General features: G+C 44.3%; 4 protein-coding genes and 1 pseudogene across 9 annotated transcripts; 2 read left to right on the top strand and 3 right to left on the bottom strand.

Moving 5' to 3' along the window:
• The first annotated feature begins 8,218 nt into the window (after nucleotides 1-8,218).
• LOC101589211 lies at nucleotides 8,219-8,904 on the top strand (annotated as a pseudogene).
• A 1,319-nt stretch (nucleotides 8,905-10,223) lies between these two features.
• Nucleotides 10,224-15,690, bottom strand: Cnga4 (cyclic nucleotide gated channel alpha 4). The gene is made up of 6 exons (XM_004642025.1): nucleotides 15,629-15,690; nucleotides 15,391-15,492; nucleotides 15,075-15,181; nucleotides 14,166-14,811; nucleotides 13,090-13,439; nucleotides 10,224-10,838 (listed from the first exon to the last, which is right to left on the bottom strand). Exons 1-6 carry the CDS (start codon nucleotides 15,688-15,690, stop codon nucleotides 10,378-10,380), a joined length of 1,728 nt encoding a protein of 575 aa, XP_004642082.1. The 3' UTR covers nucleotides 10,224-10,377.
• A 3,253-nt stretch (nucleotides 15,691-18,943) lies between these two features.
• Fam160a2 (family with sequence similarity 160 member A2) lies at nucleotides 18,944-45,014 on the top strand. 5 transcript variants are annotated; one of them, XM_023702076.1, is made up of 12 exons: nucleotides 18,944-19,024; nucleotides 30,084-30,412; nucleotides 30,506-31,144; nucleotides 31,495-31,653; nucleotides 31,796-31,882; nucleotides 32,056-32,223; nucleotides 36,046-36,125; nucleotides 36,318-36,481; nucleotides 38,596-39,387; nucleotides 41,731-41,909; nucleotides 42,068-42,230; nucleotides 44,484-45,014. In XM_023702076.1, exons 2-12 carry the CDS (start codon nucleotides 30,275-30,277, stop codon nucleotides 44,840-44,842), a joined length of 2,928 nt encoding a protein of 975 aa, XP_023557844.1. In that variant the 5' UTR covers nucleotides 18,944-19,024; nucleotides 30,084-30,274; the 3' UTR covers nucleotides 44,843-45,014. The 5 variants fall into 5 exon arrangements, with proteins under 5 accessions (XP_023557844.1, XP_023557842.1, XP_023557845.1 ...); XM_023702074.1 differs by having other exon boundaries at nucleotides 18,946-19,035; XM_023702077.1 differs by lacking the exon at nucleotides 44,484-45,014 and adding an exon at nucleotides 44,376-44,469 and having other exon boundaries at nucleotides 18,946-19,035.
• An 84-nt stretch (nucleotides 45,015-45,098) lies between these two features.
• Nucleotides 45,099-51,456, bottom strand: CUNH11orf42 (chromosome unknown C11orf42 homolog). Of its 2 annotated transcripts, none has more exons than XM_023702079.1 (3): nucleotides 48,936-51,456; nucleotides 45,720-46,515; nucleotides 45,099-45,359 (listed from the first exon to the last, which is right to left on the bottom strand). In XM_023702079.1, the coding sequence occupies exons 1-3, from the start codon at nucleotides 49,005-49,007 to the stop codon at nucleotides 45,121-45,123; spliced, it is 1,107 nt and encodes a 368-aa protein (XP_023557847.1). In that variant the 5' UTR covers nucleotides 49,008-51,456; the 3' UTR covers nucleotides 45,099-45,120. The 2 variants fall into 2 exon arrangements, with proteins under 2 accessions (XP_023557847.1, XP_004642081.1); XM_004642024.3 differs by having other exon boundaries at nucleotides 45,254-45,457.
• A 2,437-nt stretch (nucleotides 51,457-53,893) lies between these two features.
• Nucleotides 53,894-54,865, bottom strand: LOC101579507 (olfactory receptor 52W1). Its single transcript, XM_004642134.3, has one exon. It carries the CDS (start codon nucleotides 54,854-54,856, stop codon nucleotides 53,894-53,896), a length of 963 nt encoding a protein of 320 aa, XP_004642191.1. The 5' UTR covers nucleotides 54,857-54,865.
• Between the last annotated feature and the right edge of the window lie 6,179 nt (nucleotides 54,866-61,044).

The raw sequence follows: 61,044 nt of genomic DNA, 5'->3' as shown, positions 1-61,044 counted from the left end.
AGAAGAAGAAGAAGAAGAAGAAGAAGAAGAAGAAGAAGAAGAAGAAGAAGAAGAAGAAGAAGAAGAAGAAGAAGAGAAGCATCAGAGAACTAAAGGAGAAAAGGCCTCAGAAAAAAGTGCTGAACTTATTCAAACATTCAAATGCCACTTCTGGGTAACAAAAATGAAGATTCAGAGATATTCTTCAAATTTAGTAACTTGAAGATTTTTTGTAACTCTGGAAAGAGCCACTTTGGTGTGGTCATTACATCAGAAGTCAGGGTGGGTGTCCAAAAATTGAACATGCTGGGTGGAAAAAGAATGAGAAAAGAGTGACTTCAGACAAAACTTTTAGAAGTTTGAATTTTTTTTCCTTTGGTACCAGGGATGGAACTTAGGACTTTGTGCTTACTAGGCAGGCACTTATACAGCTGGGCTATCTCCCTGGTCCCTAGAAATATGATTCTTAAGAAAAGGGAAAAAGATGGAGGAGGATGGCCTTTAAGATGAGAGAACTAGAAGCTCCCCATTTGAATCACTCTAATATACAGAAAATAATAAAGTCACAGGAAAAAGGAGAAAAGGGAGAGTGGAGAGGGAGAGAATGGGCAAAAGAGGAGCAACAGCGACTAATTACCTTCTTGTTTTTCTTCATTAATTATTCTAAGTACCCGAGGAGGTAAGGAGGAATGAATCCAGGGTGGGAGCGGAGGGTCCTAAATGTCAGTAGCTGTAGAGGATCAATTGTAAGAGGAAATAAGTAGAGGATTATTAGAGATGAATGTGTCATTGCCAAGCAGATAATAACTATATTTCCTAGATGTGTTTTGCAGCTAAGTATTGCTTTCCAGCTAGTGGCTGTAGGAGGGTGGAAGATGTAAGTGCGGCTTCCAGATCAGGGTCCTAAAGAAGGTAAACAGACTCTCCCTCATTGCTCCTACTTGCAGGTTAATTGTGGATGCGAGGGTCTGCCACCTTTGATAATGTGATGAAGGTGACTAGGGATGACAGTGACAGAAAAGAAGAGGCCCGGGTCTCCTTTATTCTCAAATCATTTCACTGCCTCAGATTTTTCTGTGTGAAAAAGAAAAAAGAACCCTACAATCTCAAGTCTTTATAATTTTTTTCCTGTATTGTCATAGCAACCTAACCAGCATCTTAGCTAAGACAACAGAGTCTAGATTTGCTGGTGAGCTGCTGTCTGATAGTTTCTATTTTCTCTTTGAAGTTGGAGGTTTGATTTTTTTCAGTGAGTGGTGTGTGTGTGTGTGTGTGTGTGTGTGTGTGTGTGTGTTTATGAATGAAGGGGATTGAAGTTTTGGGAGCCAAGATAATTTAAGAAAACTATATACAATGGGAGGAGGAATGCGGAGGTGAAAGAAATGTAGAATAAGACAATAGTAAAGAACTGAGTGTCCTCTGTCAGCTTGATGACCATGAATCTCTAGTAGTGTGTTTCTCCAGCAGAGCTCAGCTTCCTGGAGGAAAACATGGAGAGTATTTATGGTTCAGTTCATCCAAAGTGGGGATTTTGGGTGTAATGGAAAAGTGAAGGGACAAGAGTAAACTAACGGGCCATGAAATCTCATCTGGACATAAAGCAACATGCTATGAGAGAGGTAACAAAATCTAAAATGAATCATAGGTAGGCTCCAGAAGATTGATAATTGTCAGCAATGAGGAAGGGAAGAAGGGGGCGAGAGGAATCTATGAATTTAAGGAGCAGAGCTCTGCTGAAAGAGAAGAAGTGAAGAATGCAGGACATTAATCCTAATGCGTGGGTTGGAAGAGGATGAGAAACCACCTTTTTCTGCACAGGATACACTGTTGTTAGAGGGCTCCTGGTTCTAGTTATCACAAAGAGCCATGAGTATGTTAAAAAAAAATTGAGAAAATAGGAATTTTCTGGTCATGGAAGAGGAGTTACCACAAACAAGACTCTGAGGAGCTTTTCTAAACATCACAGATCTGGATTAGGTACCTCTCCTGTGTGCCCTTGTAGCACTCTGTACCTCTCAGTGTGGTAATTACTATACTTATATGTCTTGTAATTGTTCTTTTGCCTGTCTATATTTCAGAGGTTTTTTTTTTTTTTTTTTTTTTTTTTTTTTTGAGGTTTTTTTTTTTTTTGTGGAACTGGGGATTGAACTTAGGCCCTTGTGCTTGCCAGGGAAGCGCTTATTCCACTGAGCCATCTCCCCGGCCCCTTGATTCTTGGCTATATTTGGAGATAGGGCCTTAATGGAGGCAGTTAAGTTTAAATAGGTGATAAGGGTGCATTCCTAATCCAATAGAATTGGTATTCTTATAAGTAAAGGACAGCAGCTCTCTTCCCTACTCTCCAAGACATAGCAGGAAGGCCACTCTCTTCACCAGGGCTTCACCAGAAACTGAATCCTCCAGGACCTTCATATAGGACTTCCATCCTCCGGAACTGTGAGTTGTGTTGTTTAAGGCACGCAGTATGGTATTTCAGTGTTTGGTACCAAGAATTTGGGGATATCCCAAGGTGCTTAGATGTTAAACCGAGTCCCTCTTAACATCACTGAATATGAGGTAAAATATTCATAGATGTGGATTGCATAGAGATGTGTGCAGCGGTAGGATAGGACATTATGGCAACCCAGGCAGACTAAATATAGTTGCTTTTCCAATACATTCTCAAATTGCCTTCTTCATATTTCTCTTTTTCCTCATTTTCTATCTATTTATTCTCATACTCAGACCCTGACTCCAGCAGGATGGTCATACTCAGCTTTGTAAGCCTTGGATTGTTGACAGTTTCCTCGTGTGTGCCACATTGTCACCTTTGGACCTTGCTCATCTTCTCTTCGCTAGCTAAATTCAGATGGCTAATGGGAGACGAGGGCCAGGAAGTGGTGGGCGTGGACTGATGTCAGAAAGATGGTTTATAAAGAGCACCACAGTGAGTGATAGGCACGGGAGAGACGGAGTGGATATTATGGGCAGAAGAGGGAGGGCAGGGGATGAGAAGATAGTGTTAAGAAGGCTGATGCACATTTCTCCAACCTAGGAAATTCCATATATTCCAAGGAGAATCCAGTATTTGGAGAGAATGGTATTGCTGAGGCCAGGAAGGAGCGAGGGTTTGGATCACAGCAAGGAACTGCAAAGTCCATGTGGGCAGTCAGAGGAAAGAGACCTGGGCCCCCGTCCTTGAACAAGTCAGCAGCCTAAGAGGTCCGAAAAGCAAGTGCAAGACGTCCTGGGTTAGGCCAGATCCAGGGCTCACGGAGGCTCTTTTTCTAACTCAAACAAAACAAAACAAAATGAAACAAAATGCAAAAAGATTTTTCTGCTTTTTATTTTTTACTTTTTGAGGGTGTTTCTGAGCCCCCTAGCTTGATTCTTGTAGCCCTGAAAGTTTACCCTTCCCTTGAGGAAGTTTCAGTCACCCATAGTCACCCATGCTACTGACCTACTGACCCAAGCATGCCCATTTGATCTTTCAATATTCAATATCACGTAAGAGATAAGAGTAGAACACTTAACACTTCAGTAAATATTCAGAGGTAAGAATCCAAGAGAGGAGAATATGGTACCTGGTGCATAGTCAGATAACCTGCCTTTATAAATCACTGCTTATTGTAAATAGTTTGCAGGTCCACCAAGTATCAGCAATTTGCCCAGGAAAGCCAGTGACCACACACAACAGCATGAGGATCATGCAGAGTCTCCTGCAGCAGGGCTCCAAGGCAGGAGACACTGGGTAGGATTCAGCGCAGGGGAGGAATCAGCTGAGGTCTAGTCCTTGGAGTGTCCAGCTTGCCCCTTTCCCGTTTGCTCAGTTCTGCCCTCTGCATCTGCTTAGGCAGCCTACTCCCCCACCTCCAGGGCCCGCTTTGCGCTGATTTCTGTGATGTGTGGCTATGCTTCTGCGCTGAGCTCCTGCCTACGCAATCCCTGCCCACGCAGGAGGCTCTTCTCTTGGGATGATTAAACAAAGGCAGCAGGCTGGGAAGGCAGGCAGCTGGAGACAGAGCAGGCAGCAGTGATGCACAAAGAAAAGAAACCAGGGACAGGCCTGGTCTGTGCTGTCTCCCACCACAAGCTCCCCAGCCAGGGCCCTGTTCTGGCTGACCAGTCATACTTGGATTCACAGGTGCTCTGGAGGGCCTGAAGCTGCCAAGTTGTGGCTTTCTTTGAGGTCTAAAAGATCCAAAGAAAGGTCACCCAGAGAGCACTTCCCTATGTTATTGGTTTCTGGGGCCCTGAAGGATGTGCTGGTGAACGGACAGGCTGAAGATGATAGGTCAAGGTACTGAAACAGGCAGAGCAATTATGGAAAAGCAGTCATGGGCCTTGAGATTTATGTATTTGCTGGGGGAAGCACAGGAAATTTTCAGTCTGTGAGGTGGACACTTTTCAGCGTTCCTGGCCATCCACTGGGGCTACCCTCGGCAGAGTTGCTGTGGACAGCTGCTGTAGGCAACCTCGGTGAGGTCCCTCAGAGTCACTGCTGATGTATGTTAGTCCTTGTGAAAAAATCTGAGCGAGGATTTTCGCAAATCTTGAGATTACAATTCCTGACTTCATTCGAATCCCTTGGATTTCATTGCTTTCTGGATGATTCTGCCAGATTTTCTAAGCAATGCAACCGTGAAGGCAGGAGGGAAGACCTGGAAGAAGGGGCTAGAAGGCATGCTTCCTGCCCTCTGCTGGCCAGGCATGAAATCGCCAGCACAGTGTAGAGGCCAGTGGGGACTTAGGCCATCCCACGTTAAACAAACAAGGCTGCTGCTAGACTGACACAAGTAATAGTCCTAGATACTGTGTTAGTAAGAAATAACTGTCTTCCACGCACAGTTTACATTTTCAGTTCCCACAGGTTGGCAGTTTACATTTTCTGCATTATTTACATTTTAATTTTCTAGCATTTCCTCTCAACAAGCCTAATATATATATATATTTAGTGTGTGTGTGTGTGTGTGTGTGTGTGTGGCCAGCTCAGCCCACCAGGGGGCGGGGCCGGCTGGCATGTGGTGCTGGGGGATCGAACCGCAGTCCCTGTGCTTTGCTAATCTTGTTTCAAGTAGGTGCTTTAGACCACTGAGCCATCTCGCCAGCCCCAAGCCTAATATATTTTGTAGAAGCAGCAGGCATTGTCAGTTAATTGACATAGCAGAATCAAAACCTAACTCTGATTGACTCCAAATATATATAGCTTCCCATGCATATATATTTACTTTGAGGCCAGACTAACACTTGCCCTGATGTGGGTCATAATTCTGATCCCACTTCTAACCCAGGTAGACCATTGTCTCTGATCTTTGCCTGAAGCCAAATCCCAGTGTCAACCCCAAACAAAAATCTAAGCGCCTTGCCTCCTGCTGCTGGCTCCTGGGGTCTGAGTTACATCTTTCCTTGCATCTAATGGCCTCTCTCCCTATGAGTCTGATTTCCTCCCAAGCTTGCTACTTTATTTCCATCTGTCTTCTGGGGCTAGCAGCCAAACACTAAGAAAGAAGAGGGTGGGGAGTAGCTAACTGAGGAGGAGTGTATACCCGGAATCTTAGCCAGGGCGAGGCCTGAGTATCGTGGGAGGGAGGAGAGCGAGGCTGGAAGCAGATGGGTGCTCTGCACGGAGGCCCTATGATCTTGACACCCCTGGAGAAGTATCTTCTAGTGCTGACCCCAAAACTTGTGCCCACCTCTCACAGCTGCACGTATATGGACCCTGAAGGCAGCATTGGTAGCTCTTCTCCAGAGCAGCAGGTGGTCGCTTGTCTCTGGCTGCAGCGCTGAGATCACCCCTTCAATACACTGGGCAGACCTGCCAGCGATTCACAAGCTTTGCTTTGCACAGCTGGCTCCTTCTCCCCTGGTTACCAAGGTTACTGGCCACAACTGCCATTACCAAGAAAGAGACGCATGTTACGGGTTTCGGCCGAGTGAGGTAGTCCCTTTCCTTATCCCCCTACAAGAAAGTGTATGACAGACCTAGGAGCACTATTTTATTGGGCAAGTCACCTAAACTCAAAGCATCAGTTTCCTCATTTCAAAACAGGGTAGTAAGGATTAATTGAAATCATGCATTTGACCCAGAATCTAGCGTGCAATAACTTCCTCAACAAATCCAGAGTAGAATTTTTGGTTGTTCTCTGGGCTTTGGTTTCCTGATCTGGAAAAGTGAGCATATTAATAAATTAAACTTCCTAACATCATAAGAATTACAACAACCAAGTGATAAAAGATATGAATAACACTTATGATTTCATAATAGTGTGTAAAATATCATACACTTCTCTAAATCAGGCAATTGTCAGTTAATTTATTAATCACCTATGTTTTGGGGGGCCTTCATCTCAGTTATGTTTTGTGGCATTCTTCCATGTTTCTTGCATTTCCACTTTAGGGTCTTGGGAGGTCTTGAGGCATCTGATGTTGCCTAGGACATCTACAGCAAGGCCTCTGTCTCCTGGCCATGCCAGTTATGCTAGTGTGTCCTTTGTTCAAGTTGGGACATCCTGAAGGGACTGCTGCTCTGAGACCCCATATCTACTCTGGCATAGTGATCATCTCCAATTTCCAGAGACCCAGATCTTAGTGTCCCCTGTTCTGAACCCTCTGTGGAAGTGGAGCCTAGGCTTTCTTTTCATGGACACTCTGATAATTCTGGCTTCCACTGCCTTTGCCTTCTGGTGTTGTATGGCAAATGGGATTTTGTAGGTGCTATTAAAGTTAATAATCATCTCATCTTAAAAAAAATCACCCCACCTTAAAATAAGGAGATTGTTCTGGATAATGCAGATGGATGTGATCAAGTCAGATGAGTCCTAATAAGAAAGATTTTCTTGGTCTGATAGAAGAGACTTGAAAAATGAGGAAGATGTAGTGTGCTTTTGTTGATCGGAAGATTCAGAAGCCAGGTATTGAGAAGAAAGAGAGCTCAGTCATCCAATCAAAAGGCACTAAATTTTACCAACAGCCTAAAGAGCTTGGAGGCAGATTCCTTTCCAGAGTCTTGAATTAATGGCTCAGCCCAGTGACACTTGAGTTCAGTCTTGGGAAGCTCTGAGCACAGCCTGGATTTCTGACTCACAGAACTTTGAGATAATAAGTGGGTGTTGTTTGAAGCTGCTAAATTTGCAGTGATATGTGACAGCAGAAAAGGAAAATTAATATAACATTCAGGAATCTCATTCCTTTTCTTAGGCTTGGGAAATCTTCCTTGCCGGTTCAGAAGCTTCTGTTTCTTCAACACTAAGCCCTTGGAGGCCGGCACAGTTTGATACTAAGAAAATTGTTTGTGAAAACTTAGAAGCCATGGTTGCAAAATAATCAAAGGCAAAGAGTTTCTCATTATTTCTGGTTTTGATCCTGCAACCTAGAAAGCTTGAAGTTTAGGGAATGCAAAGATTTAGGTACTTTATGATTGCAGGAAGTACCTGTATGTATGGATCTCAAGATGATGATTTCAATAAAATTTCTTGCCACATACATAAATACTTAGCCTAGTGCTTGACACACACTAACTAATGTACTTCATATATGAAGAATTTATTGTGCTTATTTCCAGAACCTAAAACTGTGCTCACTTGTGTCTGTCCTGACTTTCAAGTGTCGAAACACTGTCTTCAATACAGTGATGGTAACTGCACCTTAACTTGGGGAATTCCATGAGAATTGCTGACATTTAAGTTGCTTTATGGCATGGTGGCTCCACCTTGAAGAATTTGATCTTCTCATTCAGAAGAGCAGAGATAGAGAAAAAACCCAAATATCTGGCTATGGAAGAGTTTTGTTTCTGCGTTCACAACATGTCAGTAGCCAGATGTTACCCTTCTTCTGCTGTAGATCAGAATTCTATGGGTAGCAGGGACCACCTGTTCTAACAGAGCTTTCTTAGGGGACATTTATATATTATATTATATCATGTCAACACATTGCTTTTTCAGATCCCTAAATCCATCAGCTATTACCAAAATGACCTTCATAGTATATTCATGCATTGTAATTCAACATGATTTGAGATAAAAACAACAACAAAAACCTCTCATGAAGTGGGCACATATCTTCTTCCAACTCTGGGTCTATATCTGCTTCCACTTTTCTCACTTTAGATAGAAATATATATTTATGTTCCACTATGTGTTGAGCACAGTTTGGTCCCTGGAGACACAGAGATGAACAAGACAGACCAAGTGATTGACAGTGAAACCTTATTTTCTGTAAAGAAGAAATCATGGAAGGAGTCGCCAATGGCCTGTAGAGCAACATGCCTAAGTTTTATTGTGACTACTGCGATACGTATCTCACCCATGACTCTCCGTCTGTGAGAAAGACACACTGCAGTGGTAGGAAACATAAAGAGAATGTGAACGACTACTACCAGAAATGGATGGAAGAGCAAGCTCAGAGCCTGATTGACAAAACAACGGCTGCATTTCAACAAGGAAAGATACCTCCTACTCCATTCTCCGCTCCTCCCCCCGCCGGGGCTATGATCCCACCTCCACCCAGCCTTCCTGGTCCTCCTCGCCCTGGTATGATGCCAGCACCTCACATGGGAGGCCCTCCCATGATGCCAATGATGGGCCCCCCACCTCCGGGGATGATGCCAGTGGGACCTGCTCCTGGAATGAGACCACCCATGGGAGGCCACATGCCAATGATGCCTGGGCCTCCAATGATGCGACCGCCGGCTCGGCCCATGATGGTGCCCACTTGGCCAGGAATGACTCGACCAGACAGATAAAGTGGAGGGGCAGCCTCTCTGTATCAGTTTTATATTATTTGTTCTGCTTCACCAGGGGTCATGGTGCTGTGACTCTGGGTGTTTTCTAACAGCATGAATGAAAAGGAAGACTTGCTCCCCCTTCCTATCAAAGAATAGTCTTGAAGGGAGAAGTATGATAAACAAAAGTGCAGAAAGTACAGTTTCATTTGTATTGTGAAATGTGAAAATAAGCTCGTCAGCTGTTTTAGTTAAAAAAAAAGAAGAAATCATAACACAACTACATGCTTTAAAATGATTTAAAGTGCAATGATCCTCATAGTCTCTCCTGACAATAGATTTATCACTTAAATTATAAATTTAATCCCAGGCTCACTTAAAAATACTAACTGGCATAGCTCAGACCTAAAGACTGCCCATGGGGGCTGGGAAGATGATTCGGTACAATAAGTGCTTTCCTGTCAAGTGCAAGGGCCTGAGTTCAATCCCTGGTTCCACCAAAAAAAAAAAAAAAAGAAAGAAAAGAAAAAATAAATAAAGAAAGAATGCCCACGTCATGGAGAAGCTGAAATGGTGACCCAGGATGGATGGGATTCACAGATGACATCAAATTTCCCTATCCCACCCAGAAACCTCCTTCAAAAACAACAAATTATTTCAAATATGCTCATTTCTCTCTGTCCCTGGCCATGATATTCTACCCTACCTAATCTCTACTCTCTGTCCTATGTCTTGGAATACCATATCAGAAGGGCTGGATTTTGGCCTGCTCCAGTGACTGGTAGGTTAGAACAGGGCCAAGAAAGATTAGAAGCCAAGTTATCTGCCCTGGCTCACTCCAATAGGTCAAATGCCCTAGAGTTCACAGAGCTGAGGACATATACTGTGGTGTGCTATGCAGTGGCCAGTGTGCATGCGTGGACATACCGGAGAAAGCACGTACACACTTAGAGCAGTGTTGTGCACAAGCCGGCTTCACTTTGGCTCAGTACTGATTCCCTATTCTTTAGCTACCTTGACTGTTTTGAGTCTATAACCTACTAACCTACCAGGTACTACACACCTCATGCCCCTTATTCTGTGACTCAGAATTTAGACACAATTCAACCTGGCTCATCGCTGCTTTTGTTTTTCTTTCTAGCCCCCTAAATGAGGGGGCTAATATTTTATTGAAGTGCAATTTGCAGGTACACTTGCAATCCATCAATACGGGAATACACAAAGGACATCTTGGACTGAGAAGGCTCTGGGGGTGTGTTTTTGTGTTTTCATATGCTTGCACACACCTATGGATGGTATCTATTGGTATATGACTGTCAGTATATGTTCAGGAGGTAGCTAACCAAATGTGCTTATGTTATGTGGGTATAAGTCACCCATGCTTATGAGAAGACCTATATGATTTGAGAATAAAGACTCCAGAGCATTTCATGTAGAATACATAGGCTTGGCCAGCATGGGCATGTGTAATTTTGTGTGCATGCGTGTGGGTATATGTGTGTATGTGTGTGTGTGTGTGTGTGCACCATTAAGTGGGGGGATCAGCGTGTGCTATACTTCCACATCACTAGCTGGGCACCTACAGGCCAATTCATTCCTGTCTCTTCGACACAGCAAACAGGAAGGCAGAGCATCTGCAGGCAATCTTTCCTACAACCCTAGATTCACAGGGAGTGGGAGTCCTTGGCAAGGGCATGGGGTCATACTGGACCTGGGAGTCCCTCTTGGTCAGCTGTACCACCTCCATCTTTGGAAGTTCCCTCTTCAGGCTCACTGTCAATATCAGCCTCGACCAGGTCCTGGGGTACTGGCCACTCTCGAGTCTGCCACTCCAGCCTTTCTATTCGGTAGGCAATCTTGAGTGCACTGGACTCCAGCTCAGCCAATAGGCGAGCAAACTTGGTCTGCAGATCATCAAGCTGCTGGTCAAGGCCCCTCAGTCTGGACTCTGTGGCCTCCTGCAGGGCGATCTCAGCTGCCTCAGCATTCACGTCCAGTTTGTTCATTTTGAGCAGGATCTCACGGCCCTTCTCCTCCATGACAGTCTGGGCTTGTGGATATTCACTGAGCACCTCACGAAGGTCCTCTTTGCTCAAGCAAAACAGGTCTGAATAGCCTAGGCTCTTGATGTTAGCTGTGCGGCGGTTCCCAGACATGTTCCCTGCAGTCCGTGGGCAGACAAATAGGAGAACAGTTAGGCAAGGAGAGGGGAGGAGGCATTTCAGGCCTGTATTGGAAACCTCATCCACATTTGTGCTTGTATATCATTTTTTTACCCAATTCTTTCACGTGGTGGTGTCCTGGGAACTAGGACCTATACTGTGTCAGTGACCAACCTCAAAGAATTCACAAGAAGCAAGGCATTTAATCGGATAGTTATGTAACAGTGCGGCTGATACAGTTAGACTCCTGCATTGGGTGGGAAGACAGACGACGAGGCCCTACTAAGCTGTGAGGTCAGACAGAGAATTCAGTGAGGCTTGGAGGAAAGGATGTCTAAATTGGATGGAAGGTAACTAGGGGAAGAGGAGGAGAGTGTGGGAGGAAAGCAATTTAGCCAAAAGGAGGCCCAAGGGCAGAGAGATGAAGTAGAAAAGAAGTAGGGAGATGCAGAAGACAGAGCAGTTCAGAGTACCTGAGGTGCAGGGTATGGGGAGAGAAGGGAGGAGATAACTTTGAATATTGTAAACCATGGCAAGGAGTTCAGATCTTATGCTGAGGGCAGTGGGAAACTACTGAAATACTTTAAGCTGGGAGTTATATGGTATTATTGACCTTTTTTAGTACTGGAGCTTGAACCCAGAGACTTTATTCTGAGCTACATTCACCCCCATCTTTTGTTGGGAGACAAAGTCTTGCTATGCCCCTAAATTGCTCAGGCTGGGGTCAAACTTGTGATCTGCCTGCCTTGGCTTCTTAAAGTATCACTTGCACTTAAGAAAGACATTGGTAAGAGGCAGGTGGGAAAGTAGGCTAGATGCTGTCAAGTCTCAGAGTGAGCCCAAAGAACATTAGAAAAGGTGCATTTGTTGGACATGCGCTATGTAGCAGGCACTGTGCTGCCTATCTCACTGACATAACTCATTTACTCTCACAAATAGCTCTCTGAGTTTTCAGTGTTATTCTTTTTTTTTTTTTTTTTTTTGCGGAACCAGGGGTTGAACTCAGGCCCTTGTGCTTGCCAGGCAAGCGCTTATTCTACTGAGCCACCTCCCTGGCCCCAAGAGTCGGGACGGGGGCACGAACGGGCGACCTCGTGCTCCAGAGCCCGGCGTGGAAACTGCCACGCTAGGTCGCCGCCTTCAGTGCTATTCTTATGGGCTACATGAGGAAATAGAGGGCTGAAAAGAAAAGTGATTTGTTCTAAGGCAAGCTGAGAAAAGTGGACGTCATACAGGGCCTGGAAATGGGGGTGATCCCTGGAGGGCAGAGGTGAGAAGTTCCGAAGCTCAGGCTAGGATAGCAGGGCTAGAGCAGGTCTAGTCCCCGGCAGGGACTGTGCACCCCTTCACAGCCTCAGTTTCTTTGCCTGTGATTGCGCATAGCAACGCCTCCTACTGCACAGGGCTGCCGAGAGGGTGGAATGAACTGCTACACAAAAGCTGGCCTGGTCTGGAGTTGATGGCCAGTAAGTGGGAATTTCTTCTCTTTACTTTCCCCTTGGCTGTGAGAAAGTCATTCCTGGTACTGATCCCAAGAGAGTGTCCTTAGCAGCTATGTAACCTTGGGCAAGTTCTCAGGCTGTTCTGAGTTTCAAATGCCTTATGCGTGAAATAGGAGAAGATTGGGACCTATCTCACAGAGCTCTGTGAGAATTTAACAGAGTTGATACGATTGGAACTCTCAGAACAGGGCGTGTAGTAAGCCTGTGATCAGTATCAGGGTTATTATCACCACCTCTGTTGTCTTCATGGGCTAGTTAGCTTTGTAGCAATGCCCGCAGAGCACATCTACTGTCTTCCAAGGGCCGACCTGCACACTGACTTTGTTTTTTTCTGTATTTAGGACAGAGCCTATAGGGTCTCAGTAGGTAGATTGGACTTATAGTGATTCTCCTGTTTTCAGCCTTCCAACTGCTGGGATTACAGGCATGCGCCACCATGTCCAGTCTCAATCGCTGTCTCAGCGCACCCTAGGGGCTAGGCTGGCACAGCACACCAGGGATTGAATCCTGGCCCCCTGTGCTCTGCCTAAGCAGGAGCTTTAGTCCTCTGAGCTATCGCTGACTTTGGCTTAGCTTCTTTTCAGGGAACTTCACATCCCGCTTCTCACCTCACCCCTGTAGTGACTCAGATAAGGCTCAGGTTTCCTTTATCTGCCTGTCTAGAGGTAGCACTTTGGCCCACTCTTGGCTCTGCCATCCCCATTTCCCTCTTCAGCTCTGTCCCAGGTACAAATGCTAGAGTGCCTACCTTTGATGTTGATGATGCTGATCTCCCCGAAGTACAGCCCGGCCCCAAGCACAGCATACTGTGTGACGCCGTCGTCTGCTACCACAGCCAGCTGCCCCTCGCGGATGATGTACATCTCTCGGCCAATGTCCCCCTTGCGACAGACGTATTCACCAGGTGAGTATGTCTGTGGCTGCAGCTTCAGCACCAGCTCCTCCAGCAGGCTCGCCTCACAGTTCTGGAAGATCTGTACCCGGCTCAGAGTGGACAGATGCACCGACACAGCCACCTCTGCCCGAAGCCGCTCAGGCAAGTGCTGTAAGATGGCCACCTCATTGGTCATCTTCTTGTTGATCTGCAGATGTTGATACCTGGGAGAAGGGACAGTGCCATTTTCTCACCAGCCCCCTCCATGCCTGTCTCCACCCTTTCCATCAGAGTCAGCTAAGAGCCTTGCCACACTGAGGTCTCAGAGGGGTCATTGCGGGGGGGGGGGTCTATGATATTTGGCTGTTCTCTTTTTTTTGGTCAAAGACATGCTTTGGCCTCGCCTACCTCATGCAAGCTGCTTGACAGAGAATAACATACCTTTCCCTCCTATCAGGCTCCATCCTACCCATAATTCCTAGACCATACCACTTACACTGATAACTACTTCAGCCCCTGGGTTCTCATCCTTTCAGGGAGCATTTGTTCAGGCTTCTCAACCAAGAACTTCTTTTTGTTCAGAACATAATATGCACTACCACGATACAGTCAGCCATCTTGTTGGCCATCCCTTGGGGTGTTTTAGCCATCTCCACTCACTCCTTCCAGAGCCTTCTGAGACCTAACCAGGCATGGGCTCCTCCCATTCCTTCATCTCCATGTTATCTTTTCCTTGTGTGAGTTCCTCTTCCCATCAGCTCTTTCCCACCCTCTCCCAGAAAGAAGTCCAGAGTGTCTTATTGGAAGAAACCCCTTTCCAAGCCCTCCTACAGATCTAGAAATGAACACCACATTTTGACTGTCTTGGGCCAGTGAGTAGTGAGAATGAGGTCTCCCTACATTCTACAATGGGCTTCTCCCTACCCTGACCTGGAACCTGAGGTTCTCACCAGTCAATAACGCGTCGCTCCAGTCTGCGGTTGACTCGGTGTAGCTTCATGTACTTCTTTACTAGTGCATGATCTGGGTAGAAAGCCGCATCTGCAGTGTTCATATTGTAGATGACAGAACTCATGCTACCCATGATGGTGGCAAAACCCATGACAGCCAGCAAGAAGTCACCCACCATGAAGAGATACTCTTCCTCCCGGGCTGGCAGTGGCGTATCACCCACAGTAGTCAGGATCAGGGTGGAGAAATAAAAGCTGTAGAGATACTGGCGCCGCAGGCGCTCAAAGCCAGGTTGTGCTGGGTCTGGGTATACCCAGGCGTCACGCCCAAAGCCCAGGTACTGGGACAGGGCAAAGTACAGGCAGCTGTTCCAATGGATGACCACGAAGATGTAGAGCATCAGCTTGGTGATGCGGAAGGCGTTTGGGTAAGCTGTGCGGGTCTCTGTGCGGTCAAAGGCCTCAAAGAGGCGGGGCACCCGAAGAAAGCGATTCAGCCTCAGTGTGGGTATGTGCGGGCCTAGCTGCATGTAGGCCAGGTCGGTAGGGATCAGGGAAGCCAGGTCCAGCACAAAGCCCCATGTGCGAACATAGCGACTGGCGATCCTACCCTTGTCCACTACCAGGATGCCTTGGTCTAAGAATCCTAGGAGGAGGAAGGGAGGGGACAATTGGGGAATCAACTGTGGGTGAGGGTGGACAGGCCAGGGCAGGACATGGAGATAGACATAGGGACAGGGTAGAGCAGGACATAAGCTACTCCAGAGTTTCTGGGGTGAGTACAGCGATGTTGTCAAGCATAGGCAGAGATAGGTGAAAGTGGAGGGGTCCTATTCCTTGTTAAGAAGAGATTTTATTTAGAAAGGGAATGCAGGACAAGGGCTCTGTCCAACCTAACAGTTCACTGACCTGTGTGGAAATGTACTGCAATGTCCAGCAGGTACAGCAGATCACTGGTATAGTCCAGGACGAACCAGGCCACCAGATAACCATGCTGCAAGTCTGGAAAGCAGGCTCTGGGGGTGAGGACAGGAGGGCTTGGCTGAGCATCACCCTCCCTGTGAAAGGCAGTCTTACCAGGCCTATTACTGTGCCTTGGGCCTTTCTGTGGGTGTAGTCCCTCCTTTGGGCACTGTCCAAGGGCCCACCCCTCTCCTGGACCACACTTTTTAGCCATTGACTACCCCCCCCACCTTATGGACCCCTTTCAGGGTCCCTGACAAACCTGCACACAACGATGATGAGGTTATACATGACTGGGAAGACCATCGTGTTCAGCCACCAGTAGTAGTAATCTCCTGAGGGATCCAGGACAGGTAGCCTCTTCCTGCAGGCAAAAGGAGATTCTGCTTTACTAGTTCACCACAAGTTAAATGCTGTGGCTGTAATTTGGGGCACTAAGAGAGATGAGGTTCTGTCAAGTAAGGAGAACAGATTTGATACCGACAACTAGGATTTCTCACCTGGTCGTGGAGGGGGCAGGGGGACTGGATTCTGTTGTCTTCACTTTGCTGTCCTGGCTCATGGTTCTGCGGCCTGATTGTGGTGCCTGGAATATCTAGGGCCCCTCCGCTTGGGAGGTGGGGGCTAGTGCTTGATTGCCTGGAACAGTCTGCCTTGGGCTCCAGCTGTGACTTCTCTCTGTCTTCGAAGCTCTTAGCAACACAACCAGAACCGGCAGTTACTGCAGGGGAGGAGGCAGTGTAGCTCTGCCACTCTGCCCCATCTCCCGGGCATAGGCTCACACCTGCAAGCTAAACACCATTAATGAGGTCCCTGGAGGAGGCAGGGGGAGCACACCTCAGAAGGAAGCCTGGTCCTTATTTATCTTCTTTTTCTTCTCCTTTGACTCCAAGCTGAGCTACACAGGGGCCCTGTAGAGCTGGAGATCTGAGTTTCAGTGCAGGGTTCCAAACAGTCTGTTTTATTTTGTATAGGTTTCTGCTGGGCTCATTATTTATTTAACAACTATTTGCTGAATGGCTCATCTGTGTCAGGTATTGAAGTAGTCTCTAGGGACAAAGAGCTGCCTCTCATATCAGATATGAGCTCTGTTTTCACTCTCTAAACCCTTATCTACATTTGTATCCACCTGACCTCTTTCCTACTGGATGCTGTGATGGGGGGCCATCTTATGGCGCTGTGGTCCTTTCTCTTTTTCTACTGCCTCTAGTGTCTAACGCTAACAACCATTCCATGTATTTTTTCGATCTTCAGCTTTTTCCAACTTTTCCCTTTCTGTGAATATACACACACCTTTTCTAGACCAAAACAAGTGCCCTATTAATTTTCCTTCAATGTAATGTCTCTCTCAATACTATTATCTTTTTCAATCAGCAGCTTAGAATCTTACTATGTTCCAGGACAAAACCATGCTAAGTATTGGAGAAAAGAGCAGTAGGACATTCTTCCCTCCAGAAGTTTATTGCCTGGCAGGGGACCTTAACAGCATCTTTCTGCCCCTTTTATCTTATCCAGGCTACTTGGGTCAGTTACTATACCCTTAATTCTAAGGCCCTTTACCCTAGCATTGCACCATGAATCAATTTTATCACCACAAACTCTAGATCCAGCCACCTCTGAAAAAAGCCCCACCTATTAGGCTTTGGGGCAACATCTAGACACAAACCATAATAACCCATATCTGGCATTTTCTTTGTATGTTCCTGAGGATCTAGACACATCCTTTTAAAAAATATTTATTGATACAGAGTCTCGCTATGCAGCTTGGACTCATAGTGATCCTTCTGTCTCAGCCTCCCCAGTGTAGGGAGTACAGGTGTGTGCCACCACACCTGGTTTAGGTGGCCAGCATGGCATGCGGGGGTACTGGGGATTGAACTTGGGACCTTGTGCTTGCCAGGTAGGTGCTTAGGCTGTGGAGCTGTCTCCTCAGCCTCCACACATTCTGATTGTAGTTCATAGAGAGCACTCCACCAGTGGTCCATACTGATCTGCCTAGCTGATCCTTTGGTTGCAACTTTTAATTTGTAATTCCATGTTTACCCCATTTCCCCTGCCAGACCGGAAGTAAGTTTTTGGTGGGAAGGAATCATTTCCATTCCTCTTGTCTCTAATATTTAGTACAATATTGGCCTGACAGATAGCAAAATTATAACTTGTTGACTAAGAAAGATGATAGTTCCCAAGGACCACTTGCTTGGGGCTCTCCTCTTGTCCCTCTCTCAGATAGAAGATTTCCCCCAATAAACATATTCTGCTCTTAAAAATGATAGTAATGACATCAGGTTGAGGGAGAATTAATAGAGTTTTTGTTTTGTTCTAGAAAAGATTTATGCACATTCTCAAGTTTCTTTTAAATACTTTTTATCTTGAACTAATTTTGGGCTTATAAAAAAGTTACAAGGGCTGAGGTGATAACTCTGTGGTCTAAGTGCCTGCCTGGCATGCGCAAGGAACCGGATTCAGTCCCCGGTAGTGCATGCTGGCCCAGCCCTGGAACCCTGGGCACGCGGTGCCATTCACCTAAGCCGGGCGTGGTGGTGCATACTTGTAATCTCAGCGCTGGGGAGACTGAGACAGGAGGATCATTATGAGTTCCAGCTACGTAGTGAGACCCTGCACCAAATAAATAAATAAATAAAGGGTTTTTTTTAAATTAAAAAGAAATAAAAAATTTGCCAAAAATAATATTGAAAGTTGCTGTAAACGCTACCAGATTTCCCTAGTGTTATTGTCTTATATAACCACAGCACGTAATGATCAAAACCAGGTAACATTGGTGCAATACTGGAAATTTCAGAACTTGTCTTAAACTTTCATTTCTTTGTTTTATCTCACTTGCTTGTTTCCCAACACTCAGCTCCGATGGCATTTCTTACTCAAAGTCTTCCCTGGGGCCCTCTGCCCTTCCTTCCTCTCAGTCTTTGTGCACACAAATCATGCTAAGTGCTGCTTCTAGATGGTTCTCCTACTACAGCATTTCGTATACTACGTTGCAATCATCTGTGTCTGGTTAAGGATCTGAAGTCCCGGAGGGCAGAGATCCATTGTAATTTTCCTGGACATCAGCCTGTCCTGTAGGCGTTTAATCTTCGTCCCTTTTCCAACTGAAGCAATGTCCAAAGGGTCACGGTGCAACACAGAACATAGGGGTCGCAGGACGCAGACAGAGGTGGCTATTGTGGGGGCGCTAAGATGCAATGGAATAGAAAGTGCCGGGGGGGCCAAAAACGAACTAGGTTGTTTACAGTCAGAGCTCTCTGGGGTTCAGCTTCACTGTAGTGCCTGCCCACCTATAGACTCCCTCCGCTAGGCCTGCACTTTACGGCTAGCCACGCCCCCACGCCCACTCTTCCACCCTGAGCGCTGCTCTAGACCCTTCGCCCGGGCCCTCTCCGAGTCCTCCATTCCCGAGGCTCTCCTAAGCCCCGCCCCTCTGGTTTGCCTAGCCTGTAAAAGTCTCATCCCTTCCTAAGTCCCGCCTTCTGCCCTCTGGTTCGACCTTTTCTTCTCAGACTCCGCCCCAGTCCTGCGGGCCTCCGCCTACCCAGAGGTCTGACCCTATGATAGGTCGGAGTCCCCCAGGGGGGCGGGCTTTACAATTGGAATGGGCGGAACCTGGAAGGGAAGGCGGTACTTCTCCAAACGCGGTCGGCCACCCCGCCCCTGCGCTCTGCCGTTGCTAGGAAACAAGCGTCCACGCTACGGCTTTGGCCTTCCCCAGCCAATGAGCTGTTACGTCCTTTCCCCGTCCTGCGTCGCTGGGCGGTTACGTGTGGTGCGCGGGGGCGCGGGCTGCGTGTAGCGCTGGGCGGGGCGTGGCTGGAGCGCCTGAAGAGCGATGGCGGCGGCCTGAACTCACCTTAGCACATTCACGACGACAGGGCCTTGCCCAGGTTGGCGTTCTGTGAGTGAACCGTACGCGTGGGTTGGAGGGCCGGAGAGGTGCATGAGGGATGAGGGACTGGGGAGCGACGGCGGCGGGTGTGGTGGTTGCGACTCCTGGTTGTGAGGAGCGAGGGTAAAGAGTTGGCAGGGGGTCAGGGGCTGTGTGTAGGTAGGGAGCCGGATGAAAAGTTGGGGTGAATGGACAGGTGAGGGGCTGCTTATGTGAGCCGCGGGGGTGCTTTGGAGGCCCCTGGTTGAAGGGTCTCGTGAACAAGGAGTCCTGAGGGGCTGCGGGTGCAAAGGGCGCGGGTGAGGGACAGTTCTGCGACCGTGAGGGGATAAGGCCGGTGCAGGAGAGCTGGGAGAGTAGAGGCCCGGGGCGGGAGCCTGGGGGGCGGCGACGCGTTGGCGCCGGAGTGGAAGGCCGGGCCTGGAAGAGGAAAGGAGGTGCGAGTCGTGGTTCAGGTGTGAGACTGGCCCAGGGCCTCCTCTACTGGGTTGTCCTCCTTGTGAGCAATAGTTTTAGACTCGGTTCGCGTGGATGGAAGTGCTGTGTGCTGACTTTCCTCCACCAGTGGATTCTGTAGATTTTGGAGGGAGGAAAAAAAAAGAAGGCGTCATGGGTAATAGTAACTATGATAATGAAGTCATTTTTGGGGTCTCAGTCATCAACAAGAGTGATCATTGGGGCCCCAGTTTCTTCTGGATTGCAGACTTGAAGGTGAGGCTTCTCATGATTTTTTTTTTTTTTTTTTTTTTTAATTATGGCTGCTTGTGTTTTCTCTTCCTGGTTCTGAGCAACAGTACAGTAATCCATTATTGCTCCTTAGCTCTGGTTGGACTGACCTTATCTATATTGGACTGACTACTTTCAGTTACCAGTTCAATTTCTTCTGGGAGTTGCAGGATTAGCTATATATAGCACTATATTTAAGCTTTCAAACAGGATGGCTTTGCTATTTTTTAAAAAAAACAGTTAAATTAAAAAAACCCTTTATATTGATGTAAATTTATGCATAATAACCTGCTCATATTTAAAATGTACACTTGCTGAATCTTGACATGTGTATACATTTGTGAACTACTGTCACTATCAAGATATCAAACATTTTTACCTCCCTGAAAGTTTTTTCTTTGGAATTCAACCCTCCCTCTATACCCTCTAATTGGGATTACTTTATTGGTATTTTACAAGCCCTCTTCTCCCCACCAACCTCTACATGAAAATTGGGGAAAGTCAGATTCCACTCAGTTGTCATGGCCACTTTTTTTGGTACTGGTGATCGAACTCAGGACCTTGTGTGTGCTAGGTGGGTGCTTAAGCTGCTGAGCTATCTCCCTGGCCCAATGACCATTTTCATATCCTTAAATTTTCCTCACTGCTGACATTCTGTCACGGAACCCAGACATCTTCACTTTTCCTCAATCTTAGGAACACTTAGATATTCCAAAAGATCATTCCCTGAGAATTAGGAGCAGCCACAGCCTCCATTATATTCCAAAGTCTCAGCCTCAGAACCAACTGTTCTAGTCCATATTTTCAGTGCTTCTCTCTGGAGGCCACAAACAGGTCTTCACACTGGTGGAACCTTTGGTAGCCTGTCTAGGACTACATAACACCTGCTGGTACAGTAGAGTTTAGAATAATGGTTCTTAAACACTGGATCAAGGACCATGATAATTTTCATCCATATGAGGTGCAAAGAGAGACAGGCTAGGGAATTATCCACAAAGTTAAAGTTACTTCATTATCCTTCCTACCCTGTTGATGTTAAAGTGCTCTTTCAGTAATAAATTAACAATGACAGTAGATGATGAGTTTAAAAAATGGTTTTGTGAAAATAGAAAGTGGTAACCCTGTTTTTAACTTTAAAAAATTATTTTTACTGGTTCATGAAATACTGAAATTTAGGGCAATGATGGTATGATTGTTGTTTTATGTTGAGGAAGAGTGTATTTATATGGTAATTCTATATAATTTCTGATATCTGATCAGCATTTGTGCTTTCTTAGTAGGCTTCTTGCTATAAAATCAAGGTTCTACGTTTTGCAAAGCAGTCTCAAATTTTAGTGGATTTATGTAGCTATCTTGTGAAGTAGGCCAAGGGAGGAATTTTTTTTTTATAGTTGAGGACTCAAGTGTAGAAGCTAGAGGTCATAAGGGATAAAGTGGCAAAGCTAGACTCAAAATTTGATCTCCTGAGATTGAGAGTGACTTCGGAAAGATTTGTAACAGAGTGTAAAGGTGATGGAGGGCAAAGGGCATAGAGTATATAGAAAGTATGATAACGTGGAACCATTTTCAGCAAAAAGAGGTTTTTATAATTCATTATTGTTTTCTTTTCAAATGAGATTAAGGGAACTTTGAATAGGTATCTGTATTGCCATTGCCTGTGTTACATAGTAATGATAAGGATAAATTAAATCACATGTTATTGTACAAATTCTTGGTGGTACTAGAGAAAGTGCTGGGCTTAATAAATGTATTGTTTGCTATACTGAATCTTTTGTTGAAGTAATACATTATAGTGGATTTTGACTTACGCCTTATAGTTGACTAATAGAACTGAGAGAATGAAATATAGATGAGGGTGATACAGAGTTACAAACATGTCTGAGATCTGGTGTGTAACCATTTATTCTTATCTGCTGTGTGCTAGGCAGTCTGATAAATGCGGGGAGAACAGACTTATTCTTTCATATACAGTATTCATGCATTGACACATTTAGAAAATACTACTTAAGGATATAGTCTGTTCTCTCATTGCTCACATTTTATAGAAAAAGATAACTAAGTCATGGTCCTGTAACTTCTCAAGGAGTTCTTAGTCTTGCTGGGAGAGATCAGTACATGAAAAGATAGTTTGAATTTAGAGAGAAAATTAGTGAGGTTATTACTTCTCTGTAGCTAATCTCCGTCTCTATGTATCCAGTGTTCTGTGTATCCACAGCTCCACAGGTATCTTGAAATTAACATGTCTAAAATAGAATTTACTGTCTTTGACCTGAAAGACTATTTTTACACTGTATGTCAGATTTCAATTCAGGCAAGGATTTTGGTGTCATTTTCCATACTTCTTGCTCTTTCACCAGAAGAAGCAAGTTCAGTGACTAAAATCTTAATACATTTCTGCTCTCTCTCTCCACTTTGTCTCTGTTGTCACATCTTCACTATTAAAGCTTTAGTTTAACCCATTCTCATTTATCATCTGATTTTTTTTTTAACAAACTGTTGCTTTAAAATTTGCTCTTTTCTAGTTCATCCCTAAAATGACCTTTCTAAAAATATAAAGCTGATCCTAGAACTCATCTACTGAAAGACTTTGGCTCTATCCTGTAGGACAACATCCAAATTCATTAATATGGCCTCATGTGGCCTCAAATCACCTCCAGCCTTGTCTCCTGCCACTCCCTACTCTGTTCTAGTTTGGATTAATTTCTTAAAGTTCCCTGACAAACATGTTACTTTTTTGAGCCTTGAAATGTTTGTAGTAGTTGGCTTCTCTACTAGGAATGCCTTTTCTTCACTGCTTAGTGAGCTTTCTTTATCCTTCATGATGTTTCACCTTCTCTCTTTGTTACCCTAAAAGAAGTAGAGATAACCTAAGGATTCACTGTTGTAAAGGGGCATCACTGTGTCATAGAGATTCACTCTGTGAATGATAAGGCTCTGCTGCAGTCAGATAAGGAGCTCCCTGTAAGAAGCGGAGGTGGTATGAGGGTAGGAGAGGAAAGATGAGTTGTGACCTAATCTTGATGTATTTGTGGAATGGAAAAGCAGGGAGGATACCTGTAAGCTATGCTCTAGATTGCTAGGTTCCTGTGAAGTAGATGTTCTTATGTTTTGTTTTTCCTTTTGTACATTTGTGAGGCTCAGTTTACTATTTTCAATAATTGGTGTAACAAGCCATTTGTACCTCTTATAAGTCTTAATTTTCTTGCCTCAGAAGAGCCATTGTAGGTAGAGATATACTTTTAAGACTTTACTGATCTGTTCATGGAAGTTCATTTTGGTCTCTCCCTGATTGATACAGACTTTGCAGGTGTGTCCCTGCCTCCAGCTTCCTCCTTTTTGCCTCTCCCAGGGCAAAGGTTCACAAGTGAGGTTGGCCCATTTATTGCCCTATGTCTGCTATTCTATGTTGGCTACTATTCTTGCTGTGTGTGCCTAAAAAGCTATATTTTTGGACCTAAGGTGAGTCTGACCACGGCAGTTTGTGGCTGAGAATAATCAGGTTACCCTGTGGCTGAGCCTGAGGGGAAATCTGGAAAGTGAGGGGGGTCTGCCCATTTTCTGCCCTTTGCTGTGTGAGGAAAGGGTATTTTTAGAGGCTGCTGATACTGCACTCTTCTTTGTCTTATTCTAAACTTTGCTGGGAATATTAAGTAGGTGACAGGAACATTATCTTAACAGTCTCTTTTATGTTTTTCAATATGTGAGCAGGGCATAGAGTAAATGTTGGGTTGCATTGTGAGATGCTGATTCCCATGTGGCTCTTTGAGCTCCCTGAAAAGCAATGGGGAGGCAATGAGGAACAATCCTTTAGGCCAGTCTTGGGTCTGTGAGCAGTGCTCCTTTGTGATCAAGCAGTGGAGCAGTATTGCACACCCCAGGTACAAGGTAGGAGACGTTTGATAATCTTGGTAATTAAATTTCAGAAGCTGGAGGCAGTTTAGTTTTGGACATGTTAAGACCTTATTTTGTTGAGACTGCAAACTTGACCCTTCTTCAGTTTACTAGGATATGAGTGTGGCAGTGATGAGGATGGGGAGGATGGACACAGGAGAGCAGGTTAGATTGCTCAGTCAGAGATGTTAACACCTTGGTCAGGTAGGGTCAGGAAATGGAAATAGGAAAGAAACATGTAATTTTGATTACCCAATTTATGCCTGAAATGCTGCATAGGTTATCTTAAAATTCACAGTATTTTGTTAGGAATTCACTGATGAAGAAATTGAGACTTAAATGTGTGAAGTGATTTATTGAAAGTCACACACCTCAAGCTTTACCTATACTAGTATTTTTTTATTCTTAACTGTAGGGTTTATATTTGTTTCTGTCCTCATATCAGATATGATGGAGATAGTCTGTAAACAGTAATACTCTGAATTGGTCAAACTCCTTGGAGGTGGCTGATGAGTTTGAGAAGTATTTAATAAAGAGGCTGTATTTACAAAATTATTGTCAGGGTTTAAAGAAACCAACAAGCCACCAGATGTGGTGGTGCATGCCTGTAATTCTAGTGCTTGAAAGGCTGAGGCAGGAAGATCTCTGTGAGTTCAAAACCAGCCTGGACTGCATAAAGTGAGTTCAAGGCCAGCCTGAACTGCATAGTGAGACCCTCTTAAAAACAAAGCAAAGCAAGAAACCAACAAGGGATTGTTTAGTATCTCAGGGCTGATAACAGTGAGAGAGGCTGTTAACAGAGGGAGAGTTCAGTGGGAAGTTTACTGTGGACTTCATCTTCTTTAGTTCATGCATGCCCGGGACTTAAGTATGTGGGAACAGATGTAAGTACTTTTCCAGAATATACTTGCTGCTCAGAACTACAGAAGTGTCTGTCTGACTGTGTTTGATGGTTTTTAAGAAACCAGGTATGAAAGACCTGAACATGGGTCCTGTGGCCCTTTCACCTTCTCACCCTTTGTCTTTTCTTCTGCTGTCACTCTTCTGGGTGCATGAGAGTGGGAATTTTGGGGTGGGAGTAAAGGGGAATGGTTGATTTGAATTTCCTTTGTCACTGCTTTCATATTTACCTAAATTGTGACTTTGTCCTTCTTTCTCAGAGAAAGTGGTATAACTCTTTCTTAGAGTAATCTTTATATACCTGGTGGCGACCATATGACGTGCGTGCTTAGCAGGCTGTTTGTGTCATTGAAAGCCATGGTTCAACCATCGCTGCTTATACCTTATTTTTCTGTTATCCCTGTCTTGTTTAGAAACTTTCACTTTCTTTTTTAATTTAATTTAATTTTTTTTTATGTATTTGGTACAGGGTCTACAGGGTCTTACTATGTAGATCAGACTCCTAGTGATCCTCCTGTTTCTAGGCTCCCAAGTGCTGGGATTACAGGTGTGCGCCAGCGTGCCCAGTCTCAATTGCTGTCTCAGCGGGAATTGAACCCCAGCAGCTGCACTCTACCTAAACAATCGCTTTAGTTAGCTGAGCTATCTGGCTGGCCCTTATTGAGATCTCTATCACAAAACAGAACAGCTGGGCAAATAGCTAAGCAATGTAAGAACCTGCCTGGCAAGTGTGAGGTCCTGAGTTTGATCTCCTGTATCACAAAAAATAAATAAATAAAAATAAAAACAAAGCAAACCAAAAACATAAAAACTGTCTTGACTACATCTCACCAAAGGTTTTATAAGCTATTTGACCTATTTTCATCCTTCCCTGTATTACTGAATTTCCTGAAAGTGTATCTCACAAAGTATATCTCTTGTTCATTTTAAGGTATGGTACTTTCATAGGTTTATTAAAACTTGATAAGAGCAGCAGACCAATTTATATCTTTATTTTACATCTTTGTATGGATTTGTGCAGTACAGGTGATTTCCATTTTATTCTTTCTTTCTTTCTTTTTTACTTTTTTTTTGTTCCCTTGAGGCAGGGTCTCAGTATGCGGCCCAGGTTGGCCTCAAACTCAGCAATCATTCTGCCTTAGCTGCTGGAGTGTCGGGATTATAGACACATGCCACCACACCCAGAGGATCTCCAGTTTCTTAAAACTTCTTTTCCTTGCTCATTATTCCTTTTATTTCTTACTACTATTTCTTCCTACTTTTACAGTCTTCTTTAAGGACTACTCCTTGCTTTCCTATATTCTGGTTTTCTTTAGGATTTCACCTTTAACTCTTTTCATGATTTACTGATTTCCTTGGATAATTTCATCTATTTCCATGGCTTCATCTGTTACTTATACATTAGTAACACTTGAATTTGTATCTCTAGTTTTGGTTTCACTTCAGCCCTTGCTCAATTTCTACTCGTTTTCTGGATGTCATGAAATATCACATAGGTGTTTCAAAACTCGATGTGTCCCAAACTGTACTCATCTTTTCTAAAACATAACTCACCTTGATATGTGCTCCTAGTCTATTAGTGGCATTTTTTACTGATGTAGTTTTATTCTCCTTTATTGTGTCAGGTTTTGTTTTTATTTTGTGACTAATTTGTTAGATTAGCTGCATTTGCATCTAAGTTGTGCCACTTACCTGCTAGATATCTGGGCAGTTTGTTTTTCTCTGGACCTTGATTTTCTCGTGTGTAAAATGAGTGTAGTAGAATGCACAGGACTTTGTCTTTTTTTATTATTATGAATTTGATACAGGGTCTCACTATGCAGCTCAGACTTGTAGTGATCCTCTTGCTTTCAGCCTCCCCAGCGCTGGAATTATAGGCATGTACCACCATGCCTGGACTCCATAGCCGGCTCGGCATGGCTGATGGTGCCAGGATTGAACCCTGGTCCTTGTGCTTGCCTAAGCAGGTGCTTAGTTCACTGAGTTATCTTGCCAGCTCTCTTTCTTTTGTCTTTTTGAGACAGGATTTTTCTGTGCAGTTTAGGCTGGCTCTGAACACATTTTGTAGCATAGGCAGGCCTCGAACTCACAGCAGTCCTCCTGCCTCAGCCTCCCTAGTGCTGGGATTCTAGGCATGTGCCACCATGCCTGGCTGCATAGGATTTTTATGAAGTTTAAGTGAACTAGTTCATGTAGTACTTAGAATGGGGCCTGGCACATAGTAAGTGATAATTATGTTAGCTTGCATAGCTAGCATAGTATGTTAGCTGTTATAATTAAGTCAACATTTCACTTGCACAAACATTTTTGAATGCCATGCAATATTGTGGCACTGGAATTTCAAAGAAGAATGAATGAGCAGCCCCTTGTCACAAGAGCAAAGGCATTATAAAGTAAATTACTGGCAGACACATTACAGATCTGAGTAGTTTTAGTATTGAATGGAACCTGTTAATACAGAGGTAGATCTCAGATTACATTTTTTAAAAAAAAATCTATTGAAAGATCTTATAAATTGTCTACTGCCCTCTTTTTTCTGCTGTACCTTAAATTGCTTCCTAACATATTTTTAAAGGCATTGTTCTTGTCATTTTTTGGTTTAAAAACTACACTTTTTTTTAGGGTGTCAGTAAATAAAATCTAATATGCTACATCCATTAGCATATTTGTAACCCTCACCTATATTTACCCTTCAGCTCAAAATGGTGCATCTCTTCTCTAGTCTGTGATTAAGTCACACCAGACTTATAAATGTTCTTTAAATTTGTCATGCTCTTTCACAGTACTGTATTTTTGTTTATGCTGCTCTGAATATTAAGAAAACATAACACTGCTGGACATAGTGGTGCCCCTGTAATCCCAGCACTTGTTCAGCTGAGGTAAGAGGATTGTTGCAAGATCGATACCAGTCTGACAATTCAAGCTGAGTTCGAGGCCAGCCTGAGCCATGTAGTGGGACCCTATCCCAAGGGGAGGGGAAGCCTTGCCTTTGCTTTCTCCATAACCAGTACCTCATTTTTAAAGACCTAAGTCACATATTACCTCTTTGCTACCTTTGGAACTCCTGTTCAGCAGCCTAAGGAGATTTATTTCTTTCCCTTCATGCTCCTTTGACAGCTTTGTAACCAGGTTTCATAAATATTTCCATTTATATTGTTGGCATATATATGTAGGCTCTCCCAGCTTTCTTTTTTTTTAAGTCTCTGTATTTTCATTGCTTGTTTAGCACAATTTCTAGTACTTTGCAAAGATATACATCGAGTTAATAAGTGAGTAAACTCTGCCTTAATATCGTCCGCCCATCCTATGTCACCTTCTCTTTAGCATAGTTGCTACTTTCCTTTAGTTGTGATCTGGTAATTGTGAGAAAGTATCTGGGTGAAAGGAGGTGTTGGCTAGTGTAACCTTTGGTCAGTATAATATGAGCCCTCAGCCTGCTTTTGATGTTAGGTTTCTGGTTTTTTTTTCATTCTTTTTTTTTTTTCATTCTTTTTTTTTTATGTAAAGAGAAAGGATAACTGAATGTTACTTTTCCCAAGAAGATTTTATGCTTTTTAGAGACAGTACTGATGAGGAGGTTCTGGGTGTGATGAAACTGGGCTGTGGCCAACAACTAGTTTGATGTTTATTTCTTTTTCACTTAAGCATTTATTAATGAACAAGTATGTGCTGGGTCCCGGATACTACCATAGATAGTGGAGATTCAGCAGTAAAAATGAGAGGTATTCTGTTCTCAAAGAGCTAATTTTTTTTAGTGGGAAAGATGAATAAACAATTTTAGATAGTGTTAAGACAATACAACTGGGAAGCTGGAGTGAAGGTGGGAAGATGAACTATTTAGACAGATTGCTAGGCAATTCCTCTCTGAGGAGATTACATCTGAAAACAGCAGTGAGAACAGTGTGAAGACCAAGAGAACATTCCAGGCAGAGGGAACAGAAAGTACAATATTCTAGAAAGCCTCTTGACTGAAGTATGAATGAAGGGAATGATAGGAAGTTACACAGATTAGATCATACAGTCTCTAAGAAGGAGTTGAGGTAAAGAACATAGATCGTTACTAGTATGACAGGAAATTGTTGGAGGATGTTCAACAGAGGGGAGCTATAATGTAATTTATGTTTTAAAAATATTTCCCGGCTTGCTATGCAGCTAATACTCTTCAGTAGGTAAGAATAAAAGCGTGAAAGTAGACTAGAAGCTGCAATAATGAGATGTATTTTGAGGATGGACATGATAAGATTTGCTGATGAACCAGAAATTTTCAGGAAAAGGAGGAACAAGAATGAAGCACAGGCTTTTGATGATGACTACAGTAAACGTGTAGGAGAATATTGGTATTACTGATACTGAGATGGAAAAGGCTAGAGAAATAGATTTGATGGGTAGAAAGCATGAATTTTATGTTAGCATGCTAAGTTTCCAGTGCTAGCTGTGCATGTACATGTGTATAAATGAGTGGAACACTCAGTGGAGTGGTGGTTCTGCATTCTTCCTGCTAGGGGGTGAAGAGAGGTAAGCTTTTTCTTTGTGTGCAACAACTAGTTTAATTTAATTTAATTTAATTTTTATTTTTTACTTTATGTATTTAGTATAGGGCCTAAAGGGTCTCACTACACAGATTGGACTCATAGTGGTCCTCCTGTGTTCAGCCTCCCAAGCACTGGGATTATAGGTGTTCACCACCATGCCTAGTCTTAATCACTGTCTCAGTGCACCCCGGGGACGAATCCTGGTCCCTGTGTCTACCTAACCAGGTGCTTTAGATAGCTGAGCTATCTGGCAGGCCCTGTTCTTTTACTTTTAAAGAATACAGAATAGTGATAGGAAAAAATAAACAAGCAAAAAAACAGTGTTAGAAACGAATCAATTTCACTAAACAAAATAATAGGAGTTCAATAGTGGTTGCTATATTCCATAATGCTATCTTCAAATTAGTTGCTCAGGCTACCAGATGTAAACATGCACAATTTGTTTAAAGAAAACAAAGCAAAACAATAACAAAGTTGTAAGAAATTCAAAAGAAACAAAAGAATAAAAAAAAATTAATTACTTTCAAAATGTTTGCTGTTTTTTTCTTTTAAAGGGAAGAAAGTTTTATTTTAGTTCCAGTTTGTAGAGGTTTCATTTCAGTTCAAAGTCAAAGTTAGCTGGCTCCAGGACAGGATGGCATGGCACGGGGATATTGCAGAGGAGAAGCTCCTCATGCCATGGTAGAAGTCAGGCAGAGAGCTGCAGGGGAGGAGCTGGAAGGGGAGATAGAACCTTTTGCGTCTCTTTCACAGTGACCAGCTTCTTCTGAACAGGCTGCATCTCCTAACAGTAGGTTGGCTACCATGAGCCTATAATCCAGGTGCTTTCCAAAGGTCCGCCTACAACCACTTGAGGCTTTAGGGGGACATCTAGATATATAAACTGTAACAATCAGCTTCATAACATTAATTGGGGAGATTTTCCTGAACCCGAGGCCAGGAGTGCCTCCTACTCCATGTAAGAGAGGGAATCTTGTTTACCTTTTCCATTCTCTCTCCTTGAATTAGATTTGCAAGTCTGGCCTGGGCAGTGCACTCTGGGCTTGTTATTCCAGTCTGGTATAATCTCTGACTCCATGGTCAGTTACTGGCTCCTACAGACCGGATGAAGCAGACTGGAGACCGAAGTGGAGAAAGCCTCCAGCTGGCATATCCTCCGAGTGTGACCCTCTGGCTGCTGGCCCTGCCCAGCCTGCCTCATGGAGAGGATGAACTGGCTGAGCAGGCTGGCTTCCCGGGTCCCTGGACACCGTGTGCCCCCAGGGGCCAGTCTTCAGGCCCCTGTCATGGCTGACCCCGAGACTTGCCTCATGGTCTTCAAGAATCACTGGTCCCAGGTAGGAGACCATATTCCAGAATTGCCTACTTTGTTGATCCCCTGAGTTGTGCTAACCTTCTCTGTTCTGCATTCTGGCATTTTTTTCTTCCAGGTGGTTCGGATCCTGGAGCGGCATGGCCCTCAGGTAGCTCCTGGAGGTGCAGATGATCTCAGTGCTGTGCGCAACCACACCTACCAGATGTTAACATTGCTGGCAGAGGATCATGCTGTCCCTTCAGCCCCCACAGTTCCCGGGCCCCTGCTGGAATTTGCTCTGAATGAAGATCTGTTGACCCGTGTGTTGGCATGGCAGCTGCAATGGGATGAGCTTGGGGAGGGAGTCGAGGAACGACGTGCTGAACAATTAAAACTATTTGAGATGCTAGTGAGCGAAGCTCGTCAACCCCTGTTACGGCATGGTCCAGTTCGTGAGGCTCTGCTCATTCTCCTGGATGCCTGTGGCCGCCCTGGGCCTAGTAGCTCAGCACTAGATGAAGGCCTGGTGCTACTTCTCAGCCAGCTCTGTGTGTGTGTGGCCCGGGAGCCTTCTCTGCTTGAGTTCTTCCTGCAACCACCTCCTGAGCCAGGAGCTGCTCCACGTCTTCTCCTCTTTTCTCGCCTTGTCCCTTTTGTCCATCGAGAAGGCACCCTGGGCCAGCAGGCCCGTGATGCCCTGCTTCTGCTCATGGCTCTGTCAGCGGGGAGCCCCACTGTGGGCCGCTACATCGCAGATCACTCTTACTTCTGTCCGGTTAGCAGCCCCTGGTATGGGCGGGGGGTAGGCTGGGTGTGGCATGTGTATATCAGGCAGCACCTTCCTATTCAGGAGATGGGGAAAGGTTTGGTGCCAGGATACTCACCTTCTGAAAGTAAGTCCTAGATTTGAAAGCAGTCTTTGGATTTGGAATGAGTATGAAACATGTGCCTAAATAGTTAGGAAATGTACTAATGTTTTTGTGAACCAGTGTTCTGTGAGGTCCTGGCACATTGAGTAACTAAATATCTGCTTTGGTAACATCTCTTAACTTCACTGTCATTAAAGTTCTGGACTGACAATATCTGTATCTTGACATTTTCTAAGCCTTTGATAACCTCCCCTAGGTGCTGGCCACAGGGCTAAGTGCCCTGTACTCCTCACTTCCCCGAAAGATTGAAGTTCCAGGGGATGATTGGCACTGCTTGCGACGGGAAGACTGGGTAGGCGTGCCGGCTCTTGCACTCTTCATGAGTTCCCTAGAGTTTTGCAATGCAGTCATTCAGGTAGGATTGGGGTTCTTTGGAGGTATGGTCCTTGGTCATTCTTGGAAAGTGGGAAGGGATGAATTCCTGGAGGCATGCTGCTCTGGCATGTTGGGGATAGGATGCCTTCACTTGTTATATATTCTCTCTGTTATTGCTACAGGTGGCTCACCCTCTGGTGCAGAAACAGCTGGTTGACTATATCCACAATGGGTTCCTAGTGCCTGTCATGGGGCCTGCCCTGCACAAGGTCAGAGTTACAGTTGGCATGGCATTTTGGGGCCAGCCTGCAGGGTGGTAACTTCAGTGATAGGGCCAATGTGGGATGCAGTGGGCGGAGTGCTCCATCTTTTTCCTGTCTTCTGGTTCTTTCTCCAATGTGCAGGAAATTCATGTTTCCAAACTTTCCTTCCTGTCATCTAGACCTCCGTGGAGGAGATGATCGCCAGTACCGCCTATCTGGAACTTTTCCTACGTAGTATCTCAGAGCCTGCCTTGCTCCGTACCTTCCTGCGATTCCTGTTGTTACACCGGCATGACACCCACACCATCCTTGACACCCTTGTTGCCCGTATTGGCAGCAATTCCCGGGTATGGCCCTTAGCTCTGTACTGGCTTATGTAGGTGAGCAATCTCTCTCTGACCTGTTTTCAGAGAATGTTTCTATTCCTCTTTGGTTTTCAGTTACTTCAAAATTAGGTGACATTTTCTAGCCTTAAACTTTCATTCTGGGGACAAAATTAAATTTACTACATTAGTATAGAACCCAGTTACTACTTTTGGTATGACTGCTCATCATGACTTTGTGTTTTACTGTTGTGCAATGCCTATAATGTAATATTGCCCTGAGTTTCTTTTAACCACTTATCATTCTGATATGCAGTGGTGGACTTGAGGTCATTGTGGATTTCTGTCTATGTTGTACCATGATCTAGGTGTCACTAGCATGCTTACTTCTTTCCCCTTTGCATTTGCTGCATTTGAACTGTCATATCTATCTTCTTACATGCCTTCTTCCTATGCATTTTAATTTAATGTTTGCTATATGCCATGTCATTTGGTGGTGCTGAGGTTAGAATGGTAGACAGTGTTACTGGTAGACATTAGTACTGACTTTCTGGAGAGAAGATAGGCCAGTAAGAAGGTTAATAAAGTAAGTAAAAGTTGTGGTCATTGTTATGTTAAAAAAAAAAGTATGTTTAGAAAATAGTAGTATGGCCAAGGCCTCTCTGAGAAGGTGATAGTGAGCTGAGACATAAAGGTTGTGAAGGAGTTAGGTAAATACTGAGAAGAACAGTCTAGACAGAGAACATGGAAAAGACACTAGGGTAAAAGGTTAATGTATTTTCTAAGATAAAAGACCAGTATAATTAGAGATGTAGTGAACAAAGGAAAGAAGGAAATGAGATGAAAATTGAGAGGTAGGTAAGGTATAGATTGGTCCCAGTATGGTGGTACATGCCTATAATCCTTTCACTCTGGGAGACTGAGTCAGGAGACTTTCACGTTTGAGCTTAGTGTGGGCAGCTTAGCAGTTTAGTGAGACCCTGTCAAACCCAAAAAACAAAAAAGGAGTGGGTATGAAGGGCCTGGGTTCAATCTCTAGTACAGCCAATTTTTTTTTTTTTTTTTTTTTTCAAATTGTACATGGTCTTGTGGCTCAGGGTAGGAAGATTTTAACCAATAGAAGTGTACATAAAATTGGAATAAATAGATTCCAAGTAGTAAAGACTTGTAGGCTTTTCTAGGGGGATAAAGCATTAATTTAGCTGTGGATTTTATGGCATTTATTTTGGCTGTGAGACCCATTTTTACTTCCTTCTTTAATTACAAATAGTTGAAGTTTCCTGGATCCTTGTGTTTAAGTAAAAGTTGTTAGTTGTTAAGAGTTCTGGTGGTGTATGCTGGTAATCTTAGCTCTAGAAGACGAGACAGGAGGATTGTAAATTCAAGTCCAATCTTTGCAGTTTGTTGAATTAGTGAGGTCCTGGCTCAACATAAAAATAGGTAAAAAAAGGACTTGGGGTGTTGTTCAACATGTTTCAATTCCCTGTACCAAGAGAAATCAAAACAGTAACAGCAAAAAGTTCTGGAAAACTGTTCCAAAATTAAGGTATCTGGTAGTATAGTTTCATTTCAGTGAGATTTCTAGATAGTTATGCTTTGTATAGGTGCAGTTTCTGAATAGCCAAGGTAGGGTTATAAGAAGTACTGCAGACTGACTGCATTGGCCAGTGTTTTTGAACCAGGTGTATAGTTCACAATCATCTTGCAACTGAACAACAGCAGGTTCTAAGATCTCAGATCTCTTGAAGCATACAGTTCTCGGTAGAAGTTTGTAAAGTCTTCAAAAGCAATCACAATATATGCTTTGAATTAAGATTTATTGATGTAAACGTGAAGTTGGAGAGGTGTCTCTGACTCTGTAAAAGTTTTATTTTACAAAGATAACTGATAACAGCAGAGTTTTGTTCGTTATGTTGAAGTTACATGATAGTTTTAGGTTTCTTTGACATTTTGGCTTGTCTTGTTCATATTGAGCAATAGTTGACTTCCTTTCTTAGGTTGACAACTGCGCCCCCAAGCTTTCTTTCGTCTTAATCTTATCTTTGTTAAGGATAAGATTTGGTCTTTTGATCTGAGAACTCTTTTGTATTTTGAGGGTATTTCTTCTTGATTCATGGTTCTTGGAGAAACATGATCTCTTCTGATTGCAGGATTCTTGTGCTGGACATGTGGATGGTCTCCTTTTCACTGTATGGTAATTTCAAACTTGAAATTGTTGGCTTCGCTGTAACTCATATACCCAATGTATTGTTCCTTGAAGCGAATCATTCTGACTAGTCTGTCTGTATGCCTGATTACCTGGGCTGGTTTCCTATTGTTGACATAATAAATTGCCATTATCTTATAGTTCTGGAGGTCATACTTCTTGGGTTGGAGACAGGATTGATTTGCTTATAGCTGTGAAGCTGAGAACTGTTATTTTCTTGCTAGCTGTGCACTGAAGACCATTCCTAGCTCATGGAGCCCACCAGGTTGCTTGACTCTTGGTTTTTTTTTCATCCTCACAGTCAACAATGAGGGTTACATTCTTACTATGTTTCAGGTTTCTAATTCTTTTTTTTTTTTTTTTCCTTTTTGCATATTGGTAAAGGTTCACTTGTTTTTAAGGACTTGAGGCTTGGTTGGACCCACCTGGTAATGTAGGAGAATTTCCCATCTCAAATTCTGTAGAGTTAATCACATCTGCAAAGTCTCTTCTACTATGCAAGGTAATTATTTAACAGGTTCAGGAGATTAGGATGTGGACATCTTTGAAGTACTACTTTTCTGCCTATCATATTGTTTTCAGTGAGTTTGAATTCTTTATTGCTAATTAAAGTACTCATTTAGGATAAGCTCCCTGAATAACTGTGCTGTCCAAAATGTGAACTGCCATCTCATCTTTTTCCTGCTTTGTGGTTGACTTTTTTTCTTTTTTTAAGTAAAATAGCTTTATTCAGCTTCTTGTCATGCCAAAATGTTCTGTGCACATACCACTATAATTAGCACACCCTGTATAACAGGCAAAATTGTACAAGTATGGTTGACTTTTAATTCTCCCACAGTTTATTAGCAAACAATTAACCCCTAGACTGTAACTTACTAGTTGTCTTGAGGGAGTGCAAGGTATCTGACATACTTGCCAAAAGTGTAGAGAAGATACTGTGAGAATTCGGAGGAGTGAGGGAAAATTACCAGTGTCTGTTTTTTGTTTTTTCTTCTAGCCGGAGGTTAACATGCTATCTTCCTTTTTTTAAAACAAAGAATTTCTCCTAATCTCAACTCACCTACTTTTTCCTTTTCCTGTTATCTGTCCCAGAGCTTTTGTTATTCTACCTTCTGAGACACACTGGGATTGACGAGGTGACTTGGAGTCCCTGTGTACAGCCCCACCCACTTCCCTGTTGGGACTCTTCCAGGCTCCCTCTGGGTCCTTGTTGGTGGGCATCTAGTGTGCTGTTGCTATAGTCCCTGCTGACAGGCACTCACTTTCTTAGTCTGCTGCTGCTATTCCCTGTTTGTCATTCACTTGGTCATAGTATTTCTCAGTGTCCGTTTTCTTGGTCTTTCATTCTAGTATTATTAGTCTCATGTGACGAGCATCTATACCCAGAGAGTCTGTGTTATGTGTATGATTTCAGGAAATCCATTGGGTCTAACACATGGTCCATTTTGCTTGCTAATAGTGCAGTCTTATACCAGAAAAGGTCACATAATCATTTAGTTACTACTTGAAGGACTACTGTGTGACAGGCCCTGTGCATTGGATAGTTGGTTGCACCTGGGGCTGGGGGAGAAGTTCTCATTTGGTGAAGTTTGGAGAGTAGAGAGAACTTACAGTGACTCCCTCTTTCCCCCATCCTCCAGCTCTGCATGGTCTCTCTGAGTCTTTTCAGGACCCTCCTGAACCTCAGCTGTGAGGATGTCCTGCTGCAGCTGGTTCTCAGGTACTTGTGGGGGCAGGGCTGAGGGGTGGCTAATCCTCAGGGCCTTGTACATTGCTGGGTTGATGGGCTATATTGGGGTTTCTTGTGAGTATCCTCCTAGAGCAGGGCTTAGCCATTTTATTATATTGGCCAGCTTTCTTTCAGGTACTTTCCTTCTGTTAAATCCTGTGTCTGTTTTATGTTCTTTTCCAGGTACCTTGTTCCATGCAACCATGTGATGCTGAGCCAGAAGCCAGCTGTACGTGATGTGGATCTCTATGGACGAGCAGCTGACAAGTTTCTCTCCCTAATCCCACGCTGCTGTCGGCATGGGGCCCCTAGCCCACCTCGTCCAGAGCATGCCTCGTGGGCACGAGGTGGGCCTAGCAGAGAGGCAGGGAGAAGGGAGGACATTACGGGTATGGCCTGGGTTCTGGGTGACCCTACAAAGAGATGGGCTAGGGTGAGGGGAGAGAGGTGACCATGAGTGACACTACCTGGGAGGGTTGATGAGAGGTTTCACAAGAAGGATCCTTAACTTTAGAGAAGTGTGGGTTGCAAATGTCCTTTGGTGAACAGTTTGGGCCTTGAGAGGGAAAAAAAACATATGAGGAATCAAGAAGACAGAGGTCTAAGACAGGAGGTCTAAGAAGGGAGACCTCTTCTGTGGTAACAGTGCCTTGGCCCTCCACACCTTCTCGTCTGGCTTTCTTTCTTTGGCAGCAGAGCCTGGGTGGCCCTGACTCCCCAGGTTCAGCCCCTTGTTCTTTTCTTCAGTCCTGTGCTCTTTGTTTTCAGTTGTTCACTTTTTAATTTTAATTTAATTTAATTTTGTTTTATTTTGAAGAGTAAAAACAAAAGCAAACACAAATAGCAGAAACAAAGACAGAAACAGGGTAACATAAAACAATACATGTTACAGATTTTCAAAACAAGAATAGCAAATTAACAATAGTTGGGGTGCCTGACCATTCACTCAGTTGTTTAAGTGCCTGCTTAAACAAAGCACTCATGCTCAAGATGCTGTGGTTCAGGCCCAGATACTCAAGCCAAACCAGAAATGCCCTCAAAGCATCTTCTGGCTTCCAAAAAAAAAAACAATGGTTGTTACGTTACATATTTTTATTGTCAAATCTTTGCTCAGATTAACATAGTTATGCAAGATTGGATTACTAGTTAAATATTAATGCTTGCTTTCAATAAACTTTAATTTTTTTCTTCTTTTTTACTTTTCTTTTTTTTTTTTTTTAATTGTTTTAGGGCTGACCTGATAGCTCAGCGGACTAAAGCTCCTGCTTAGGCATAGCAGAACATCTGGGCTTCGATCCCCAGTGTGCCATCTTGGCCCTGCCAATGGGGTATGCTAAGATGGTGATTGAGACTGGGCGTGGTGGCACACATCTATAATCCCAGCACTTGGGAAGCCGAAAACAGGAGAATCACTATGAGTCTGATCTACATAGTGAGACCCTGTAGACCCTGTCCTAAATACAGAAAAAAAAATTGTTTTAAAGAGTATAATAATAATTGATAAGACATTAGAAATGGTACACATTTAGAAGACCAAGAGGAGAGGTATTCAACCATGGTTTTTGTATTACACATTGTTGTGTTCAATGTAGTTGCTTAGATTGCAGATATCAGTGCAGATGTCAGCATACAGTTAGAGTGAAAGTTCTAAACATTAACTGCCATTTTCACTTTTTTCCTGTACAATGTAATTTTTCATACCTTTCATTATAAAACAACATGAGAAATTTCCTTAAAATGATTATATACAGATAAGCAAGTTTTGATCAAGCAAAACCCTACAAAACTCCTAGATATTTTTCAGAGGCAGATTTCCAGCATTCCAGCAGTTATATCTATCAATATTTATATTAAAAGCTCAAAAATATATCTAGTACATACTTTTTTCGTGTATTATCATTATAAATGCCCCAGGTTTACTTGTTCTTTTTCTCTTTGAGAAATTTTTTATTTTTCTATTCTTTTGGCAGAACTGGGGATTGAACTCAGGCCCTTGTGCTTGCCTGGGAAGCACTTATTCCACTGAGCCATCTCCCCAGCCCCCCCTTTTTGAAATTTTAAAAAATCTTTTTATATATTTTATATAAAATAAAAATATATTATGTTCATAGTTTCATACAGTGGACATAGAGAGCAGTATAGATTAGCTGCCATTTTCAAAAAAGCACAAGTGTCTTAGTCATCCTGTATTTATTTTCCCCCTTTTTTCCTGTCTTTTCTCCTTTCTCTCATCTTTGTTGTTTAAACCTTATGTTCAGTTTCTTTGTTTTACTATATCTCATTTGTTCTTTAATGGCAGTGATAGGGTAGCGGTGGATGAATAAGAGGTTAGCCTGGAGGTTGGAGAGTTAGCTATTAAATAGGTTCTATATTTCTGTATTCTCATTATTAGCTCTTCTCTTAGTCTCCCTTCTTAGACCTCTGTCTCCTTGATTCCTCATATTTTTTTTTCCCTCCCAAGGCCCAGGAAGCCCAAGTGTTGATTCCTCTTCTGTGGTGACAGTGCCTCGGCCCTCCACACCATCTCGCCTGGCTTTCTTCCTTCGGCAACAGAGCCTGGGTGGCTCTGAGTCCCCAGGTCCAGCCCCTCGTTCCCCAGGGCTTGCTGCATCCCCAGCCTCCAGCCCTGGCCGGCGGCCCAACCCTGCAGAGGAGCCCGGTGAGCTGGAAGACAATTACCTGGAGTATCTGCGTGAGGCGCGCCGTGGTGTGGACCGCTGTGTCCGAGCCTGCCGTACCTGGTCTGCCCCCTATGATGGCGAGCGGCCCCCTCCTGAGCCCAGTCCTCTTGGCTCCCGGACTAAGAAACGCAGTCTACTGTCTGAGGAGGACAGGGACAATGTGGGGAAAGGGGAGGAGGAAGAGCTGGGGAGTAGGGGGCTGTCTGGGAGTGTAGGGGAGGGCCCTGCCCACCTGCCCCCTCCGCAGCTCAATGGAGTGCCGGGACCATGGCCTGAGGGAGCCAAGAAGGTTCGTCTGGTGCCCCTTCTGGTGCCACAGCAGGGAGCCAGGGAACTGTTAGAGGGTGCCTCTGAGGGTGTGGCAGGATTAGAGAGCTTTGGGCAGGAGCTCCATGAGCTGGAGGTGGCATTGAGCAATGGTGGAGCTGGCTCAGAGCACCCTCTAGAGCCTCCGCTACCTCTTGAGGAGGAGGAGGCCTATGAGAGCTTCACCTGTGCCCCTGAGCCCCCTGGCCCTTTCCTCAGCAGCCCTTTGCGGACCCTCAACCAGCTGCCGAGCCAGCCTTTCACTGGTAAGCTACTTGGCCTAGGAGCTCTCCTTTGTGTGCTCTGCATGCTGTTGACATGTTTGTGCTGATTCTGAGATTTCTTGGCTATGTCATTTCTTTGTATGTGCCTAGCCCTCATCCATTTTGCTTGGGTCCCTACCAGATGCATATCATGTCCTACTCCATCTATTTGTTTGTCTTCCGTGCTTGTGCTGATTTGAGTGTCAACTTAATGTTTGAGCCTTACATGTCTGTCCAGTGTGCATGTTCCTCCTTTTCCCTTAGTCTGGCTGTTTCCTGGGATTTGTGATTAGGGAATTCTGTTTGGTGTTTGCTGGTGAATCAGAGCAATATATCTGAACTTTGTAGAAGATGTGTGGGAGGTATTTATAAACCTCTGTTCTGGATTGTTCTCACCAGTATGTCAGGGTGTGAGGTATTCTGTCAGTCCTCCTATATCAGAGGATCAGTTCTGTCATCCTTGCCACTCAGTTCCTTCCTCCCTGCCTCTTTAAGGAGGAATCCTGTTGTCCACTATCCTTGTCCTTTCCTGGTTGCTGTGGCCACTTAGTATGACAACCTTAGGGATATATGATTAGTAGTAAGGACACAGCAGAGAAAGTGAAATACCCCTTGGGGACAAATGGCAAAGCATAGCCTTGAACTCCTCAGATGAGTCCTTTGGGTTTTCCATGAGCTTCTGAAGCTAGACCTGATCTAAGTGGGTAGGCCTCTTTGTTTTTAAGAGCCAGCCTAACCTGCCTCTGGCTCTAATTTTCACAACGTATCTCGGGCTAAGGAAAATAAAAAACATTTTGGCAAGCGACATAGAAGCTAAAGATCATGTGGATTGGGATTAAGCATACCTTAAGTTGCTATCTTGTCTCTGCCTTTGATGGATATGAATTACCATAGTACTGTTATATTGTGATATCTGACCAAGTTTCAGCTTTTCACAAGGATTATCATTTTTGGGTTCATGGCAGATTTAAATTGACCAAGGGAACCATCCAGCCATCTTCCAGTTGTTCATAGTCTAGTTATGTTCAGTTTCTGTGCCATTTTGACCAGGTTTTTCCTGGACTCAAGATCCTGTTTGTATTGTATTGCAGCTTCTGCTCTACAGTCAGGTTCCTCTTCTTGCAGATCGTGGTAAATGTCTTTCCATTTATTTTTCCTCCACTCGGTGTCCTTCTACTCAGTACCACTAGGAGGTGATGTACAGATTAACCAGTGTTAAAGTATTAGTTGAAGCTTTTTTCTTTGTAAATTCGAATGAGTTGTCTCTTACAAGAAGCCCTCAGGTAATGAGAGGAATGGAATGAAATGATAAAGTTATAGGTTATTGTAGGATCTTGTCAAACTAGAGTTCTGTTTAACCTACAAGCATCTGAAGTAGAAGAGGTACTATGATCTTTTTCAGGATTTACCACCTCTTACCCTTCATTGTTTTCTTATCTCAATTCATAGTTCAGTTCTGAGATATGTGACCTTTCTTTGAAAAAATTCCTGATCAGAAAAGACTGTGGTTTCTAGAGTCCTAATGCTGGTGATAACGTTTTTCTCCCTGTGGGTGCTGCTCATCTCTTCTCTTCTCTGCCACTCTCAGTTTAGTGTGCCCCTGAACTAAATTATCCTCTTGCTATATGTTCTGTCTATCTCTTTGGTCCCAGCTGTTCAAAGACAAAGCTTATGTCTTTTCTGGTCCTCTGAAGATATTTCCTCTAACTATAAACATTAAATACAACCCCTTTGTCTTGGCTAAAGGTTCCTTTGTTTTTTTTTTTGGACTAAATTTTGTGTTACTCTGTCCTATGTGGAATCTGATTTTGTGTTTCAGTCCTAATCACTTTCTCTGCCTATTCATTCTTTTGTTGTGCCTCTTGGATGACAGTTTTTAAAAACTGAGGAAAATTGTATAGCTTATGGTTATAATTGAATGCATAAAATTTGCCAGATGTTAGACTTAATACCTTATATTGATATCTCTTTGGTCCTCTTAATTCCCTTGTATGGTAGATGTATCTCCTTCCTTTTCCAACTAGGAAACTAAAGCTTAGAGAACTTTACTGAGTAACCTAACTAGTAAAGTGTAAAGTAGAAATCTAAAATGAGATCTCTGTGGTTCTGCAGCCTGAGGTCTGGCTGTTTAGCTCAAATGTATATAAAGCCAGCCTCTACATACTTGTGAGTTCATGTGGTACTCACCATGTTACTTTCTCCAGGATGGTTACACAGCATTCCAACATATGCAGAGACTAACATACAAATATTCTCATCTAGTGGGGGTTTCTTGTTTTGGGGAGGAATGCGTGTGATGTGCATTGTGTTCAGGCCTTGTATCCTTGTGCCCATCCCCCCTCCCAGGCCCCTTCATGGCTGTGCTCTTTGCCAAACTTGAGAACATGCTGCAGAACTCCGTCTATGTCAACTTCCTGCTGACGGGGCTGGTGGCCCAGCTGGCCTGTCACCCCCAGCCCCTGCTCCGCTCTTTCCTGCTCAACACCAACATGGTCTTCCAGCCCAGTGTCAAGTCCCTGCTGCAGGTGTGCGATGCATGCATGCATGGGTGCGTCCAGGCTCCATGGTGGGCCAGGCCCGCAGCTGGAGTGACCCTGGGTGGGCTGGGAACAGGCCCAGTGGGACTAAAGAAGGCTATAATAGTCTAGAACCACCAAGAATGTCATGAAATTGTGCTTCATAGGTGCTGGGCTCTGTGAAGAATAAGATTGAGAGCTTTGCAGCCTCCCAGGAGGACTTCCCAGCACTGCTATCCAAAGCCAAGAAGTACCTCATTGCCCGTGGCAAGTTGGACTGGGCGGAGGGTCCTACAACAGGACCTGGCCCCCGCCGCTCTGATCCCCTAGGTGAGGACTGTTCTATCACTCTGCTCCTTGCCCTCCTAGATAGCCTGTTAGTTCAGGTTAGTTGAATTCTTACTAAAGGTGAAATCTTGTGTCAGGTACTAGAGAGCTGTAAAAAAGTGGAGTTGTAATATTTGTTCTTAGGCTTTGAGTCAGAGGCTAGAACATAGTTCTATCAAGTAAGAGCCCAACCAACACTATCAGCAAAATATGCTTCAGGATTTAGGGACAGGCAAGGGGACAGAGAGTCTCTAGGTTGACAGATTGTGAGAACAGTGAAGGGTGTGATATTTGCTATGGTTAGGCTTAGGCAGGCAGGGGTGTGGAAGGTGTTTATTTTTTGGTCAGGAAGCATCCTGGGACTGTCTAGGTGGACCAGGGTTTAAATGTCAGCTGAACAGTATTGTTGTTAAGGCTGAAAAAATTTGGCTAGAGCAGAAGTGTCTCAGAGTGGAAGTTGGGGTGGGAAGAAGTTGTGATCTTGTAGGCAGTGAGAAATCACTGGGGGTTTTTAAATCTGCGAGTGGAGAAATGAGTAAGTTGGTGGAGATGAATTAGAACTAGAAGAGGAATCCGGAAGAACAGTCCAGAGCCTGTTTTCATAATACAAATGTGACCAGTGCATTTAGAATAGTGGAAAAGGAAGCAAGCATTTGGTAAGGTGGAAATGAGAAGTACTGATACAATATGGTGAGTTGTGAGTGGATAAGGAAGAGGGGAGGATTCAAAATGACCATGAATGTTATGGTCATTGTTTTTGGTACAGGGCATTTGAGTGGTACGAGATGAGATCTTGGCCTTCAGAGCGTACATTCTGGAGAGTGGCTAGAGGGCTTGAGTCATGGGGGAGCCAGGTCTTGGAAGTGGTAAGTGTTGAGATTGAGAGACCAGAAGGAGATTAACTTTGGACTTGAATAGGTTTTTTTATTTTTTCATCCTCTGGGGCAAATGAGATGAAGGTGGAAATGACATGTACCAGTGGAGTTGTGAAGCGTGGTAAGGGATGATAAGGGTTTCAGGTCATTCTCTGCTTATCCAGGTAGGTGGCAAAATGATATGCTGAGAGAACAGAGAGAAAGTGGAGATTTAAGGAGAAAAGTGTGGGTTTAGCATGATTTCTTAATGGATTAGTATTGTGGTGGCTTGCTTCTATAGCTCTACCATTGTGATGACAGGAGGTGCCAAGGATATGAAGATAGATAAGGCACAATCTAAGATCTTTAGCTCACAAATTAGTTCAAGTATAGCACATGAGAAATTATTTATGTTGAGAAAAGGACATAAAGCAGGAAGATAGTGGAGGGCACATGGTAGATTTCCCAGAGAATTTGAGGTTGTAAAATTAGGCCAGAAAGGATGAAACATGTAGGGAGAGCAAAATGTTGTTAGTTTCCAAGCAGGTAGCCGGGAGTGGCAAAACAGGTGGGTTTGGAGAATTTGAGAAGAGTTTGGAGGAGTGTGAGCTTGTTTGTAAAGGGCTCTGAATGCCGAGTTTGGTATGTCTGTGGAGTAGCTTTGTAGCTAATTAGAAGTAAGGAATAAAAACTGTTAGGATCTAGAGGCTTGAGTGTAGGCTGTGTAGTGGTCATGGGTTCAGACTCAGGAATGTACCAGAAAAGAAGACTAAGAGTTTCAAGTGGCTTGAGTCTAAGCTAATGTGGAGTTGTGAAGTGATGGTACAGGAAAGTGGATTTTGGAGGTGGACAATGACAGGAATGAAGTAGTCCCTGAACTGTGATTAACGTGCAGTCGCTGTGTTGAAGGATCAGGATGCCTGGGTCAGGTCTTACAGGGAAGGAATGGTTAAATGACTGACTGATTCTGAAAGGTGATGACGCAGGGCATGGTGTAGACAGAGGAGCAGTGTCTTGGTGGGGATAGAGGAATGACTGGAACGAGAGAAGTCCCCAGAGGGAGGGCAGCACAGAGTACAGGCTCCTAGCTGGGTACGAGGAGGCTCATGCTGCATGTTAGGATTGAGGATGATGGTTTCCTGGTTGGGAGGTAGGGGAGGTAGGAGAGATGGGATAGCGAGGTGGGCCGGGCTTTGATGTTAGAATGAGTAAGAGCACCTCCCCTCTAGTCTTTGGGGTTGTCTTCATTGTGGGATAAGACATGGAACCTGGGGTTCATTTCTTGTTCTCTTAGAACCCTATAGAGAGTCCAGGAACCTAGGGGAGTGGAAGAATCTGCTTGCCCAAACTCAGACAGGTTCTCTGATGCCAGCACCTTCTTGATACACCTGTTTATTCCCAGTGAAGAGCCGGAGGCCATCCTTGGGGGAATTACTCCTGCGGCATGCACACAGTCCAACAAGGGCCCGGCAGGCGACGCAGGTCCTTCAGCCTGGGCGCGATGGAGCTGGACTTGGCCTAGGTGGGGGCTCCCCTGGGGCGTCAACTCCAGTTTTGATTCCCAAGGGTGGGGCCCCTGAGCGCCAAGGTGAGGCTCTGCGAGTCAAGAATGCTGTCTACTGTGCAGTCATTTTCCCTGAGTTTCTCAAGGAGTTGGCTGCCATCTCCCAAGCCCATGCTGTCACCTCGCCTTTCTTGTTGGATACTTCAGAGGAGGGCTCTGGCCCTCCCATCTCAGGCTTTGGGCCCCTCAATCCTTAATTTTCTTCCATGGACAATCAGGGCCGTAAGTGACCTGGGCCGAGGCCAGGGCACAGGCTCCTTTTTATGTTTGGAGGCAGTGGCAAAAGAACTTTTTAATTTATTTCAGATGAATGTTTTATGGAGAACTTATTACAATATGTATAAAAGGGAAATCTCTATTCTGTGCTCATTCTTTTATCCTACCCTTTTATCTATGGGCCTGGGCCCCCCAAAATGGTTGTACATAGCTGAAGAGGTTATCAGTATTCTCTGGTGAGGACATTGTTGCAGAGGTTTCAAGCTATCTCTTTTGCTTTTAGAGGGTGAGAGAACTTGAAGCCAAGGGCAAGAAGTGGGAACTCTTCCCCTGCCTCTGGACCACAGAAGGAAGAAACAGTGTGGGCCCAGGATGGCTTAGGGGAACAGCAGCTGATGTTTATTGGGGACCAGTATCCCTTGCCAGACCTTGGGGGCCTTGCCCCCTGCATCTTGCACTCCAACTTCACTCGTCGCTGTCGAACTCTGAGGACAGACCCTGCAGCAGGGGCAGGGACATGGAGTGCCGGTCTGGGTCCCCGGGGCCCCCACCCTGGGGTCCGGGTGGGGGGCTGTGGGGGCTGAAGAGCCAGTTCTCTGCCAGGGTTGGGATAGTCACAGCTTGACTCATGCCGTAGTCTTTTCTGATTCCTCAGTCCCGCCCTCTGGTTTTCTCTGCCACCCCCACCCTATATGAGGGTCATATTTCTGATTTACCCTCCCTTGGATCCCTCGTGCCACCCCTTCACCAGGGGTGTGCGGTCTTGGGTGCCCCACATGTCCTCTGCCTGTACTCCCCATACTCCCTCCCCTCTCCACTATGTCCCTCCCATGACCTCATCATTTCCTCTAGTAATACCTGATAGCATCTGGGGACCCCTCCGGAATAGGTTTCGGCCCTTGTGGGAGAACCTGGTGGGTCTGCTTTCTGGCCCTTCCTGGGGAGGTGGTGTAGGTGGGGCTGGGACAGAGGCGGGCCCAGCAGCAGCTTCAGGGGCATCAGCAGGTACTGATGGGGCCAGAGTCAGCATGATGCTTAGGTTGGGTCTGATCCATTTGGCTCCATGGGGTAGTGGGTCTTTGGTCAGAGGTTTCTGGGGTCCCAGAACACCTTTGGGCTGCAGTGAAAACTTGAGGCAGGAGAAGGCAACAGGCAGTGACCGCTGTAACCGGAGAAGCTGGGGCTCCTTGGCTGTAGGCAGCAGCTCCAGCTGCAGCCAGGAGCAAGAGAAGACCTGGTAGATGACATAGATGCTATGGGTGCTTCGGAGCCAGGGAAGAGTCTGCTGTAGGCTCACCTGCCCTGGTGGCAGCAGCAGGAAAGCAACCTTCTTGCGCAGGCCACCTGTATGTAGGCGGATCCGGCAGGGCTGCCCATCCAACAGTCGCATCTCTTCATAGGTTACCTCTGCTCGGCCATTTGGTGAGTATTCCCGCGTGCAGTGGGCAAAGGCATCCTCAGATCCTGCCTGTTCTAGGAGGGTTGGTAGTGGTCCCACTGGTTCCAGGGCCCTTCGGCCCTGCCGGCCTGGCAAAACCAGGCGGGTATGGGCTGGCCGGGACTGTTTCACTAGCACACCCAGTAGGTCATAGAAGGCTGCATCTGACAAGAAAGGTACCGCCACTACATTGGGTCCAAAGCGTTCCTCGATAACCTGTAGTAGGTAGCCAGTTTGTGAGTCAGGGAATGTGTTAGGATCAGGAGTAAACTAGTAATCTATTGTAGATTGACCTTTCCACTGTTAATGACATCTCTACAGGGTCCGGGGAGATGGCTCAGTAGAATAAGCGCTTCCCTGGCAAGCGCAAGGGCCTGAGTTCAATCCCTGGTTCCACCAAAAGGAAAAAAAAAATTACATCTCTACAACATACCTAGTTTGTTGCTTTTGTTTGAGACAGTTTAGGCTGGCTTTGATCTCTTCTGCCTCAACCTCCTGTGTACTGGGATTTTAGGTTATACTTCCTGCTTATCTCCCAGTTTTAATTCCCTTCCTATAGCAAAACCTTGAACATCTCTGTGCCAGACTATGCTTGATACTAAGGATACATGGAAGAATGAGACTGTATTTGAGGAGACAGAACATAAGCAGTAGTTAGCTAAGTAATAGTAGGGTGTAAAGAATCCAACAAGTTTTTTTTTTTTTTTTTTTTACAGAACTGGGGTTTGAACTCAGGCCCTTGTGCTTGCCAGGGAAGTACTTATTCCACTGAGCCATCTCCTCAGCCCTCAAGAAGTGATTTAATGGCCTTTATCTTTGATAGAGGGAGGTTTCTAGATGGTAGTACTTGTACTTGGAAAGGGAAAGGTACCAGTAGGAAAATGTCATTATCCAGGCAGACTGGATAGCTAGTGAAGAAACCTGAACTTTCCAACTATGAGGGACACATTTTAGGAACAAATAATTTCATATAACTTAGACGTTAGGTGTGAAGAGGGAAAGGCATACAAGTATTAAGATTATGAAAGGCCTCATATGTCTTTCGTAAGTGACTGGAATATTATCTTGAGGGCACTTGGAAGCCACTTGGGTTTTGGATAGTAGGGACACGATCAAGTAAATGTTTTAGGAAGCTGATTTTTTATTAGACACAAAGACACACCTGCAACCGGGATATCTGTGAAAGGAGATTGATTATGTAAGAGCATCAATACTCCAGGCAAAATGTTAGGTCTTTTAAGCTGAAATAATGAAGGTGGGGAGCAGGAAGGATTCTAGAAAGGTTTAGGTGGTAGAATTAGTAGAAATTGGTCACCTGAGTTGTTGGAGAAGGAATCCTCAGAGATGATTCCTAGAAGATGGGTTACATGGCCAGGAAAGTGATTATGGAAGATTATCTTCTTCGTTTACCTTGGATTCTGAGTGAGGAGTTGAGCCACGTTCTGTTTAGCCTAATATTTTGCCCAATAAATTGTCAGCAATGTTGGTGATAGAAAATCAGGTCTTTAAAGGTGCCCTCCTTGAATTTGCAATGCATCATCAGTAATTTATCCTGCGTATTTCTACCCTAATTTTCTGTTGAAATAGTAGAGTGAGTTCCTCCATACTCAGGTAGTTTTCTCATGGAGGGAGAGTACATTTACTTTCATCCTAACTCTAATTGGTCTAATCCTGGTTGAACATCTGCAGTGCCAAAACCAGTTACTCAAATAAACACCAAGACTTTTGACTCTCCTTTTTCTGTTTCTCTGGTCTCAGTGATGAGCAGCTTTCCAAGGACCGGGCACTATATGTCATAAAGGCTGCTTAAGTTTGCCCTAAGACGGTTGTTTAATCTTAGTGGGATACCGTCTGTGAATGCTCTAAGGAAGTTTGCCTTCAGATCAATATAGCCAGAACCTCGTCCATAAAGCTTCCAAACTGAGAAATTTGTTGCTGTCTATGCAATAGCTGATAATTAAATTGATGGGATTTGTGAGATACTTGCAACCCAGATAAGGGCAAGATCTCTGGTTTTTGAAGTTACATATTTGGCTCCAATTCCAGTTTCTCACTGTGGGAATTAAGGTGGTCGGGATATCTGTGAAAGGAGTTGAAGGTAAAGTCCAGGTTCTATAGGATGTTTAAAAGCCTTTCGTCATCTTTATATTTCTTGGCCTTAGTTCACTACTAGAATTTAGCTCTAGAAGACTGTAGGGATCTGGAAGTACACATTTTTATATTTTCTGTCCCGGATTTTGCATATGCTCTACCTTTAATTAGTATGCTGCTCACTCTGCTCATTAATGTATACAGGTGTTTATCATGTCCCTTTTATTTGCCAGTTACTCTTGTCCCCTTTTTTGTATAATTCTCCCATCTCTCGTTAGAATGTTATTCTTCAGGAAGCCTTCTTGACCTCTTAAGTCCAATTACTTGGTTTGTGGCTTCTTCTCTATCCTCTTAATAGCTCTCTATATGTTGCCCGTTAAGGAGCCTTTTTCAATATACTTGTGATTGAGTGGGGCAGCTGCGTAAAGCACTTTGCCACAGTGCCTAACACATAAACAGGTACTTAGTAAATGTTCATTACAGTTGTCTTAGATTTCCCACCCCTTCCTACTCACAAACTGTTCAGAGCCATTATTGTTACCAACCTTATCCTTGATGAGGGTCCAAGTGGCATCAGCTTCATCCAGTGTTAGCAGCTGGGGGGTACCAACAAACATGATGAACAGCAGTGGCTGATGCAGGAACCCCAGGCTGTCCTGTTGGTGAGGCCCTCTGCCTTGGGCTCTGACGTACGGCAGTATGAGGTCATAGAGGTACTGCTAGGTGATGTCTTGGGGACAGTAAATTTCCTAGCCTCATCACAGCCTGTGGTTCATAGTCTTGAGTCACCTGCTTTAGGGGAAGAAAATGTGGGTGTCAGGTGGCACTGTGTGTGTGTGTGTGTGTGTGTGTGTGTGTGTAATTCTTTGTGTTCCTTGGGGGAAGGATTAGGTCTCTTCTAGTAGCCTCCCTGAAGCAATTTACTGCCCAGTTAACTGCAGTTCTAACCCAGTTAGCAACTGAAATCTTTGTGAGGTTGAATTGGGGTTCTGAAGGACATGAAAGTATAGAGTTATATGGAGAACTCAGCAATTCTCATCTTTGACTGCATCTGAAATTTACTTGAGAGCTTTAAAAATTACCGATGTCTGTCTCCTACTTCCAGAGATTCTCATTTCATTGTTCTGAGATATGCCTGGGAATCACAACTTCTGAAAGCTTCTTAGGCAATTTTAATGTGTAGTTTAGGATGAACCCATTATTAATGGGTGGGTTATAAGTGTAGTGAAAAGCAGGTGTGTGTGTAGGAGGGTGCCATGCTGAGCAGGGACAGTGTGGAGGGTAAAAATCTAATTGAGATGATGTTGCCTTAGTAACGGAAGAGAATTTTCAGGAAACCAGAATTACTGAGGTAAAATTGAGGAAAACTTTGTTCACAGTCAGTTCCCTGTCCCAGGCTGATTTTTGTTTAGTAGCTTCTGTTTCTTCAACTCCAGTTTGTTATATCCCCTTGTGTTTTATATAGAAATTTCTGTGTGGTGTTTTATTGAGTTGGCTTAGCCTTTCTAGGAGTTCCTTTCCCACTGTACCTTATCTGTCTAAAAAGTCCTCTCAGCCCCTCGAAGGGCCTCCTTTGTTCCCAGGAAGAGTTCTTGTGTATGTGTAGGCTGTATCCTGTCCTGGCTCGGTCCAGAATGTAGTGCTGTCCCACAATGCTGACTGTGATTTGAACTGCGTGAGAGGGTGTGAGGGAGACAGCAGCAGTTCTGCAGTGGTGGGAAACAGTGATGTTAAGAAAACTTTGCTAAAGGAGATGTATCTGGCCTCTGGGTGTAGTTCTGTATGTGTGAATGTCAAATGTCAGTGGGCTGTGTCTTGTTTTTCAGGAGAAAAATTAATACCAAGTATTTGTGGAGCTCTTCTCTGCGAGGGTCTGTGCCATGTACTGGTCTGTGTCATATATTTTAGTTAATCCTTTTAGGAGCTCTTGATGTAGGTACTTTTATTCCATTTTACAAGTAAAGAAAGAAAAAACTCAGAAGTTAAAAAATTAGCTTAGGTCATAGAGCGAGTTAATAGAGAGGGATTCAAATTAATTTTGATTCCAGCTTTAACCATTAAACAATAGTTCCTTTTGGTAGAAGAGAAATGAACACTTTCCTTCTGCTTTAATGTGTGGTGGGAGAGGCGTGTGCTAGATGGAAAGAAAGCACAGGGCGGCTGAAAGAAAGGAAGTGGGCAGGATGAGGGAGAAGCCCCTGCCTCCCAAATGAGAAACCTCAAGTTTTTCATGACAGATGAAACCAAATTCCTCTTTTTAGTGCCCCTTTAGCCTGGTGTTCATTTTGGTTCACAAGGAGAAGTTACTTAGTGCAATATAGATGGCACCTGTGTTATCTCTAGAAAAGAATTCTGCATGAGGAAAAAAGACAAAAAACACAAGAGAGGCATACACAGGGACAGAAGATAGGTATGGGGTAAAACAGACATTGCAAGGAGGCGGAAATAGGGCTAGAGACAAAAGAGGGAGTGGTCAACAGAGACAGAATGATGCACACGTAGATGCCAAAGGGAATCCAGCATGAGAAGGGGTAGATGAAATAGAGGCAGGGACAGTGGGCTGTTAGTGACAGTAGATGGAAAATCCTGTAGTATTTTTGTTCACAGACATGGGCTCAGAGAGGCAGTTGGGTAATGAACTACTCAGCGAGAATCCTATACCCTCTGTCTTTTTTTCTTTTATTGCTTTCTGATTGCCCTGATTTCTAGACTTCCTAAATTCCATACTGCTCTCTCGACATTGAAGAAGTCTGTCTTTCCTTTGGCCTCATAGATTCTGAGACTGAAAGTTATTGAAGGAAAACAGATGACTTCAGAGTCCTGGATGGAGTTGGTGAGCTGAAGGGGTGGGCTGTTTGGGCCACGTCCTGCTGCTGGGATTCGCTTCTGATGTGGCACATTCTGGGGTCTCCTTGAGAGAGAGGCCCAGAGCATAAGCAGTGCAGCTGTTCATCCTGAGAACATGCAGTTCTCTGCACAAACTTCCTGGGTAATACAGAAAAGTATGAAGTAGCAAAGACTTTAGCGGGATAAAGAGCTCTACCAAGTCTCTTCACTTCTCTCAGGCTACAGGGATAATCATAATGATATGATATGTAACACATTAAGGAATACCCTGGTGGGATTCAGGGCAGTGTCCTGTAATCAAATACATCAACATTTAAGTTAAATGTAAGAGTGTTTACAATAAATTAGATGAAGACCGTAAATAGTATCATACTATTTGAAATCAGGTGATTTTGGGTACAATGTGACAAGAAAACTATTTCATCAGAGGTTTTTAAGCTTGCAATTGCAGGTAATGGGTTTGCGGGTTTATAGTTGTTCTCAGGTTGAAATGAAGAATGAGAGGGCCAGTAAATTGTTCTAAACATATCACATGGTATGTATGAAATCTCAGTCCAGAACATAATACAAATGTCCTCTAAGAGAATAGATTTTGGGGGTGAAGAAAGAAAAATCCTTGCAATGGACAACAAACATTTTTGGAACCAGCTACTGGGGGATTCTGCACACCTGGGGGATGAAGGTGCCTTAGAAGAGTCTTCCTGTGGTGGGAAGGGAACAGAATTCATTGCTTGTAAACATTGGTTGCACATGAGTTCCCTTTTCATGTATCAGAGGGGAAAGGCAAAAGCTGTGTATGTGTGACATGGGGTAATCATACAAGAATTTCTTTATATTTATAATGATGTTGTAATAAATACCTTGATGTATACATGTTTGTTCATATCTCGATTATTTCTTTCAGCATACATATTTATTAAAAAGGAATCACTATGTGAAGAATATGATAGTTAAAGACTTAAGACCTGTTCAGATTATTGTTTTGTCCGTTATTCACAAAATCATTGCTTGGAGGGGAACTGTATTTAAACTGAGAACTGTGTGAAAAAAATTAGTTTTGAGATTGACTGAACCCATACTGCATTGATTTTAGGTGTTCTTGTCTACTTGTTTTTAGTGTAACATCCCATGGTTATGCAGACGATGTTTGCTATCTCTTCAGTTCTTATTGATAAGGATCTAGTCAGACTCCATGTAGTCCTAGAGATGGCTTTATCTACATTTTCAGCTTTGCAGTTGCTTCTTCTAGATAGTGTCCTATGGTGCTTGTCCAGCTGACTGAATTTAGTGGGTTGGGTTGCTCCTGGCTCTAGGTCTTCATGGCTACCTGTGTTTATGAAAGTTTTCTTGGAAAGCTAGGGGTCTGCCTGTGCAGCTTGCAGCATGCTTTGCATAATAGTGACTCTCCACTTTCCATATGAGATTCTGAACTCATGCTGGTATGAAAGACCCTCTATACATTGTTCCTTTTACTGTGGAGTCCATGCTGAAAATCCTTTTAAGGCAACATCATGACACTTCCTGTTTAATACCTTTTTCCTCTGGCAGTTGCAGCCATGTGAAATACGCTTATTTCATCATATTGCAACATCGTGCTTTAACATTGACCAAGACAGATAGGGTACTGGTGGGGAATTCACTTGGGGATGGTGCATTCTTGGTAGGGGGTACACACGAAGGAGATTGGGAAGAGGTCATACAAGTAGGTGGTACCCCAGGCAGCATGTTTTCTGGGACACCTACTCTTGAAGCTTCAGACCCAGGCAGAGACTAGCCTTTGAATTTTTTTTTTTTTTTTTATGTATTTAGTACAGGGTCTCACTTCACAGATGGGACTTTTAGTGATCCTCCTGTTTTCAGCCTCCCAAGTGCTGGGATCGCTAGCGTGTGCCATCATGCCCAGTCTTAATTGCTGTCTTAGTGCACCCCAAGGGTGGAGCCTGCACAGCATGTGGGGGATTGAACCCCTGTCCCTGCATCTGCCTAAGCAGGCACTTAATCTGTGAGCTATCAGGCCGGCCCCTAGCTTTTGATTGTTGAAGCTTGATGGGATTTAGGGATGGAAATAGTGATTATTCATGAGACCAAGAGGGTTGACCGAATTGGGCATGTCTTAATAGTGTTCTGAAGCATAAAACAGTATTCTGGCCAGATTGACCTCAGTCACATCCAGATTCTCAGACGTGGGGCCTAACCCTCTGTAACTTCTTTCCTGAAGACCAGCTGAGAAGAGCTCTTGACTCTGAGAGCAGGACGGGTTCTGCTCCCAGACAGGCAGTCGGGCTTCCTCCTCCAGCGGTTGTGCCACCTCCCGACAGCACCAGGCGCCAAGCTTGGGATCTGTAGAGGAGCTTAGGGAGGCTGAGGGAGAAATGAGGGGTGGGCTGAGAAAAGGAGATGTCCCTCAACTGACTGACTTGTGGTCCCAACTAAGTCCTCCGTTTTCCTGCTTAGCAGTGGGCAGCCCCTTGCCTTCTGCCTCCTCAGCACACATGGCCGGGCCAAGGTGTACAGATGCCAGTGGTGCATAGTCACAGCTTCACAGAAAATATCTGCTTGGTGATGATCATGATCCTGTATACACAGAGCCACTGCCAGCATCCTGCAGGCGCCCGCCCCCTCCTTTACCTGCAGACTCCACCAGCGCCCTTGTCCATTAGAACTGGCCTTTCCTGAGTGTGCACATTTCCAGGAGTCGGTCCCTGATCTGCTTGGTGCGGATGCCGTAGATGAGGGGGTTGAGGGCTGGAGGCAGCAGGAGGTAGATGTTGGACAGTAGCACGTGCACAGGCTTTGGGACAGTGTGACGGCCAAAGCGGTGCGTGAGGTAGGAGAAGAGACCGGGCACATAGAAGGCCAGAATGACACAGATGTGTGAAGTGCATGTGCCGAAGGCTTTGGCGCGGGCTTCCCGGGTAGGCAGCCGCAGCACGGCATGGGCAATGAGCCCATAGGAACCAGCGATGCCCACAATATCCACCCCTGACACGGCCAGCGAGAGTGCCAGCCCATACAAGTTGTTGGCGCGTGTGTTACCCGCCACCAGCTCTACCACCGCCATGTGTGCACAGTAGGCCTGGCGTATAGTCTTGGCACAGAAGTACTCAAGTCGTGCCACCAGCAGAGGGAAAGGCACAACGATTGCTGTAGCTTTGAATGTCAGTGCCAGAGCTGCGTAGCCCACACGGGCCTTGGTAACTAGCACAGGGTAGTGCAGCGGGCGGCCCACAGCCACAGCACGGTCACAGGCCATGGCCAGAAGCACACCAGATTCCACAGCGGTCAGTGCATGCACGAAGAACATCTGGGCCAGGCAGGCAGCATACGGTATAGGTCGGGGCCCAAGCCACAGCACAGCCAGCAGCCCAGGGGCTATGGATGTGGCTAAGCCCAGGTCTGTGGCTGCCAGAGTGGCCAGAAGTAGAAACATGGGCTGGTGCAGTGAGGAGTCCATGCACACCACTGTGAGCAGTGCCCCATTACCCAGCAGGGCCAGCAGGTACATGGGCCCAAACATGAGGGCTAGCCAGGCCTGGGCACGCCCTAACCCTGGAATGCCAGTCAGGATGAAGAAGGTTGGGCGTGGGAAGGTGGAGTTGCTCAGTGGAGTTTCTGCCATCCTGTGGGCATGGAGCTCTAGGGTTCATGTGGGCATGAATCCTGACCGGAGAGGGCCAGAAGGACAGATTTGGGGGATGTCACAGTGACACAGACCCATCCATGGAGTAACACTGGAGTGAGGGTAGGAAGATCACGAGGATAACCTTTGCTGGGTGGGCTTGGGATGGGTGATTATGTTCTAGTCTTAGCAGGGATGAGAGAATTCCTTGTTCTTAAAACCCTCACAGTGATTATGGAGTTAATGGGGGCTAGCGATGGTGAGGAGGTAATGAGGTAGGGTGACTGCTGCAGTGGCTGCCACGCCAGAGCTGACCAGTTGGAGCTCAGCTGAGAGTAGAGCTGAGGTGAATGCTCTTCTTGTCAGGTCAGGTAGCATCAGTCTCAGCCTCTGTAATTGAGGAGAAAACCCAAGTTGGGTGGGGATCAAGGGATCAAGGTGTCCTGTCCTTGACAATGGGGAGGGGGAACCTGGAAGCCTCAACCTTCTCAGCTGTAGAAGAATAGATACAATGTTTCCCAGCATTAACATTCTGTAAGCCAGTGCTCCAAGAAGTGGGTAGGCAGAGTGTGAAGAAAGGGAGAAACTAATGGGAGGTCTGGGGGACCTGGAGGGGAGCTGGGAGTTTGGAGAGGCAGGAGGAAACCCAGCAGGGGGTGGGTCGGGGGTGTGGGGCACTTACATTCTAAATTTCATGTTGAAGTAGTGAACTTGCATGGGTGAAGAGTGCAAGCTGGGGCTGGAGAGCATCAGTGAAAGAGTGGTGATAGCAAGAAAACAAATCTTTGCCTTTTGTGTCCTTTCATTTTTACTCTCGACGATCCAGAATGATAGTAGCTGCAGAGGTGGGGTTTTCTCTAGAATCTTGTTCCTGGGGTTTTAGGAAGTAGAAATGACAGAGGAAATGGCGCTCAACCCACAGTAGTCAGGGTAGGAATAGATCAGGAAGAAGCAGCTCTGATGGAGGAGGCAGGATGAGTAGATTTTGCAGTGTAAGTTTAACACCTGTTGAGTGAGGAAGATATTGGCCAACAGAGGACAGATCATGGGCACTGTGCACTGCAGCTTCTCTCCACCTTGGCCAGTGCTGTGGGGCCCTTTTGTGGCTGTTCCACCTGCCTCCCTAGGGTCCTTCTCCTTCCCCTGTGCTTCATTAACTCCTTCCTTTCTCGCCTCTGCGCCAGGCTCTTGAGCTCAGTGAATAAGGAAGAAACTGGAGAGGAAAGATCTGGGAGGGAGGAATACTGCCTCTGGGAGGTCTTTGCCAGCTCCATGAAATCCTGAGAGACAAGTACTAATAAAAATACTTCTTTTTCAAAAAATGAATGCATAAAAATAAAAAAGCCTTAAAGCTAACAAAAAGTTTTGAATAGTGTCCATCTTACTCTATCCAAGCTACTTGATTTTTTTGTCCCAGTAGAATGAGTTATAGGCATTGCTTATTAACTACACTGTCTTCATTGCTTATTGCATACAGTGTCTGAGTTACATTTGACTTTGAATAAATATTTGTTGCCTTTAGTCCAAATAGCCTATCGTGACTGACAGGGATTCTGTAGTTTTTTAGCAGCCTTTGGTATCAATGAAGAGAAAGTTACCATTAATCACCACAGGATGCAAATCACACAAAACCACAAGACTCATTGGAACAGTGTGGCCAGGGGCATGACAGAAACTTCATCAGTAACAGCTTTGCAAAGAGAGGAATCTAATGAACATGGCAGAACTGTTCTACATATATAAAATGGTCAGAAAATTTGTATTGACTATAATATATACGACAGTTACAGTTTACCTAGAAAAGGATAGAGGGTTTCTCTCATACCAGTGAGTATTAGAAGCAGCTCATGAAACACTGTAAAGCAGTAAAGGATGCTAATCTGGGACTAGGTGGAAAGGTGTTAACAGCAGATCTGGCTGGGTGTAGCTCCTAGGTGTGAGCTGAGGTTGCAGTTGGTGTCTGAGTCGTGTGCACACTGGGGGTTCCTCTCAGCTCAGCTCAGCTCAGCTCAGCTCATTTCCTGTGTTCCTCCAAGATGGAATCCTGTGTAGGTAAACTTGAAAATCACATTATGCTCAGTTTCCTAATGTGTCAATTGTGTTTGACCAAATTTGCATTTCAAAACCAGCATTAGAGCAGAACTGATTGATGCCCTTGTTTCTGGTCCCGTTCTGGGTGGTGAACATAACAAAAGTGGCCGCAACAAGATCTCGCTGCCCTTGGGGAGCTCACAGTTTAGTGGGCCCACACTGTAGACAGTTGGTGGAGAGCTGTGAAGACGGTCGCCTCAACTCAGGTCAGAACCAGGTAGAAGGGCTGCACGGAGAGCACTTCCACTCTTCCTTAGGAAGTCAGGAGAAACAAGTCTCCATAGTTCCCTAGGTTCACGCCCTGCTCTAAACTCAGGACAGTCACTGGAGGAGGGTGGGTAAATTCTTTGCCCCAGTTTTTCAGATAAACTAAGACAAAAATAGATTAATTTGTCCAAGGTCACACAGCTGGGAAATAGTAGAGTTAAGGTACTGAAGCATTCTGGTTTTGGTATACTTCCTGGCAGTCATTCCTCTGAGCATTTCAGTTGAGATTTAGTAGGTGAGTAGGAATTCTCTAGAATACTTGGGGAAAATTTTACCTGATGCTGGGACCGGAGACCACGGATTGGCAAATGGTGTCAAGGTTGCTGAATGGGACCATGCACCTGGATTATTTGCTGGTGGACGGTAACCTTTTGTCCACTCAGGAGGTAGGGGCAGTGTGGTGAGAGCCATGAAGGAGCGGGGAGGAAAGAACTTCAGGAAGATGCTGGTGAAAATTTGGGCTGTTTCACATACTCACTTTGGGTTAAAGATCGTTTATGTCAGAAGCTCTTAAGTCAGATAAGTTAAAAATTAAAGTAATGAACTATGTAGAAATAGTCTATATTTTGAATTTTCCACTTCCCAGTAATCTGAGATGTAGTTGGAGATGATGTTACTAGAAAATACCTTCTTCATTGCTCCCAGTCCATACTGGTTGAAGCTCTCTGAGCACAGTTTTGGTCATTTGGCTGGTTTTCTCTGTGACGTAAGTCATTAGAGCAGGGGATTTGAGATCTGTGGCCATGTGGGGGTGTGTGGCAGAGCCTGCTCTCTTCAAGATGTCTGGCAACTGCAGGGAGTGGGGTGGAAGGAGCAAGTGATGGTTCATTGGATCTCTCAGTTGCGTCTAGACTGGCCTGGACAAAAGGACAGATGAAGTCTGTTTGGAGAATGACTCCGATATTCTTACACTTCTTTTGCTACCACCCACTTGAGTCCTACAATATGGTTCTAAGATAGTACTCATGTCCATGTGGGCCTGACCTCTGTGAATTTCTGCTTCAAGTGATGCATTAACAACATAAAAGAACACATCCAACTACACAGAATAGTACAGATCCAAAATCTTGGGTTCTAATGGTGCTATTCAATGCTTAACTCTTTTGGAATTTCTCTGAGGCAAACTCTCAGTTGTCATAGTCAATACAAGACTCTCTGTGGCCAGTGGCATCACAGCAGTTGAAGCTTTACCTCGTCTGTGTTTCTAAGGCGTGGAAGAAGGGCACGGCAGAGGAGAGAAGGTCCATGGCATGGCAGAGGAAAGCAGGAAGAAGGACCAAGGGAGGAAGGAAGGCAGTAGATCCTTGCAGGACACTCACCCAGTGCCCTACGTCCTCCGGCCAGGTTTCACCTTCCAAACCACACATAGCTATAACCTCTCAAGTAGATTAATCCTCTGATGAGTCTCACACTCCACGATCCAGGCACCTCTCAAAAGGCTCCACCTATGTGTGCATGAGGCTTTGGGGACATGCGTCTAGATGTAAACCGTAGCAGACAGCATTTGGAATTTGAGTATTTGGAAGGTCATTATGGCTAGATGAGGTCATGAAGGTGAGACCCTCCCACATTAGATTAGTGCCCTCACAACACGAGAAAGAACAAGGGCTCTGTCCCACTTACCATACTTGTGAGAATACTGTGAGAAGGTGACTGACTGCACACCAAGGCTGAGCCTCATCAGCAAGCAGGCACCTTGATTCGAACTTCTCAGCCTCCAGAATGGGGAGGGAGAAATGTTGTGGTGTAAGACATCCAGTCTATGATATTTTGTTATGGCAACATGAAGGGACAAAACAGTCAAAGAGCAATTAAGGCTCCTCACGCTAGGAGCTTGTGTAGTTGACTCCTCTCCACTGCAGTGTGCCCTATTTTTACATCCTTTTTCAAGAACGTTGCTGCAGCCTCATAACTGATCCTCTTGCCTCTGATGTTCTCTGTGTGTATTATAATTTTTTATTTTTGTTTATTTATTTGGTACAGGGTCTCACTATGCAGTTCAGACTCATACTGATCCTCCTGTTGCAGCCTCCCGGTATTAGGATTACAGGTGTGCGCCACCACGCCTCATCAGCATGGGGCTGGCATGGCATGCAGTACTAGGGATCGAACCCTTGTCCTTGTGCTTGCTGAGCAGGTGCTTAGACTGCTGATCTATCTCCCCAGCCCCTGCTCTTTTTGGTTTTTTTTTTTTTTGTTATACTTTTGAGAAATAGCTAATATAAAAGCACAGAGATTAAGAAAGTGTACAAATATTAACATACTCTGAATTATTAATTATTGTTTTATCCCATTTACTTTTAGTTCTTTTTTAATAAAGGCAATAGAAATTACAGATCAAATTAAAGTCTCTTTTATCCCTATAGGGTCTCATTCACTAGCCTTACAGACAGTATTTATCGTAAATTAGAGTGTACCTTTTACTTCATATTTTATAAAAACTTCTGCTTGTTGGTGCTTTTCAATGTTTAATTATTTCCTACCATATGCAGGAAATTATGTTTTAGGGTTCTGTTTACATGGATGAACAAATCTTTAGCATTCCTTTAAATTTGGTGCCATAGTTTTACATCTCATGATTGACTCTGTATGCTGCTATTGCTGTCTTTGTACATGTCTCCACGTATAACCAGAGAGGTTCTTCAAAGCTTTGTGTGTGTATTTTCCTAGAGCATATCTAGAAGTGGAATTGCTGGATCATAAGATACACACATTTGTTTCTTTAGCAGATTATAGTGAAATTGTTGGTTTTAATTTGGTTTCCCCCTAGCAGGTTTACAAAAGACTCTGTTTTTAAAAGTATCTTTCAGAATGCCTTACATTATCAGAATTTTTGTAACTGTAAATAATCAGAAATATTATCTTGTTTTGATTTATAGTTCTATGAATTTAAGATTTATCTTCTGAAACTTTTCTAATAATTTCCTTTGCCTACTTTTAAAACAAATTAATTGCTGTCTCTACCTATAATTTTATGTAGAAATTCTCTCTATATAGAGAATTCTAGGTACTAATCCTTTATTTTATATTGGAAATATAACCTTCCAGCCTGTTTTTATTTTTATATATAGTATCATTTATCTTGAAGAAAATTTGAATTTTAATAGAAAGCACATCTAAAGGTTTTTTTTGTGTTATTTAAGAAGTTATTTCCTACCCTGAAATTGTAGAAATAACATTATTCATTTTTGTATAGTGTATAAACTTTAGCAGTAGTTGATATCACTCCTAGTTTTGATTTATGGAACACTTATTATGAGACATTCTATATATATATATATCCTTCATTTTAATGTGGTAGACACTTATTTCCATTTTACAGATGAAACAATTGAGGTATAGGTAGCTTATTTTTCATCACAAAATTTCTAATGGGCTTGCATTTGAATCTAGATCATTGTAGGTCCAAAATGGGTTTCCCTTTTTTGTTTGTTCTTGAGACAAGCGTTTGTTGTATAGTTCAGCTAGTACTGAACTTATTATATAGCTCAGACTGGCCTCAAACTTGTGGCAGTCCTTTTGCCTCAGCCTCCTGGAGTGCCACCATGCCTGGGCCTACTTTTATCCCCAAAATGGATTCTCCCGATATCTAGTACCAGAGTTGTGATGACTTCATGAAACCAAATCAGCTTGCTTTTCTTCTTTTTCTTCTTACTAATTTCATTTCCCCACATCCTGCATTTCCTCCCTTCCCGAGAATGGTGTACCATTCAAGGTTGAAAGAATTACATTGCTTTGCCTGAAGTCTGTAGACAGTGTTTCTTCTATTCTCCAAATTTACTCTGATATTCTTTGTTTTCTTTTTCCTTCCTTCCTTCCTTCCTTCCTTC

This window comes from Octodon degus, unplaced genomic scaffold, assembly GCF_000260255.1.
Source record: "Octodon degus isolate 3935 unplaced genomic scaffold, OctDeg1.0 scaffold00146, whole genome shotgun sequence".
Lineage (NCBI taxonomy): Eukaryota > Metazoa > Chordata > Mammalia > Rodentia > Octodontidae > Octodon > Octodon degus.
The sequence above is the reverse complement of the archived record's forward strand: the minus strand, read 5'-3'. Positions and strand labels throughout refer to the sequence as shown.

What these genes read in the sequence shown, in the direction of transcription:
- Cnga4 (XM_004642025.1), bottom strand. Translation starts at nt 15,690, where the DNA reads ATGAGCCAGGACAGCAAAGTGAAGACAACAGAATCCAGTCCCCCTGCC. An exon ending in CTCATCATCGTTGTGTGCAG is followed by an intron (nt 15,182 to 15,390) that starts GTTTGTCAGGGA and finishes CCTCACCCCCAG; the next exon opens with AGCCTGCTTTCCAGACTTGC. An exon ending in CAGCATCATCAACATCAAAG is followed by an intron (nt 10,839 to 13,089) that starts GTAGGCACTCTA and finishes CACGGACTGCAG; the next exon opens with GGAACATGTCTGGGAACCGC.
- Fam160a2 (XM_023702076.1), top strand. Translation starts at nt 30,275, where the DNA reads ATGGAGAGGATGAACTGGCTGAGCAGGCTGGCTTCCCGGGTCCCTGGA. An exon ending in TCAAGAATCACTGGTCCCAG is followed by an intron (nt 30,413 to 30,505) that starts GTAGGAGACCAT and finishes TTTTTCTTCCAG; the next exon opens with GTGGTTCGGATCCTGGAGCG. An exon ending in GTGTCAAGTCCCTGCTGCAG is followed by an intron (nt 41,910 to 42,067) that starts GTGTGCGATGCA and finishes TGTGCTTCATAG; the next exon opens with GTGCTGGGCTCTGTGAAGAA.
- CUNH11orf42 (XM_023702079.1), bottom strand. Translation starts at nt 49,007, where the DNA reads ATGTTTGTTGGTACCCCCCAGCTGCTAACACTGGATGAAGCTGATGCC. An exon ending in GGACCCTCATCAAGGATAAG is followed by an intron (nt 46,516 to 48,935) that starts GTTGGTAACAAT and finishes TACCTACTACAG; the next exon opens with GTTATCGAGGAACGCTTTGG. An exon ending in GGGTCCCCAGATGCTATCAG is followed by an intron (nt 45,360 to 45,719) that starts GTATTACTAGAG and finishes CCCCTGCTGCAG; the next exon opens with GGTCTGTCCTCAGAGTTCGA.
- LOC101579507 (XM_004642134.3), bottom strand. Translation starts at nt 54,856, where the DNA reads ATGGCAGAAACTCCACTGAGCAACTCCACCTTCCCACGCCCAACCTTC.